Here is a 72,089-nt window from a genome sequence, read left to right on the forward strand (position 1 = left end):
ACTAACTCCTTCTCTTACTCCCTCTGTCCTCTTACTTCTATACTCCCCTTCTCTCATTCTCTCTCTGTTAGCCTTATTCTCTGCGTCCTCTTAGTGTCTCACTCCTCTTCTGTCACGCTCACTCCCTAAAACTCAGAAACACTCCCTCACTCACTTTCTTTCAGATCTCCTGTTTTACTTCCCTTCCTCTCTCTTCCCTTCCTTCGCACCTTTACTCTTTTCCCTTCCCTTACTCTCCTTACTCCACTTCACTAACTCCTTCTCTTACTCCCTCTGTCCTCTTACTTCTACACTCCCCTTCTCTCATTCTCTCTCTGTTACCCTCATTCTCTGTGTCCTCTTAGTCTCTCACTCCTCTTCTGTCACGCTCACTCCCTAAAACTCAGCCACACCCCAACACTCACTTTCTTTTAGCTCTCGAGTTTTACTTCCCTTCCTGTCTCTTCCCTTCCTTCACTCCTTCACTCTTTTACCCTCTGTTATGTCCGTACTCCACTTCAAAAACTCCTTCTCTCAATCCCTCTGTCCTCTTACTAACTCACTCCCCTTCCGTCACTTTCTCTCTGTTACCCGCATTCTCTCCGTCCTCTTAGTCTCTCACTCCTCTTCTGTTACACTCACTCCCTATAACTCAGCCACACTCCCTCACATATCTTTATTTGCTCCCTCACTCAGTCCTCTTTTCTCACTCTTTCCTTCACTTCCTCTGTCTCCTCACTCCCTCACTCCTCTTGTCTCACGCTCACTTGCCTTTATCCACTTTCTATTACCCCTCTTTCCTCAACCTCACTGCTCTTCTCTTACCCATTCTCACCCCCGTTCCCTTACCCTGCTTTCTTCACTTATCCTCATTCCCCATGTTCACTCCCCTTCCCCTCATTCACCTCCCACACTCACCTTCTTTCAATCCCCCTACTTTACTTCCCTTCCCCTCTCGTCCCTTTCTTAGCTCCCTCACTCATTTTCCTTTCCTCTCTCACTGCACTCCACTTCACTCAGTCCTTTTGAATTTGTAAAGAATACAGCTCTTTTTGGAGAATTGGAGGTACTTCTAAAAAGAACTTTTTTTTTCTTCTTTTTTTTTTTTTTTTTTCTCAACAAAAACAAAAATAGGGAATGCCAAACTGCTCAACAGGAACAAAAAAAGGAGAAAAATTAAGGCTGGGGAGGGCACCGATGGTCTTCTCTTTTGCGTACAATGAGCATGATATTTTGCTCTCCGTAGCAAAGCAGTTCATCACACTGCTTACATTTGATGGTGATATCTGTAAATACAGGTTGAATGTTAGGAATGAGCTCCACTGCTCTTCCTCTCCCTGATGTTGTTGCTCCTCCGGTGGATGTTGAGGCGCCATCTCTTGGGGGATTACGTGCCAGGTCGCTGACACTCTCACGGGCATAGTTCTGGGGGTGCCTCCTTTGAACATGCCTGATCATAGTTGAGTTGCCAAAACTATATTTCCTTCTAGGGTCACCCTGAGAAAGAACTGTTTGGCAAATATTACACTCCACCTTAGGAGCATTAACCTTCTTTTCCCCTGGTGGAATTGTAAAAAATTTCCATATGAAGTGCTCCTTCACCTTAGGCTGAGGAGGCTCTTCCTGGATAAACTCATCAGAGTCTTCACTGCTGCTAGGTGGTCTTGCAGCCATTCTTTCAAAACTAATGAAGAGAAACAGGCCTTGCTCTCTCCAAAGTGAAAGAGGTAGTGAAGGAAATAGGTGGGATTTTCATTAGTTGAAAAAAACTGTAAAGAACCAATGAAAAGTGTTATTTTAAGGTCACATGACTTGACGCGCTTACGCTGCGCGCACCGGAGCGTTTCCGGGGGTGCTTATGCGGCACGAACGTAGGCGCTTCCGGGGGCGCTTACGCGGCACGCCTAAATGACGTTTTGCTACGTTTTCGGAAATACGTTTAAAGTTAAAATACGGGTATTTCAAATCAAAAATATTACTTTTATAAGTATGCCACTAAATGTCTTGCATTATTTTTTACTTTAAATACAATCTTTTTTTCTCGCACGCGGGAATAGCGCTCTCGGGTGAGCTTACCGGTGCGCGGACCCTGAGCGCTCCGAGACAAAATGATAAAACATTGAAAAAATAATTTTTGTAAATAAAAAAAATAATAACTAATAGTTATAAAAAACAGCTACTAAAAAAAAAAAATAATTCACTTTAAAAATCGCAGGTTACAAACTCGATATACAAAGGAATTAGCTTTTAAAAAACCTTTGAAATTCACTGAAAAAACCATAGGTTTCACAATCGTTATAGTTAGGAATTAGCATTTAAAAAACCTTTGAAATTCACAGAAAAAACCATAGGTTTCCCACCAGTTATAGTTAGCTGAACATTTAACTCGTACAAAACCATTGAAATTCCCAATTTATAGTTAGTTGGACTCACCATAACTCGCACGCCCGCAATCCACTGCTGATGATGTCACAAATTACATCATTCATGACATGGTCAGTGACATCACTGATGACATCACTGATGACATCTCAAATGACATCACTGATGACATCACTGATGACATCATCCATGTGATAATATAATGCACCTCCTCACACTCTAATCTAACCTTTGATACATCCAGTGTTGAATACTGTTGGACCTGGCCCTTTTGGCAGGTTCACCCCGAAACTTTTTGCTTTTTCCTAGCCTGTTTCTGGAACCTAGTGTTGGTGATTTTAGGCCTTTGCGCACTTTTTCACTGTGGTACAGTGTAAAGTACGTGTGCTCTCTGTGTATGTGTGGTGAGTGACCTGCCCTCCCATAGGAATGAATGGGGAATATGTATGCCCATGGTAGTTCCTGATGTGTGGGGAGTGCAGGGTCGAGTTTGATATGTGCGAACTCGTGAGATTGAATGCTGCGTAATGGTGTATGCGGCATGGTTGTGTCTAGTCTTGAAGTGCCACTTTGAGAAGTTGGCATATTTGTGTAATTTGTGCCTGGAGTGTGATTGGCTGGTGAGCCTGGCCCAGAGTGCCTGGGCCTGCTTGTGGATTGACTGTCTGGTTTGAGGGTGACAGGGGCTGCAGAGCCCCCAGGAGGTTGTCTGAGTCAGCCCGTGGATGAAAGGCAGCGTCTTCTGCCAAGGAAGTGGGAGGAGATAGCACCTGGGAGTGAATGAGGCTGTGCCTGCCTGCCACAATGCAGGCTCCACCACCCTGCTGGGCGACTGTCAACTCTGTCCCTGATACTGAAAGGACTTCCCTATAACCAGCTCTAGCTGGTTCTCACACTGCCTGCACAAAGACTTCAAAGACTTTTCTGTGTATAAGAAGGGGCTGTGTCCCCTTCCAAAATGTTCTTGTTTTTGGACTTGAATCTGCCAGGGGCGTGCTGCTGCTTGGGCCCAGGGGAATCCCTGGGCCCTGCCCAGCCCCTGGACTCCTGAAGTACTTTGCTCTGCCCTGGGATCCTTTGGACCTTCTTCCTATCCCCCCCAGGACTTGCTGCATCACCTGAAGAACTTCTGTGGACCCTTCTTGCTATAGGGGTCATTTCTAGGGGCATGTGGGTGCTACCAGTGCCCCCAGCGCGATGGAAGCGCTTTATTTTATCTCCTAGCCCTTGAGAGCGTTTTTGCTGAAGGGCGAGCGTGTCGCCGTCACGCATTTTGCGTGAGGATTGGCAGGTACCTACCCTGCGACTTGGCCCGCTGATGTGATCGTTTTGCGAGTGCCCACCTCGCTTCTCTATTTTATTTTAATAGCGAGGGTGCCCACCCCTCGTTATGCCCCTTTGTTCACCGCCACGGCCCGAGCTGTGTTTCATGGCCGCCGGAGATGCCGCGCTGTGATTGGCGGGCCTGGGAGGCTCGCCCTGTGAGGCCGCGAAGGGATTGGGCCGCTGGTGGAGGTTTGTCTCGGAGCGCCACGCTCCGATTGGTGGATGCTCCAGAAGAGGCTGTGGCGTTGAGAGGGGCTCGTCCAGGAGCCGCGACCGGATTGGCCCGTGTGCTCCGAGCATTGCTGGGAGCCGCCGAGAGCCGTGACGAGAGGAGCGCCTTCGGGGAAGAGGGGCCTGAGTGATCGGCGTGACCCGGCGAGTGCCTGAGAAGGGAGAGGGGCGTCGGGGCACATTGCCGGTGCCCGCCCCTCCCCTCGAGTGTGAGGCTCGTGTGGGCTCTTGGTTTGAAGAGCCGATCCCGGCCCAGCGAGGCCGCAATTACTTAATGTTAAGAGCCCAGCGAGGCTCGTGGCCGCAATTACTTGGTGTTGAGAGCCCAGCGAGGCTTGTGGCCGCATTTACTGTATTTAGAGCCCAGTGAGGCTCTTGGGGGCATTTGATATTTAGAGTCCAGAAAGGCTCACCGCCCACATGATGTTTAGAGCCCAGTGAGGCTCTTGGGGGACACCAGTGCAAGAGCCTGTGTGGCTCCAACGTGGACGTATGTGTTTGGAGAGCCTGTGTGGCTCCAACCCCTGCAGCGCAGTTTGTCTAGGGCCAGTGAGAGCCCTTGCCGCAGTTTGAAGTTCCCAGCTGCCCAGCAATTAGTGGGCAGCTGCACCATTTAGGCGCTTGGGATTATCCACAGGTGCCCAGCAAGTAGTGGGCACCTGCATCGTTTAGGCCCCTGACATTGAGACACAGGGCGTCCTAGCCCCAACAAGGCCAGTTGGCCTAGGGACTGCCACAGGTGGTGGCTTATGTAGGTTTTGCGCAATTGTGTGGTTTTTCCTTGCACCTCTGAATGTTTTAGGCATCATGTGTCTTTGCGCTATTAAGTTGTGTTTTCCTTCCTGGCATCTCCGAATGTTTTTGATGCATCGTGTGTAGTGTTATTACACAGCTGAATGTTTTAGGCATCATGTGTTTTCTTTCCCTGCACCTCTGAATGTATTTTTATGCATCATGTGTTCTTTCTTTCCTTACACCTCTGAATGTTTTATGCATCATGTGTTTACCTTTTTCCCTACAACGCTGAATGTGTTTTTGATGCATCATGTGTAATGTATTCTTGCTTCTACCCCTAAATGTATTTTATTCTTAGGTGGTTGTGTTTTGCCTAGTATAGTTTATACTAGAGAGGTTATGTGTCCATGCGTGATCTAGGCCTATGGTTATTAGTATTGCGTAGTGTGTACCTACCTTTACCAGTAGTTACTGGTTGTGATTTATAACTGTTATTTGTGCTACAGTGAATTTATATCCTTTTATTCTAATTTCTGACAGTATTTCTATTTCTAAAAGTGCTGATTATGACAGTGGCCCATGTACCCCCTGTCTTGTATATAATCCCTTGTGAATATTGCCCGTGCCAGTTGGCCCAATGTACATGTGTGATTTCTATCTGATGTGGTTTTGACAATACAGAAGTTATTTTTACATAACCTTGTGTGGAGTTCCTTTTGTGGTGTGCCTAGGATGTTGTTGCTGTTGTGCGCTGGCGCAAATGCTTTACACATTGCCTCCGAGTTTAGCCTCACTGCTCGTGCCAAGCTACCAAGGGGGTGAGCAGGGGTTATCTTGGCGTGTGACTCCCTCGCCCTGACTAGAATGGTGGTTTCTGCCTGGCTTTCGCGTCAGACTTAGCCTACCAGAAATAGCCAGTTCTAACAAATACAAACTACCATTCCTGAAACCATTGACACACCAATACCAGTTACTACATACACACTCACTGATTCCTAAGTCTACACACACATCCACTCATTCACCCATACAATCACTCATACATACAGTCACTCATCAATACAACACTATCATATGCACTCATACACCTTTACAGACACTCACACACTGCCACTCATCCATGGAGTTACTCACAAACCTAGTCAGTTATGTAAAGAATCAATCACACTCCCATTTCCTCTTCTATACAGTTATACACACATAACCTTACTTATTGAAACATATACTAACACATACTTACTCTCTTTAACAATCACTGATACAAGTACACATTGATCCATACAGCCACTTACGCAATCACAGGCTCTCATGTTTAGTCATTGATATATGCCAACTCTCACATGCACTGTGTTTTACATATGTTCTTACTTGGACATGTAGCACTGAGATATCCATTCACTCACCAACACACCCATGCACACAGTCAACCACCCATACAGCTGTTTCCACATGCACTCTTGAACCCCTACACCAAGTGAATCAACTGCTCACACATCTATGCACAGAGTCACACACCTCCCAGCCACTCCCACACACACTCACCCTCATATACAAACACTTGGGCAACCAATCAATAACCCAATATAGCCAGTCATATAGCTACTAATCAATACATGCAGCAGCTTACACAACAACAGACATAATGATGCACACATTCAAACAGTTTAGTCACTAACCCATGCATTCAGTAAGACACATTTAATCACCTACTCATACAGTCAGTCACGCACCTACTAAATCCTTTATCCAGACACTCATACATACACTCATTCTTCAATATGTTAAACATATTTTAACTTTACAGAAACACACAGACACTGGATGATGATATCAGTGATGTCATCAGTGATGTCATTTGAGATGTCATCAGTGATGTCATCAGTGATGTCATTTGAGATGTCATCAGTGATGTCATCAGTGATGTCACTGACCATGTCATGAATGATGTAATATGTGACATCATCAGCAGTGCATTGCGGGTGCGCGAGTTATAGTTAGCTGAACTAACTATAACGGGGGAATTTCAATGGTTTTGTATGAGTGAAATGTCCAGCTAACTATAACATGTGTGAAACCTATGGTTTTTTCAATGAATTTGCAAGGTTTTTAAAATGCTAATTTCTAACTATAACATTTGTGAAGCCTTTGGTTTTTTCAGTGATTTTGCAAGGATTTTTAAATGCTAATTCCTAACTATAACATGTGTGAAACCTATGTTTTTTTCAGTGAATATATATATACGCCCGAAACGCGTCTGTTCGACGTTCTCTTTTGTGTACCCCTGCACTTTATGTTTTGAAAATAAAAACAAAAATTACCTGAAGACTGGCTTTGGACCGTGATTCTGTGTCTGTGCACTGGCGAAAGTGCTTTGGACGTCTCGGTGCACCGTAACGGGTTGGAGATATATATATATATATATATATAAATATATATATATATATTAGAGCTCCGCAGTTCCAAAAACCAACAGGAATCAGCACTCGTAGCAGGTTAAACTTTATTTTCAGTTTATTGCGCAAAAATTCAAACAAACAATATATATATATCTGCCTTGAAGACTGAGTGGATGTATAAGTGCCTGAATGGAGGATTTAGTAGCAATATGATTGACTGTTTAAGTGACTAATTTAAAGTGTCTCACTAAATATATGGGATAGTGATTAAACTGTGTGAATACCTGTATCACTCTATCTCTTGTTGGGTAAACTACTACATACATTGGTTACTAGCTATGTGAATGTCTATATTAGTTATTAATTAGTTAAGTGAGTATTTGTATGGGATAGTGAATGTGTGTGTGGTTGAGTGGGAGGTGTGTGACTGTCCAAAGATGTGTAAATAATTGATTCACTAGATATCTGAGGTTAAGACTGTATGTGGAAACAGTTGTTTGGGTGAGTGAATTTCTTTATGGGTATGGTGATGAGTAAATATATTTCTCAATGATACATGTCAAACAAACTAGAAATATAAAAGGCAGTGTATGTGACAGTTGTATATAAATAAGTATACATAAGACTCAGTGATTGTATGAGTGACTATCGAAAACTGTATACTTGTAATAGTAATTTCTAACACTAAGTATGAGTTACTATCTATATGAATAAATAGAGTGCTGTTTGTATAAGTGTGTAGCTTAGTAAATGTAAGTATGATCAATTGCTTGCATAAGTGAGTAGAATGACTGCATAAGTGAATAGGATGTATGCTGGTGTGTAATGTCGATGTAGGTGTATAAGTATATTTAATAGTGTTCTATTGATCATTGACAGCATGTATGAGTGAATCTATAGGTAAGTGTGTAGATGTGTGTGTAGATGTAGGAATCACTTAGTGGGTTTTTAGAAACTGGTATTGGTGTGTCAATGGTTTCAAATATGGTACTCTGTATTTTACAGTGAGTGATGAAAGGTTATACTTGTGTATGCTGAGGTGTATCAGAGTGTCACGTGGATGATGTCATCAGTGATGTCATTTGAGATGTCATCAGGGATGTCACTGACCATGTCATGAATGATGCAATATGTGAAATCATCAGCAGTGCATTGCGGGCGCACAAGTTATAGTTAGCAGAACTAACTATAACGGAGGAATTTCTATGGTTTTGTGCAAGTGAAATGGCCAACTAACTGTAATACCCGTGACACCTATGTTTTTTCCTGTGACTTTCTAAGGTTTTTTAAATGCTAATTTCTAACTATAACGTCTCTGAAACCTCTGGTTTTTTCAGTGAATTTCAAAGGTTTTTTTAAATGCTAATTTTTAAGTGTGATAGTAGTTATACCAATTTTTTGTACTGATTTTCTACAGTTTTTTTAGCTGTTTATTTATAAATATTTTATTCATTAAAAAACATTATATATTCCGAAAATTGCAAAAAACATTTTTTTAAAATTCAAACTGAAATATTGATTCATTATTTTTTTCATTTTTTATTTTAATATATTTATATTTTTTTCTTTAAAAAAAAAAGTTCCCAATTTTTTTGGGGAGTCGGGCACTCAAAGCGTACACATCACGGTGGGTGCGTGGATTCTAGACGCCACTTTAGAAAAGTTGTGAAGGATCCGCGTACGGTGTGCAAGGCTGCGTGTTTTTCAGTTACATCAAATACATTTAATATTACATGATGTGCGCGATTGGTATGCGACCAGCCGCGACTCCTGCTCCCTCGCATTCGCGACACATGCACATTACGGTACGAGAAGCTTGCACGGTGGCGGGTCCTGCGTGACATCATATACGTGCTGGGGCACGCTGGATGCGCAACTCCCGCAAAAAAAAACCGATGTTCCAAAATGATATGTATGTGTCTTTAATATACATATCAGGGCAAGAGATTATCTAAGATATTCATAAAAATAATATATTTGTACTTAAAATAAAATATTATTTTTAAATATATTTTCGAGAAGTTAGGTGCGTGCATCGTGAGTGCAGAGAACCAGGTCAGCAGAGTTGCTGTAGAGCCAGAGAAACCAGGTCAGCAGAGCCGCTGTAGAGCCAGAGAACCAGGTCAGCAGAGCTGCTCTAGAGCCTAGGAAGCAGGTCAGCAGAGCTGCTCTAGAATCAGAGACCCAGGTCAGCAGAGCTGCTCTAGAGCCAGAGACCCAGGTCAGCAGAGCTGCTCTAGAGGCCGAGAACCAGGTCAGCAGAGCTGCTTAAGAGGGAGAGAACCAGGTCAGCAGAACTGCTTTAGAGCCAGAGAACCAGGTCAGCAGAGCTGCTCTAGAGCCAGAGAACCAGGTCAGCAGAGCTGCTTTAGAGCCAGAACCAGGTCAGCAGAGCTGCTCTAGAGGCAGAGAACCAGACCAGCAGAACTGCTTTAGAGCCAGAGAACCAGGTCAGCAGAGCTCTTTAGAGGGAGAGAACCAGGTCAGCAGAGCTGCTTTAGAGCCAGAGAACCAGGTCAGCAGAGCTGCTCTGGAGCCAGAGAACCAGGTCAGCAGGGCTTCTTTAGAGCCATAGAACCAGGTCAGCAGGGCTGCTTTAGAGCCAGAGAACCAGGTCAGCAGAGCTGCTCTAGAGGCAGAGAACCAGCTCAACAGAGCTGCTTTAGGGGGAGAGAACCAGCTCAGTAGAGCTGCTTTAGAGCCAGAGAACCAGGTCAGCAGACCTGCTGTAGAGCCAGAGAAACCAGGTCAGCAGAGCTGCTTTAGAGGGAGAGAACCAGGTCAGCAGAGCTGCTTTAGAGCCAGAGAACCAGGTCAGCAGAGCTGCTTTAGAGCCAGAGAACCAGGGCAGCAGATCTGACACTGATTGACTGACACTAACTGACACTGACGGACTACTCTCTACTACTCTACTACTCACTCTCTACTGCTCTCTACTACTCTCTCTCTACTACTCTCTCTCTACTACTCACTCTCTACTACTCACTCTCTACTACTCACTCTCTACTACTCTACTAATCTCTACTACTCACTCTCTACTACTCACTCTTTACTACTTTCTACTACTCACTCTCTACTACTCTCTTTCTATTACTCTCTACTATTCACTCTCTACTATTCACTCACTACTACTCTCTAGTACTCTCTCTATACTACTCACTCTCTACTACTCTACTACTCACTCTCTACTACTCTACTACTCTCTACTAGTCACTCTCTACTACTATCTACTACTATCTCACTAGTACTCACTCTCTACTACTCACTCTCTACTATTTACTCTCTACTACTCACTCTCTACTACTCTCTACTACTCACTCACTACTACTCTCTACTACTCACTCTTTACCACTCTCTACTACTACTCTCTACTACTCACGCTCTACTACTCTCTACTACTCACTACTACTCTCTACTACTCTCTACCACACCCCCTCTACTACTTTACTACTCAGTCTCTACTACTCTCTACTACTCTCTCTCTACGACTCACTCTCTACTACCCTCTTTACCACTCTCTACTACTCTACTGCTCTCTACTACTCCCTCTACTACTCGCTCTCTAGTACTAGCTCTCTACTACTCACTCTCTACTACCCTCTACTACTTTCTACCACTCACTCTCTACTACTGTACTACTCACTCTCTACTACTCTCTCTCTACTACTCACTCTACTACTCTCTACTACTCACTCTCTACTACTCTCTCTCTACTACTCTCTCTACTACTCACTCTCTACTACTCACTCTCTACTACTCGCTCTCTACTACTCTCTACTACTCGCTCTCTACTACTCTCTTCTACTCACTCTCCACTTCCCACTCTCTACTACTCGCTCTCTACTACTCTCTACTATTCACTCTCTACTACTCTCTCTACTTCTCACTCTCTGCTACTCACTCTCCTACTCTCTCTCTACTACTCTCTACCACTCACTCTCTACTACACACTCTACTACTTGCTCTGTACTACTCTCTACTACTCACACTACTACTCACTCTCTACTACTCCCTACTACTCACTCTACTACGCACTCTCTACTACTCACTCTCTACTACTCCACTACTCTCTACTACTCATTCTCTAATACTCTACTACTCTCTACTACGCTCTCAACTACTCACTCTCTACTACTCTCTACTACTCACTCTCTATTACTCTCTCTCTCTCTACTCTCTACTACTCTCTACTACTCACTCTCTACTACTTACTCTACTACTCATTCTACTACTCACTCTCTACTACTCACTCTCTACTACTCTCTACTACTCACTCTAATACTCAATCTCTACTAATCTACTACTCACTCTCTACTACTCACTCTACATCTCTACCTCTACACCTCTACCTCTCTAGCTCTACCTCTCTACCTCTCTCTACCTCTCTCTACACGCACACATATGCACATATATATATATGCATATGCATTTATATATGAGTATGTGTGTATATATATATACATACATATATAAACATATATATAAAATGCATATCTATATAAATACAAATATAAATGAATGCACACATGTACATATACGCATACAAATGCATGTTATGTACATGAAAGTTTGAAAAACACTAATACAAGCAAAGCTAAAAAGCCACCTAATTACAAACAGAATTGCTTTAACTTAAACGAGGGCGAAACCTATTGCATTTTCAATGCTTGCTTACTTTGGTACCATCAAGAAGGCATTCAGATGTGTCACACATTTGCCATGAATTCGGAATGTTAGCACTCTAGTTGCTCATTAGATCACTGTAGTAAAGATACTGCTCACCAGGGAAGTCAGCTGCTGGTATTCAAAGTGCATGTTTCAGTCTGCATGTCAGAATTTTTTAATGAAATAGAAGAGGATTTGAGAAGTCAAAATGTGCCCTAATTTTTCTTTCTGCAGCACTAATCATAATTTCTGTGGCAAAATGAACCCCCTCATTTTGTTCCTTTGCAAATTAAATGTTTTAAGTGTTACCACTTTATTCCAATCAAGATGGCTTCAGGTGTGCCATACTTTTGTCATAAGTAAGACTGTTAGCGTTCTAGTTGTTCTTTAGAACACTCTGGGACATTCTGTCATTGGGCTATATTTGGGCTACATCTGGGTGACATTTGTGCTACATTTGGGCTCTTTTGTCTCTGGTGGCCATCTTGGGAGACGTATTTGTTATGAAGTTTCCTAATTTCCTCATTTACTACAGTCTCCTCAGTAGGAAATACTTTCAGTTTTTTACTTTGATTCCATCAAGGAGGCATTCAGATGTGTCACACATTTGCCATTAATTCAGAATGTTAGCACTCTAGTTGCTTATTAGATCACTGTAGTAAAGCTACTGCTCACCAGGGAAGTCTGCTGCTGGTATTGAAAGTGGATGTTTCAGTCTGCATGTCAGAATTTCTTAATGAAATAGAAGAGGATTTGAGAAGTCACTCAAAATGTGCCCTAATTTTTCTTTCTGCAGCACTAATCATACTTTCTATGGCAAAATGAACCCCCTCATGTTGTTCCTTTTTAAATGAAATGTTTTAGGAGTTACCACTTTATTCCAATCAAGATGGCTTCAGGTGTGCCGTACGTTTGTCATAAGTAGGTCTGTTAGCGCTCTAGTTGTTCTTTAGAACACTCTGGGAAGCTGCAGTAGAACACAAAGGAATCAACTGACAGTCTCTGCTCTTGTTGGATGTACATGTTTTACTGAGAATGTCAGACTTCATTCTCACTTGACTGAGAGAGATAATGGGAATTTACACAAAATATGCTCTCAGTTTAGCTTATAGATCCCCTTCCAAACCTCTGTGAGAAAAGCATGAGAAAATAGTTTTCTCTAAAACATGATTCATGATATCCCAGCAGAAGGCTTTTTCACATGGTAAAATCACCTTAGAACACACCACAATTCCTAAAATTAGTATGGTACTATCAACAAATGATTTATAATGTAACTAAAGTCTTAAAACCTTCTATTAACTGCAATACTTTTAAATGAGGAACTATCATGTATATTGGTCCCAAGATGGCTGCCACCAATTTCTGGTTTGGAGTGTTGACAGACAGTTGACAGCCAATCAGCATGCAGCTCGTGCTCGGAATGCTAGATATAAATATTTTTTTATTTTGATTTTCTCAGGAACTACTGGAGGGATTTACACCATTTAAGCAAACGTGTGATCTGTGAATCAGACTCTACCATTTTGCCAAATTTCTTGTAATTCCGTTCAGCAGTTCGGGCTGTAGCCTTGTCTAATCATCCTATAGAAAATAACATGGGGAAAACAAGTTTTGGTACCCCCTTTTTTCTCAGCCCCCACTTGACAAATCCCCCCAAAACTTTAAGGGAAGGAGCGGAGCGGAGCGGGCCATCTTCTTTGAGAAATTCGCGAGGATTCGCCCACCGGCGCCAAAGTTATTCCAAATAGAATGTTATGGATTTCCTATGGAAACTAGGTCCTAACTATCACCAGGTCAGCAGAGCTGCTTTAGAGCCAGAGAACCAGGTCAGCAGAAGTGCTCTAGAGACTAAGAACTAAGTCAGCAGAGTTGCTCTGGAGCCAGAGAGCCAGGTCAGCAGAGCTGCTTTAGAGCCATAGAACCAGGTCAGCAGAGCTGCTTTAGAGCCAGAGAACCAGGTCAGCAGAGCTGCTCTAGAGGCAGAGAACCAGGTCAACAGAGCTGCTTTAGGGGGAGAGAACCGCTTTAGAGCCAGAGAACCAGTCAGCAGAGCTGCTCTAGAGCCAGAGAAACCAGGTCAGCAGAGCTGCTTTAGAGGGAGAGAACCAGGTCAGCAGAGCTGCTTTAGAGCCGGAAAACCAGGTCAGCAGAGCTGCTCCAGAGCCAGAGAACCAGGTCAGCAGAGCTGCTTTAGAGCCATAGACCAAGGTCAGCAGAGCTGCTCTAGAGGCAGAGAACCAGGTCAGCAGAGCTGATTTAGAGGGAGAGAACCAGGTAAACAGAGCTGCTTTAGGGGGAGAGAACCGCTTTAGAGCCAGAGAACCAGGTCAGCAGAGCTGCTCTAGAGCCAGAGAAACCAGGTCAGCAGAGCTGCTTTAGAGGGAGAGAACCAGGTCAGCAGAGCTGCTTTAGAGCCGGAAAACCAGGTCAGCAGAGCTGCTCCAGAGCCAGAGAACCAGGTCAGCAGAGCTGCTTTAGAGCCATAGACCAAGGTCAGCAGAGCTGCTCTAGAGGCAGAGAACCAGGTCAGCAGAGCTGATTTAGAGGGAGAGAACCAGGTCAGCAGAGCTGCTCTTGAGCCAGAGAATCAGGTCAGCAGAGCTGCTCTAGAGCCATAGAACCAGGTCAGCATAGCTGCTTTTGAGCCAGAGAACCCGGTCAGCAGAGCTGCTCTAGAGCCTAAGAACTAGGTCAGCACAGCTGCTCTAGAGCCAGAGAACCAGGTCAGCAGAGCTGCTGTAGAGCCAGAGAAACCAGGTAAGCAGAACTGATTTAGAAGGATAGAACCAGGTCAGCAGAGCTGCTTTAGAGCCAGAGAACCTGGCCAGCAAATCTGCTTTAGAGCCAGAGAACCAGGTCAGCAGAGCTGCTTTAGAGCTAGGGAACCAGGTCAGCAGATCTGCTTTAGAGCCAGAGAACCAGGTCAGCAGAGCTGCTTTAGATCCAGAGAACCAGGTCAGCAGAGCTGCTTTAGAGCCAGAGAACCAGGTCAGCAGCGCTGCTCTAGAGCCTAAGAACCAAGCTAGCAGACCTGCTCTAAAGCCAGGGAACCAGGTCAGCAGAGCTGCTGTAGAGCCAGAGAAACCAGGTCAGTAGAGCTGCTTTAGAGGAAGAGAACCAGGTCAGCAGAGCTGCTCTAGAGGGAGAGAACCAGGTCAGCAGAGCTGCTCTAGAGCCAGAGAACCATTTCAGCAGAACAGCTTTAGAGCCATAGAACCAGGTCAGCAGAGCTGCTCTAGCTGACACTGACTGACTGACTGACACTGACTGATTGACACTGACTGACACTGATTGACTGACACTGACACTGACTGACACTGACTGACACTGATTGACTGACACTGACTGACTGACACTGACTGACACTGATTGACTGACACTGACTGACTGGCACTGACTGACTGACACTGGTTGACTGACACTGACTGAATGACACTGACTGACACTGATTGGCTGACACTGACTGACACTGACTGACACTTACTGACTGACTGACACTGACACTGACTGACTGACACTAACTGACACTGACTGACTACTCTCTACTACTCACCCTCTACTACTCTCTACTACTCCCTCTCTACTACTCCCTCTCTACTACTCACTCTCTACTACTCTACTAATCTCTTCTACTCGCTCTCTACTACTCACTCGTTACTACTTTCTATTACTCACTCTCTACTACTCACTCTCTACTACTTTCTCTCTATTACTCTCTACTACTCACTCTCTACTACTCACTCTTTACTACTCTCTAGTGCTCTCTCTCTACTACTCACTCTCTACTACTCTACTACGCACTCTCTACTACTCTACTACTCTCTACCACTCATTCTCTACTACTCTCTCACTAGTACTCACTCTCTACTACTCACTCTCTACTATTCACTCTCTACTACTCACTTTTTACTACGCTCTACTACTCACACGCTACTACTCTCTACTACTCACTCTCTACTACTCTCTACTACTGCTCTCTACTACTCACTCTCTACTACTCACTACTACTCTCTACTACTCTCTATCACACCCCCTCTACTACTCTACTACTCACTCTACACTACTCTCTACTACTCTCTCTCTACTACTCACTCTCTACTACTCTCTTTACCACTCTCTACTACTCACTCTCTGCTATTCACTCTCTACCACTCACGCTCTGCTACTCTCTACTACTCCCTCTCTACTACTCACTCTCTACTACTCTCTATACCACTCTCTACTACTCTACTGCTCTCTACTACTCCCTCTACTACTCACTCTCTACTACTAGCTCTCTACTATTCACTCTCTACTATTCTCTACTACTTTACACCACTCACTCTCTACTACTCTACTACTCACTCTCTACTACTCTCTCTCTACTACTCACTCTACTACTCCCTACTACTCACTCTCTACTACTCTCTCTCTACTACTCACTCTCTACTACTCACTCTCTACTACTCGCTCTCTACTACTCTCTACAACTCACTCTCCACTACTCACTCTCTACTACTCGCTCTCTACTACTCCCTACTACTCACTCTCTACTACTCTCTCTCTACTACTCTCTACTACTCACTCTCTACTACACACTCTACTACTTGCTCTGTACTACTCACTCTACTACTCACTCTCTACTACTCCCTACTACTCACTCTACTACTCACTCTCTACTACTCCACTACTCTCTACTACTCATTCTCTAATACTCTACTACTCCCTACTACTCTCGCTAGTACTCACTCTCTACTACTCTCTACTACTCACTCTCTACTACTCTCTCTCTCTACTACTCTCTACTACTCACTCTATACTACTCACTCTACTACTCATTCTACTACTTACTCTCTACTACTCGCTCTCTACTACTCTCTTCTACTACTCTCTACTACTCACTCAAATACTCACTCTCTACTACTCTACTACTCACTCTCTACTACTCACTCTATTACTCTCTACTACTCACTCTCTGCTACTCTCTCTTTTACTCTCTACTACTCTCTACTACTCACTCTCTACTCTCTAATACTCACTCTCTACTCTCTACCTCTCTACCTCTACCTCTCTACCTCTACACCTCTACCTCTACACCTCTACCTCTACACCTCTACCTCTCTACCTCTCTACCTCTCTCTACCTCTCTCTACACGCACACATATGCACATATATATATATTCACTGAAAAAACCATAGGTTATAGACCATATATAGTTAGGAATTAGCATTTACAAAACCTTGAAAATTCACTGAAAAAACCATAGGTTATAGACCATATATAGTTAGGAATTAGCATTTAAAAAACCTTATTTTACTCACACAAAACCATTGAAATTCCATATATAGTTAGTTGCACTAACTATATATCGCGCACCCGCAATCCACTGCTGATCATGTCACATATTACATCATTCATGACATGGTCAGTGACATCACTGATGACATCACTGATGACATCTCAAATGACATCACTGATGACATCACTGATGACATCTCATTTGACATTACTGATCACATCACTGATGACATCATTCATGTGATAATACGATGAACCTCTTCAGACTCTAATATAACCTTAGATACACTCAGTGTAAACAGACACTCACAGACTGTCACTTATCCATGAAGTTACACACACACCTAGTCAGTCATGCTAAGAATCAATCACACCTCCATTTTCTCAACTATACAGTTACACACACCTTACTTATTCAAACATATACTAAAACATATTTACTCTCTTATACAATCCCTGATACAAGTTCACAATGATCCATACAGCCACTCACACATTCACTGGCTCTTATGCACAGTTATTTATATATGTCAACTCTCACATGTACTGTGTTTTACATATGTACTTACTTTGACATGTAGCACTGAGATATCCATTCACTCACCAATACACTCATGCACACAGTCAACTGCCCATGTAGCTGTTTCCACATGCACTCTTGAACTCATACACCTAGTGAATCAACTGCTCACACATCTATGCACAGAGTCACACACCTCCCAGCCACCCCTACACAAACTCAATCTCCCATACAAATACTTGGGCAACCAATCAATAACACATATAGCCTCTCGTATAGCTAATGATCAACACATGCCGCAGTTTATATCACAACAGACATAATAATGCACAAATTAAGACAGTTTAATCACTAACCCATGCATTCAGTGAGACACATTTAATCACTCACTCATACAGTCAGTCACGCACCTACTAAATCCTTCATCCAGACACTTATACATCCACTCATTCTTCAATATGTAAGACATATTTTAACTTTACAGAAACATACAGTCACTGGATGTTGTCATCAGTGATGTCATCAGTGATGTCATTTGAGACGTCATCAGTGATGTCACTGACCATGTCATGAATGATGTAATATGTGACATGATCAGCAGTGGATTGCGGGTGCGCGATATATAGTTAGTGCAACTAACTATATATGGAATTTCAATGGTTTTGTGTGAGTAAAATAAGGTTTTTTAAATGCTAATTCCTAACTATATATGGTCTATAACCTATGGTTTTTTCAGTGAATTTTCAAGGTTTTGTAAATGCTAATTCCTAACTATATATGGTCTATAACCTATGGTTTTTTCAGTGAATTTCAATGGTTTTTTAATAGCAAATATCATAAACTGTCGAATGTCAAGTACGTGGTAAGTAAAAACATTTTCGTGTTTATGCACACTGATCTGCTTTGAATGCTGCTCCCCACCCCTCATTTCTATTAGGAGTACTCTCTCTTTGCAGATAGTGAAGGGTAGTTAACGCAGGCCTTTGCCCCCGTTGTAATCCGTCGTGCCTGCTTCTCTCTCCATTTGATTGATTGTTCTCTTTGGTTCATTCTCTATTTACAAACAAGCACAGAGTCGCAATACTCTGTTTAGTCTTTGCAGATAGCGAAAAATCGTGTAAAAAAACAAAAGGAATCGAGCAAAATCAGTAGGCCACTAATGGGATCTCTTTTTGACCTCGCTAAAATAGAAACATTAGGAACAACCTGTTGAAAATAGCAATGTGTATGTACATAAGCGGCGTTCATTTGTGTTCACAGTACCCCTTGTTGATTGTTTGAATCGAGCATTGAATTGTTCGAAGTTGGTTCTCTTAAGGATCTTCTCTGCCTGCAAACGAGGAAGAATAGGAATATTCTCTCTCCCTTTGCAGATAGTGAAGGGTAGGTAACGCAAGCCTTTAACACGTCGTACCTATTTCATTCCTCATTGATTGATTGATTGTCCGAACATTGACTGTTTGGGAATTAGTTCTTTTTGGAAGTATTCCCGGTTTGCAAATAAACGTAGGAAAATCTTTGCAAGTAGTGAAAGGGTACGTAATGCGGACCTTTCTCCCCCGTTGTAATCTGTCATGCCTATCTACTCCCCACTGATTGATGCACCTGTTTCACCCGGACCATTTACTAGAGATAGGTCATCTGGCCCGACCAGAGAGCACCCCTAGTGAAAAGGACATATGCAAAAATAACGAAGTGATCACTGTATCCTGTTAACAGAAACTTTAGCATGAAACAACCTGGAAAGAAAAGAATAGGAAAACGAAAATCAGTAGGCCACTGATGAACATGAACTTTTATTAAACTACGAACAAAGAAACGATAACATAACGTAATGATAAAACCTATTAATGTCCTAGAAACAAGAAAACGTTAAAATATGCCAGTGGTGAGAGACCAGAAAAACAGTAAGAGAAACCAAATCACCCCTCGCTGTCCCACCGCCTGCCACGCCCAAAAAATCGATAGACTAGGGAAAATGCAAGTCAGTAGAACATCCGCCCCCACTCTGGAAACTACCAAGGTGGGGTAGGGTTGCGGCTACGCCCAGCCGGGAGCAGCCCATATAAGGCGGATCCTGTTGCCACGCCTCGGCCAGGAGATCCTAACGTAGGGTGTACCCGGAGGAGAGGCCGAGGACAGCGGGACCCGGCCAGGGGATTGCCTTTACAACGCTGAACAGTTGCAGGGGGGGGAATGTCTCCTCGACCCTCCCCTCTCTCTCCCAGTCCGGCCGCGGTGGCCCTTGACAGTTTCAGGTAGTCCCGCCACATGCTCTTCCGGTCCGGCCACCAACGGTCGGGGGGCCGAGGCCGACGGGATCCGGCTGCAGCCGATAAACCAAGAAACCCGTTCATGGGGCCAGAGCCAGGGGCGTCCGGCCGACATCTACCGGAAGCCCGGCCCGAAGACGGACGGGACACTTCTTCTTTCTTGAATAATGGCTGCGACAACACTGGGGGGGGGATGTCTTGCACATGCCTCCGACCCCCCCCCCCCTCGTCCTCATCGCCTGGTCCGGCCATAACAAATGTCAAGCGAGACGCCGTGGGGTGCACTGGGAGGGAGAGACGGTGCGAACAGGCCTCTCCCGCCTCCCCAGGTGGAGGCTTCCCACCTGCACCCTCAGCGCTCCAGGCGCCCGGAAAAGGGTTCTTCCACTGTAGCCATGCTGCAACATCTCGCCCGGCAGGGTGGAGCCCGTCCGCTCATTTGACCCCGCGATCGCCAGTAGCTACCGAACTCTCAAAATGGCGGTCGACCTGGCAAGAGCGGGCCCAGCATAAAGAAATGGCCCGGTCACTGGTTGACTCCACCACCGTAGTCCTCCACGACCTTGAAGATTCTACAGCAGCCGCGGGAGTCTCCGACCCCCGATGGGGAATGACTGCCATGATCACCCGTGGAGTGACGAAACTGTATCCGCGGGACGTCGGCGCTCCCATGCTGGCGCCAGCCTCACTTTGAATTACTAGAATCCTGCAGACCTCAGTTCCGGTAAAAGCACAGTGTGACCCGGTAGGAAAAATTGTTGCACCCCCTCCCCTTTTTGACTGATAGTTCAAACCACCGATCCTTTCCTTTGCCCTTTTAACGGAACTTTGGACTGCCTCCCCCTCTTTTACATTTTCTAGAGAAAACAAAACATTAACCACTACATTAGCATAGCAGTTGACACCAGAACTGTTTTCAAATTGAAAACCAACAACATCTTCAACACAATCCTTTTTGTTTCTGCTGTGACCCTGCTACAGCACAGGCATTGTCCCCAGCAGTAATTCTGCAATGCCGGTAAGAATAGCTGTGGTGCCTACTGGACTCACTCACCCCCGCGGCGCCCCACGCCGTTATTTGCTGGGCGGCAACTTACTAGACATCACTTTCGTGCCATCTAGATTTCAGCGCGTTCTGCTGCCTTGGAACTATTCGCACAACAGACTGCTACTGACGACCCACCCCCAGGCAACATCTTCTGAATTTTCATAATTTGAAAGAACTAATAACAGGTCCTCATCAGGAATTTCCTCTTCAATCATCTCATCAGGAATTTCCTCATGAAAAGTCTGCAATGATGATTCTTGTAACTCTATGGTCTCCAAACATTCGATAAATTCGCCATCAAGAGATTGATCAAAAAAATCATTCAAGTCATCTCCTCCTTGTGAGAATATTTCATTGTTGGTGCTGTCAATTGCAATAAATGTAGTGGATAATTCAAAAGAAATTGCCACGGTCTCTTCGTTGTTTAAATGTTTTTACTGTTTTTGTTTTGTTGTATATATTTATATGTTATTAAAGTTTTATATTCCTACTACTTTGTTGGAGTGCTATATATTTTTAATGTGACACATAATTGTAAAAACTTTGATGTACAAAGAGTCATTCCTAGAATCTTCCGCTTCAGGCTCGGTCCCCTCCCCAATCACAATACAGGATGGCTTTCAGATAGTAGGAACACGTGTGGTGTGACGGATCTCATCGGGGGTGGGCCTTGATCTACTATAACTCCTTTGAAGAGGGGTGATTCTTTACAGCTGGAGCCATAAACTACATCTGCAGGGCTAGCTGATAGTCTGGACAATCGGACACAGAGGAAGAGGAGTGTCAGAGGGTGCGGTAGTGAATAGGGCGAAAGGGAGGTGTCGGGCGGGCACAGAGTGTGATTTTCAGGGAAGAGCAGCGCAGATGGGGGGAGGTTTATTGCCGATGCATAAGACAGAGAGCGGGGGTGACCAGTGCCTGGGGAAGATGCTTGCGAGGGTGGGGAGCCATGCTCCGAATCGACAGCGTGCAGAGAGTGGGTCTGCTCAAGGCATCTAAAATGGCTGCCGTGCATGACAAAAGTGTGGCATTTCAAAAAAGGCAAGATGGCGCAGACATTGTTTTTCAACACTTCCTCATTTCCTTCCAATCGAACGTTAACAGACGTTGGTGCATATTACCAAAGTTAAGCGATATTTATCGCTAACGATGCTTACCAACGAATTTTTTTACCGCTAAGCATCGTCTGAAATTATCGAAGATAAACCTTGCTATTACCAAGGTTTATCGCAAATGCGATAATAAACGGCCGCAATGCATGAATATCGCTAAAAAGTCAGCGATATTCATGCATTACCGAGCTAATGCTCTTAGCCATGTTATCCACCTCCCATTGGATAACATGGCTAAGAACTGCTCAGGGCAGGTGTTACTTTTTGGAGATATTCGCGCTTAGCGCGAATATCTCCAAAAGTTGGTAATAGGAGATAGATATCTTGCATGTTGTAATGCAAATTATTGTGGTATATGGAACTCATACCATAATCTCTCAGGAAAGCAGAAACTGATCCTTTTGGGACCGCCTAAAAAGACCTAGGGGGTGAGGGGTACTCTACTTTGCTCCCTTTTCACGTTCCGAACTATTTTATTTTACTCTCTTCTGTAATTACACAAAATCGCAGCAATAAGATGCATCAGAGACACACAGTGAGAGAAAGGAGGCCGGAGATGAAGAAGAGATGTCAAATACACATTGGAGATAATATAGTGGCAGAAGGGAAGTAAATATGAGTAAACTTACCATGTAACATAAAAATGTTGCACTCTATACTATAAGTCTCATTTTATACTACAATCACTTCGCTACAACCTCATAAATTAAAAATAAAAATGAATAATGTCTCAAACAATTTTTGATTTCTAAATATAAATTTATTCTTCAGAATTTTCTAAATTTGAAAGAACTAGTACCATGTCCTCATCAGCAATTTCCTCATGAAAAGTCTGCAATGATAATTCTTCTAACTCTATGGCCTCCAAACATTCGATAAATTCGCCATCAACAGATTGATCAAAAAAATCATTCAAGTCATCTCCTCCTTGTGACAATATTTCATTATTGGTGCTGTCAATTTCAATCAATGTAGTGGAATCATTCAAGTCATCTCCTCCTTGTGACAATATTTCATTATTGGTGCTCTCCATTTCAATCAATGTAGTGGAATCATTCAAGTCATCTCCTTGTGAAAATATTTCATTATTGGTGCTGTCCATTTCAATCAATCTAATGGAATCATACAAGTCATCTCCTCCTTGTGACAATATTTCATTATTGGTGCTCTCAATTTCAATCATTGTAGTCGACAATTCAAAAGAAATTGCCACGGTCTCTTCATTGTGAGCCATTTTATTTTGAAATTGCTTGCTGTAAATTGCAGAAAAAAATAATCACTTTCATTTATCGTTTTTAGTAATACATAATATAAAACTAACTTTATCAAGTATTTAGTATAACAGAAGGACTGCAAATAAATAACAGAAAACATTTTTCAAATTATCTTCAAGTGTACAACATAGTTCCCCTTACAAAGAAATTGCCACGGTCTCTTCATTGTGAGCCATTTATTTTGAAATTGCTTGCTGTAAATTGCAGAAAAAAATAATCACTTTCATTTATCGTTTTTAGTAATACATAATATAAAACTAACTTTATCAAGTATTTAGTATAACAGAAGGACTGCAAATAAATAACAGAAAACATTTTTCAAATTATCTTCAAGTGTACAACATAGTTCCCCTTACAAATTAACAACTCACCTTTTTAAAAGTAGGAGAAGTGTTAGTACTGTGTAAATCAAACACCAGAAATTCACCACCAACAATTCCTCACAAATGTACCTCAGACAGTAGTATCACAAAATGGCTGTGGTTTCCTCTCATTTGACATATATACATAACCAATTAACTTTCATCACACACAAATACAAAACCAAAGTAATATTTTAATTGGTTCTAAATTTCAACACTTTCAAATGTGTTTTCCCCATGCAATTTTCCATAGGACATTTACATACGTCTACAGCCTGAATGGCTGAACGGAATTACACCAAACTTGGCAAAATGGTACATCAAACCTAAGAGGTCAGGAAGAATCTACTATACCCCCTTATGGTCATTTCCCCCTTCGCTTTGGCCTCCTCTTGTCTCTCAATCCTACCGAGAGACAAGATGGCGGCCGCTACGGACTGTTTGGAATGTTGACAGACGCCGGAGAACCAATCAGCTTCGCAAAGCTCCGTAACACGAAAAGTACTCGAAGCGGAGCGCTGTTACAGATATATATCTTTTTTTGAACGTTAATTTCTCAAAATCCACTGGAGCACATATATTGAGACCTAGCAAAGGCACATCGGGCTACCAGTCCCTAATATTTTGCCAAGTTTCGTGCAAATCCATTCGGCCGTTCGATTATTATTATTATTTATTTTTTTTGCCCCGCGGGGCCCTTTTAAAACCTCCACATCAAACCTAGGGGGTCAGCGAGGATCTACTATGCCCCCTTATGGTCATTTGCCCCTTCGCTTTGGCCTCCTCTTGTCTCTCGATCCTACCGAGAGACAAGATGGCGGCCGCTACGGACTGTTTGGAATGTTTACAGACGCCGGAGAACCAATCAGCTTCGCTTCACAAAGCTCCGTTGCGCGAAAAGTCCGCGAACCGGAGCGCTCACCGGTCCGCTGTTACAGATATATATCTTTTTTTGAACGTTAATTTCTCAAAATCCACTGAAGCACATATATTGAGACCTACAAAAGGCACATCGGGCTACCAGTCCCTACAATTTTGCCAAGTTTCGTGCAAATCCATTCAGCCGTTCGGGCTAAAAGTGAGGCCAACCGCCCTATGGAAAACTCAATGTTAAAAACCCGTTTTGGGACCCCCCTTTTTTCTCGGCCCCCCCTTGACGAACCCCCCCCCCAAATTTTCAAGGGCTGCTCAGAAACAAAATGTGCAATTTTCCTGAAAATTTCAGCCAATTCCGTCCACAAACGCCAAAGTTATTAGACATAGAATTTTCAAAAATCCCATAGAGAAAAAATCCTAACTATATATACCTACTGGCGACCGCCAGTAGGTAATATGCATATGCATGTATATATATATGTATGTGTGTATATATATATACATACATATATAAACATATATATAAAATGCATATCTATATAAATACAAATATAAATGCATGCACACATATACATATACGCATACAAATGCATGTTATGCACATGAAAGTTTGAAAAACACTAAAGCAAGCAAAGCTAAAAAGCCACCTAATTACAAACAGAATTGCTTTAACTTAAACGAGGGCGAAACCTTTTGCATTTTCAATGCTTGCTTACTTTGGTACCATCAAGAAGGCATTCAGATGTGTCACATATTTGCGATAAATTCGGAATGTTAGCACTCTAATTGCTCATTAGATCACTGTAGTAAAGATACTGCTCACCAGGGAAGTCAGCTGCTGGTATTCAAAGTGCATGTTTCAGTCTGCATGTCAGAATTTTTTAATGAAATAGAAGAGGATTTGAGAAGTCAAAATGTGCCCTAATTTTTCTTTCTGCAGCACTAATCATAATTTCTATGGCAAAATGAATCCCCTCATTTTGTTCCTTTGCAAATTAAATGTTTTAAGTGTTACCACTTTATTCCAATCAAGATGGCTTCAGGTGTGCCATACGTTTGTCATAAGTAAGACTGTTAGCGTTCTAGTTGTTCTTTAGAACACTCTGGGACATTCTGTCATTGGGCTATATTTGGGCTACATCTGGGTGATATTTGTGCTACATTTGGGCTCTTTTGTCTCTGGTGGCCATCTTGGGAGACGTATTTGTTATGAAGTTTCCTAATTTCCTCATTTACTACAGTCTCCTCAGTAGGAAATACTTTCAGTTTTTTACTTTGATTCCATCAAGGAGGCATTCAGATGTGTCACACATTTACCATAAATTCAGAATGTTAGCACTCTAGTTGCTTATTAGATCACTGTAGTAAAGCTACTGCTCACCAGGGAAGTCTGCTGCTGGTATTGGAAGTGCATGTTTCAGTCTGCATGTCAGAATTTCTTAATGAAATAGAAGAGGATTTGAGAAGTCTCTGAAAATGTGCCCTAATTTTTCTTTCTGCAGCACTAATCATACTTTCTATGGCAAAATGTACCCCCTCATGGTGTTGCTTTTTAAATTAAATGTTTTAAGAGTTACCACTTTATTCCAGTCAAGATGGCTTCAGGTGTACCATACGTTTGTCATAAGTAGAACTGTTAGCTCTCTAGTTGTTCTTTAGAATACTCTGGGAAGCTGCAGTAGAACACAAAGGAATCAACTGACAGTCTCTGCTCTTGTTGGATGTACATGTTTTACTGAGAATGTCAGACTTCATTCTCACATGACTGAGAAAGATAATGTGAATTTACAGAAAATATGCTCTCAGTTTAGCTTATAGATCCCCTTCCAATCCTCTGTGGGAAAAGCATGATACAATAGTTTTCTCTAAAACATGATTCATGATATCCCAGCAGAAGGCTTTTTCACATGGTAAAAACACCTTAGAACACACCACAATTCCTAAAATTAGTATGGTACTATCAACAAATAATTTATAATGTAACTAAAGTCTTAAAACCTTCTATTAACTGCAATGCTTTTTAATGAGGTGCTATCATGTATATTGGTCCCAAGATGGCTGCCAACAATTTCTGGTTTGGAGTGTTGACGGACAGTTGACAGCCAACTGCCACTCCTGCAAGCTCACCTGCACCCGGACCTGCACTACACCAGCACCGACCAAGCCGAACACCAGCAGCAACCACCTCAAGTGCATCCTGCTCAACACCCGCTCCATCCAAAGACACGCCATCGAGCTCTGGAACCTGCTCGACACCACAGCCCCAGACGTCGCCTTCCTCACGGAAACCTGGATGAACGCCTCCTCAGCGCCCGACATCGCCATCGCCATCCCGGACGGCTACAAGATCATCCGGAGGGACCGCGTCAACCAAACAGGAGGAGGCATCGCCATCATCCACAGGAACACCATCCGCATCACGACCAACACCGAAGACACCCTCGCACCCGCCGAACACATTCACTTCCAGATCCACATCAACCCCAAGACCACCCTCAGAGGCACCATCATCTACAGACCCCCGGGACCACGCACACAATTCAGCGAAGACATCGCCGACTTCATCAGCCCGCTCGCCCTCACTTCCGCTGACTACATCCTCCTCGGGGACCTCAACTTCCACCTGGAGAACAACAACGACCGCAACACCACCTCCCTGCTGGACAACCTCGCCAACCTCGGACTCAAGCATCTGGTGACCACCCACTACGCCGGACACACACTCGACCCCGTCTTCTCATCCAGCAAGGACATCGCCGTCAGCCACGCCACCAGACTCCACTGGACGGACCACAGCTGCGTCCACTTCAGCTTCAGTAGGACCACGATCCACCACCACCAGCAACAGGTTGCACGCAGAAACTGGAACAAGATCACAGCCGACCAGCTCGCAACTTCCCTGAGCATGAACCCTCCCACCAGCGCAACGAACCCAAGCCAGGCGGCCACCAACCTCGTGAAGTGGATCAGCATTTGCGCAGACGACCTCGCCCCTCTGAAGACCCCGCCCAGCAGACCCGGCAGCAAGAAAGCCCCATGGTTCACCGACGAACTCAAGAGCTCCAAGAAGAACTGCCGAGCACTCGAGAAAGCCTGGCGCAGAGACCCAACACCGAACAACATGACTGCCCTCAAGCTCGCCACCCGAAAACACCACCAACTGATCCACGCCACCAAGAAAACTGCATTCAAGGAACGACTGGACAACAAGGCACACAACAGCAAGGAACTCTTCAACATCGTTAAAGAGCTCTCCAACCCCAATGCCGGAAACAACGACATCACCCCTTCACAAGACCTCTGCAACTCCCTCGCCTCCTACTTCCACAACAAGATAACGGACATACACAACAGCTTCAGCACTCAACCAACGCACGCCACGACTGAACCACCGCCCCCCACCACCACCCTCCGTGCCTGGACCCCGATCAACACCGAAGATACCATCAGCACGATGAACTCCATCCACTCCGGATCTCCGACCGACCCCTGCCCCCACCATGTCTTCAACAAGGCCGACGCTGTCATCGCACCCCACCTGCGGGACATCATCAACACCTCCTTCGACACCGCTACCTTCCCGGAGAGCTGGAAGCACGCCGAACTCAGCGCTCTACTTATGAAGCCATCAGCCGACCCCACCGACCTCAAGAACTACCGCCACATCTCGCTGCTCCCGTTTCCGGCAAAAGTCATCGAGAAGACCGTCAACAAGCAGCTGGCCACGTTCCTCGAGACGAACGGATCCCTCGACCTCTCGCAGTCTGGCTTCCGGGCCAACCACAGCACCGCCCTGATCGCAGCCACCGATGACATCCGAGCCCTGCTCGACAACGGAGAAACAGCGGCCCTCATCCTCCTAGACCTCTCCGCGGCCTTCGACACTGTCTGCCACCGTACCCTAGTGCGGCGCCTCAGCAACGTCGGAATCCAGGAGAAGGCACTGGAATGGATCATCTCGTTCCTCACCGGAAGGACACAGAGAGTCCGCCTCCCCCCGTTCAGATCAGAAGCCACCGGAGTCATCTGCGGCGTTCCTCAAGGCTCCTCGCTCAGCCCAACCCTCTTCAACGTCTACATGAAACCTCTTGCAGCCATTGCACGCCAACACAACCTCAACATCATCTCCTACGCCGACGACACCCAGCTGATCCTCTCCCTCACCAACGACCCCGCCACCACCAGAGCCAACCTACACGAAGGGATGACAGACGTAGCCAAGTGGATGACGAACAGCCGCCTTAAACTGAACTCAGACAAGACGTAAGTCCTCATCCTGGGATCTTCACCCTCCGCCTGGGATGACTCCTGGTGGCCCCCCGCCCTGGGCAGCGCACCCAAACCAACAGACACGCAACCTGGGCTTCATCCTGGACTCCTCCCTCTCCATGACCAGACAAGTCAATGCCGTCTCCTCGTCGTGTTTCAACATCCTGCGCATGCTACGTAAGATCTTCCGGTGGATCCCCACCGAGACCAGGAAAACGGTCACCCAAGCCCTCGTCATCAGCCATCTGGACTACGGCAACTCCCTCTACGCCGGAACCACCGCCAAACTCCAGAAGAGACTCCAGCGGATTCAGAACGCCTCAGCACGACTCATCCTGGACATCCCCCGTCGCAGCCACATCACCGGACACCTGAGAGATCTGCACTGGCTCCCGGTCAACAAGAGAATCACCTTCCGTCTCCTCACCCACGCACACAAAACCCTTCGCAACCAAGGCCCAGGATACCTCAACAGCCGCCTCAACTTCTACGCTCCCACACGCCAGCTTCGATCGACCAGCCACGCCCTCGCCGCCGTCCCCTGCATCCGAAGAGCCACCACAGGAGGAAGGTCCTTCTCCTACCTGGCCGCCAAGACTTGGAACTCCCTCCCGACCCACCTCCGCCTGACCCAGGACCACCTTGCCTTCAGGAAGCAGCTCAAGACCTGGCTGTTCGAGCAGTAGCAGACCCCCCCCTCCCCTAGCGCCTTGAGACCCTCCGGGTGAGTAGTGCGCTATATATAAATGCTTTGATTGATTGGCTCAATCAATCAATCAGCATGCAGCTCGTGCTCGGAATGCTAGATATATATATATATGTTTCTTTTTATTTTCCCAGGAACTACTGGAGGGATTTACACCATTTAAGCAAAAGTGTGATCTGAGAATCAGACTTTACCATTTTGCCAAATTTCTTGTAATTCCGTTCAGCAGTTCGGGCTGTAGCCGTGTCTAATCGTCCTATGAAAAATAACATGGGGAAAACACGTTGCCCCCACTTGACCAATCCGCCCAAAACTTACAGGGAATGAGCGGAGCGGGCCATTTTCTTTGAGAAATTCGCGAAGATTCGTCCACCAGCGCCAAAGTTATTCCAAATAGAATGTTGTGGATTTCCTATGAAACTAGGTCCTAACTATAACTACCTACTGGCGACCGCCAGTAGGTAATATATATATATATATATATAAATATATATATATATATGACACCAAACTCCTTCCTTCACGGACAGAGCAGAGGCCATACAGGGGAACGATGGAAAAGCACTTTATTTCTCGGCAGGCAAATGCATTTCGGCCAGACGGCCTTACTCAGTGCCTGGCAGTAATATCAGGAGGCTTGCACAGTCACAATCCTTAAGTAGTCCTACCATGTTGTAATAGGACCAAAGCAGCTCCGCCCCCACAGGTGTGTCTGATCACTACTCGAAATGTTCCAATTAGGGAGTGAACTACTGGTACCAGAATGCAGTGGGCGTTCAGGTAACGAAAGATGATGGCTGTATTTACACCAAAGTGACCTTGCTGCAAGCTAAAATATCCAAGGGTGCTGTGTAAAACCAATGTCCTGCTGCAATATGAGTCTTGTGCTTCCCTGGGTCCCCAAACCACGCCAACCTCCTTGCACCGGAATCCATCAAACGGGGGCAGGTATGGCCGTGCATCCTGCCCTGTGTGAAGCGGAATCGCTTCACAACCGTCAGCTCTCCATCCGGTGAGTAGAGGTGGGCACCAACAAGCCAATGAAATGAAATTAAATGAAAAGAGTCTTGTAAACACGCGACTTAGCCCGAAGGCATCAAGGCGCTTAACAAAAAATCAAAAAGCGATAGAACAGTGACTACAAGTACGCCTTTGCAAACAGCCAGGTTTTTAAAGCTTTACGGAAGCGCGGGACGGAAGGCTGAGCTTTAATTTCGCATGGGAGAGTATTCCATAGCTTAGGGGCGATTGAAGAAAAGGCCCTACCGCCCCATATGCTCTTACCAAAGCAAGGTACCACCATCAAATTCTTTGAGGAAGAATGTAAGAGTCTGCCCGAAACATAGGGGGCCAGCAATTTCTTGACCCCGCCTGCACCATTGCCAGAAAGTGCACTATGAGTCAGGCAGAGCACCTTAAAGGTGATCCTCGCTTCAATAGGAAGCCAATGTAAGGCCTTCCTAGCTGCTGTCGATGATGCTAATCTGGGAGCGTCAAGAACAAATTTGGCGGCCGCATTTTGCGCGGTCTGAAGACGCTGTATTAGGCCCTTATTCATGCCGATGTATAGGGCATTACAATAATCGAGTCGCGAAGCGACAAGTGCTACCACCACTTGCTTCCGCGCCTGGGGGGACAGGTAATGTTTTATTTTCCTGAGTATTTTGATAATCTCCCAGCAGGTAGCGACAGTTCTGTTTACCTGCAGAGTCATGGAGAGGGCAGGTTCAATCAGAACTCCCAGATTCCGCGCTGACTCCGTGGGGTAGGACAAGCCCCCAGCGAGGGCGGCCACCATTCAGGTGACCAGATGTTATTATTAGGACCGAACACCAGAATCTCAGTTTTTTCCCCGTTCAACTTTAATGAATTGTAAATCATCCATTGTGACACTGTTTCCATGCAGTTCCTAAAGTTGAACGGGGAGGAGCCATCGAGGTGAGAAAGGGACACCAGAATCTGTGTGTCGTCTGCATAGGAGACTACCTCCATCCCAAAAGATCTAACCAACTTGGCAAGTGGGGTCACGTAGATGTTAAACAGGGTTGGACTTAATGCCGACCCCTGAGGGACCCCACATTGCACAGGTAGGGATGAAGATAAAAAGTCTCCCAGCTTAACCCTCTGAACCCTCTGGTCGAGAATGGAGGCCAACAGACTCAAGGCCGCCCCTTCGACCCCTATCTCCCTCAGGTGAGATGTTAGCACCAAGGGGGACAGGGTATCAAAGGCGGCTGTGAGGTCTAGAAGGACCAGGATGGTGGAATGACCCCGGTCTACCTCCAAACGGATGTTATTCAATACGACCAAGAGGGCTGACTCGGTACTATGGTGTTTCCTGAAGCCGTGCTGGGATTGGTCCAGGAGATCTGAGGAGTCAAGAAAAGCCGCCAGATGTTGATTAAGATACGTCTCCAGCATCTTTGCGGGTGCTGGGAGCAAAGAGATGGGGCAGTAATTCTTGAGCACCTCAGGGTCAAGTGTGGACTTTTTTAGGAGGGGCTTGACCACTGCGTTCTTCCATTCAGATGGAAAAATGCCCTCTCTAATAGCTCTATTCATGATGTCAAGAAGAGAGGGGAGCAAGGAGTCTCTGCAATCCTTCAGGACTTTAAGGGGACATGGGTCCAAAGGGGATCCCGACCTTGTCTTGCTTAAAAGCAGATCAAGCTCCTGATAGGATAAAGGCGGAAACTCTACCAAGCTCTTGGGGGCAGTTAGAAAGATCTCCTTCGAGAGCGGAGAGAGGGGAACAGGCGGAGGAGGTGTAACAGATCTCTGTACTTCAAGATTCAGGTATATATCCGCGATCTTCGAGTGGAAGAATCCTGCGATTTTAATCACAGAATTCCTGGGTACCTGCAACAGGGTCCGGTATCTGTAATGCACAAAGCGAGTCCTCTATTTTAAAAAGATCTCTGGGAGAGGAAAGAGTCATTGTCAGGTTAGCAAAGTACTCTTGCTTAACTCTGATGATCTCCAGCTTGCACTCCTTAAGGAGCAACTTGTGTTTATCTCTCTCCTTTAGATTCCAGCTTGATCGCCAAAGCCTTTCTTGCTTCCTACACCCTTGTCTCATGAGCCTAAGAGGCTCCGAAAACCACAGTGCAGAAGGTTTCTTTCTGGCAGAGTAGCAAGAGGCGAGAGGAGCAAGCACATCGACTGCTGCGCTAATGGCTTTGGACAGTTCCGAAGCCGCTAGGTTGGTGTCCTCATAGAGGTCAGGTTTATAGTTTTGCATGAGTGGAGCCATCGAGGTGCTTGTGATGTTCTTAATTTTCCTCCCAAGCTTGATGTGACTGGAAACACCTGACTTAGCAGGCGTAAAGGCGACCAGAAGCTCCAGGGGGACAGCAAAATGGTCCGACCAGGACAGTGGAATAGGGACTTCGGTTTTAAGCCTGTCATCATTAGAAAAAACTGCATCCAGTATGTGGCCAGCCTGATGCGTGGGTTGTTTGACCAGTTGCACCAAGTCACATGCGGATAGTGAGTCGAGGAGATCCAAAGAGTCTTTAGAATCGGAGTTGTCTAAATGAAAGTTTAGGTCACCCAAGACTGTTAGGTTGGCTGCTCCAAAGTAGGGCTCCAGGATATTAAGGAGGGACTGGCTGAAGTCTGTTCTAGACCCAGGAGGTCTGTATACCAAGATACCTGCGAAAGGCGCAGCCTCTGGAGATTTAATAAGAAAGTGCAGGGCTTGAACGAGATCAGAAGGCCTGGAAAGTTGAGTAGTGTGACAGGTGTGAGAGGTCTTATAAAGAATTCCAAGGCCACCTCCTCTGCACCCTACTCTATCCAGTCTAACTAATGAGTATCCATCCGGCACAGCCTCAACCAGATCCGGTCCTGAGGACTCAGTTGCCCAGGTCTCGGTCAGGAAAACCCATGTGGGCTTTTGGACTAAAATGAAGTCGCGAAAAGCGATATTATTTTTCACTAAGGATCTAGTGTAAGAAAACCCGATTCTTTCAAGGTAGCCGACATGAGAGTCGAGGCAGGGGGGGGGCCTAACATGGCAAATTGCCGATGACTTGCCAAAGGTGCTGAAACAGGAGCAATAAAATGCATCCTGTAAAATATCAGGCGAACAGGTAAAATGGCAAGGAAGCGATGCAGGTCTCAGGCGGACCAGGTCCTGATAGGAATATAGGGGACCTATTTGAGGTGGCATATCAGGAGCACCCAAAGACCAGAATATCCCGCCCTTTAGCCCGTCCTTACCTTGGAAATCGCCACGTAGCTGCCGAGGCAGCAGCCAGAAATATTGGGGCCAACTTACAGCGTGGGGGCCTCTGAACGCATCACTGGCCGACGCAAAAACATGACACCAAACTCCTTCCTTCACCCTTCAGAGCAGAGGCCACACAGGGGAACGATGGAAAAGCACTTTATTTCTCGGCAGGCAAATGCATTTCGGCCAGACGGCCTTCCTCAGTGCCTGGCAGTAATATCAGGAGGCTTGCACAGCCACAATCCTTAAGTAGTCCTACCATGTTGTAATAGGACCACAGCAGCTCCGCCCCCCCAGGTGTGTCTGATCACTACTCCAAATGTTCCAATTAGGGAGTGAACTACTGGTACCAGAATGCAATGGGCGTTCAGGTAACGAAAGATGGGGCTGTATTTACGCCAAAGTGACCTTGCTGCAAGCTAAAATATACAATGGTGCTGTGTAAAACCAATGTCCTGCTGCAATATGAGTCTTGTACTTCCCTGGGTCCCCAAACCACGCCAACCTCCTTGCACCGGAATCAATCAAACGGGGGCAGGTATGGCCGTGCATCCCGCCCTGTGTGAAGCGGGATCGCTTCACGACCGTCATCTCTCCATCCGGTGAGTAGAGGTGGGCACCAACAATCCAATGCCTTGGAAATCGCCACAAAGCTGCCGAGCCAGCAGCCAGAAATAATGAGGCCAACTTACAGCGTGGGGGCCTCTGAACGCATCACTGGCCGACGCAAAAACATGACACCAAACTCCTTCCTTCACCCTTCAGAGCAGAGGCCAGACAGGGGAACAATGGAAAAGCACTTTATTTCTCGGCACGCAAATGCATTTCAGCCAGACGGCCTTCCTCAGTGCCTGGCAGTAATATCAGGAGGCTTGCACAGCCACAATCCTTAAGTAGTCCTACCATGTTGTAATAGGACCACAGCAGCTCCGCCCCACAGGTGTGTCTGATCACTACTCCAAATGTTCCAATTAGGGAGTGAACTACTGGTACCAGAATGCAGTGGGCGTTCAGGTAACGAAAGATGGGGGCTGTATTTACGCCAAAGTGACCTTGCTGCAAGCTAAAATATCCAAGGGTGCTGTGTAAAACCAATGTCCTGCTGCAATATGTGTCTTGTGCTTCCCTGGGTCCCCAAACCACGCCAACCTCCTTGCACCGGAATCCATCAAACGGGGGCAGGTATGGCCGTGCATCCTGCCCTGTGTGAAGCGGGATCGCTTCACGACCGTCATCTCTCCTTCCTGTGAGTAGAGGTGGGCACCAACAATCCAATACCTTGGAAATCGCCACAAAGCTGCCGAGGCAGCAGCCAGATATATTGGGGCCAAATTACAGCGTGAGGGCCTCTGAACGCGTCACTGGCCGATGCAAAAACATGACACCAAACTACTTCCTTCACCCTTCCGAGCAGAGGCCACACAGGGGAACGATGGAAAAGCACTTTATTTCTTGACAGGCAAATGCATTTCGGCCAGACGGCGTTCCTCAGTGCCTGGCAGTAATATCAGGAGACTTGCACAGTCACAATCCTTAAGTAGTCCAACCATGTTGTAATAGGACCACAGCAGCTCCGCCCCCACAGGTGTGTCTGATCACTACTCCAAATGTTCCAATTAGGGAGTGAACTACTGATACCAGAATGCAGTGGGCGTTCAGGTAACGAAAGATGGGGGCTGTATTTACGCCAAAGTGACCTTGCTACAAGCTAAAATATCCAAGGGTACTGTGTAAAACCAATGTACTGCTGCAATATGAGTTTTGTGCTTCCCTGGGTCCTCAAACCACACCAACCTCCTTGCACCGGAATCCATCAAACGGGGGCAGGTATGGCCGTGCATCCCGCCCTGTGTGAAGCGGGATCGCTTCGTGACTGTCATCTCTCCATCCAGTGAGTAGAGGTGGGCACCAACAATACAATACCTTGGAAATTGCCACGAAGCAGCCGAGGCAGCAGCCACAAATATTGGGGCCAACTTACAGCGTGGGGGCCTCTGAATGCATCACTGGCCGACGTGAAACCATGACACCAAACTCCTTTCTTCATGGACAGAGCAGAGGCCACACAGGGGAACGATGGAAAAGCACTTTATTTCTCGGCAGGCAAATGCATTATGGCCAGACGACCTTCCTCAGTGCCTGGCAGTAATATCAGGAGGCTTGCACAGTCACAATCCTTAAGTAGTCCTATCATGTTGTAATAGGACCGCAGCAGCTCCGCCCCCACAGGTGTGTCTGATCACTACTCCAAATGTTCCAATTAGGGAGTGAACTACTGGTACCAGAATGCAGTGGGCGTTCAGGTAACGAAAGATGGGGGCTGTTTTTACGCCAAAGTGACCTTGCTGCAAGCTAAAATATCGAAGGGTGCTGTGTAAAACCAATGTCCTGCTGCAATATGAGTCTTATGCTTCCCTGGGTCCCCAAACCATGCCAACCTCCTTGCACTGGAATCCATCAAACGGGGGCAGGTATGGCCTTGCATCCCGCCCTGTGTGAAGCGGGATCGCTTCACGACCGTCATCTCTCCATCCGGTGAGTAGAGGTGGGCACCAACAATCCAATACCTTGGAAATCGCCACGAAGCTGCCGAGGCAGCAGCCAGAAATATTGGGGCCAACTTACAGCATGGGGGCCTCTGAACGCGTCACTGGCCGACGCAAAAACATGACACCAAACTCCTTCCTTCACGGACAGAGCAGAGGCCACACAGGGGAACGATGGAAAAGCACTTTATTTCTCGGTAGGCAAATGCATTTCGGCCAGACAGCCTTCCTCAGTGCCTGGCAGTAATATCAGGAGGCTTGCACAGTCATATATATATTAAAGGAGCGAGCATGGCTAGTGCATGATTCAGCTGGTGTGATGCTGTGGCTTCCTCCTTTGAAAAAGGTCGATGTTCGACCGAAATGCATCGGGAACACTACGGAATTTGCCAGCGCTGCAACACGCAATAAAGCGCCTCTAATCTTGCTGAAATGTGTGCGGCTCATTTCCCTTTCCACTCGAGAGGCTGTGTACAAAATATGTATATATATATATATATATATATATATTCCATTTGAAACTGCTCGCAGATAGAAGACACCACACCCAACGTGTTACTTAAGCCTTCTTTATTCGGCAGGCAAACAGCAGGATGAACCGTTACCTTGCAGTGAAGTATTGCGCCCGATCACACCATACGCGTTTCAGGAGAGTATTCCCTTCATCATTGGTTTGGCGTCTCAGGGAGAGGAGACAGCAGGCCTGGTTCTTGCAGGTGTTTTAAGTTCTTAGTCCTGCCTCAGTGGGCGTGTACTTGCAAGGAATACTGGATATCGTAGTCCAGGTAAGTGCTTGATTCTTTAGTAGAGGTTGCTGTACCCTCCCCTCCTATGTTTAAAATCCATCAGGTCGCTGAAGGCAACAAGGACAGCCCGCTGCTTCACTTGCGCCACACGAAACAGGTTTGTTGTTCCACACTGTGCCTCGAAAGCCTGGCACATGGACCTGCTCTTCAGCAGTGGGTTGTCTTTGTGGTCAGAGCGGACCACCACATATTCCATTTGAAACTGCTCGCAGATAGAAGACACCACACCCAACGTGTTACTTAACCCTTCTTTATTCGGCAGGCAAACAGAAGGATGAACCGTTCCCTTGCAGTGAAGTATTGTGCCAGAACACACCATACGCGTTTCAGGAGAGTATTCCCTTTATCATTGGTTTGACCTCTCAGGGGAGAGGAAACAGCGTGCCTGGTTCTTGCAGGTGTTTTAAGATCTTAGTCCTGCCTCAGTGGGTGTGTACTTGGAAGGAATGCTGGATATCGTAGTCCAGGTAAGTGCTTGATTCTTTAGTAGAGGTCACTGTACCCTCCCCTCCTGTTTTAAAATCCATTGGGTCGCTGAAGGTAACAAGAATAGCCCGCTGCTTCACTTGCGCCACACCAAACGGGTTCGTTGTTTCACACTGTGCCTCGAAAGCCCGGCACATGGACCTGCTCTTCAGCAGTGGGGTGTCTTCGTGGTCAGAGCGGACCACCACATATTCCATTTGAAATTGCTCGCAGATAGAAGACACCACACCTAACGTGTTACTTAACCCTTATTCAGCAGGCAAACAGCAGGATAAACCATTCCCTTGGAGTGAAGTATTGCGCCAGATCACAACATACGCGTTTCTGGAGAGTATTCCCTTCATCATTGGTTTGGAGTCTCAGGGGCGAGGAAACAGTGTGCCTGGTTCTTGCAGGTGTTTTAAGTTCTAAGTCCTGCCTATATATATATATATATTCACTGAAAAAACCATAGGTTATAGACCATATATAGTTAGGAATTAGCATTTAAAAAACCTTATTTTACTCACACAAAACCATTGAAATTCCATATATAGTTAGTTGCACTAACTATATATTGCGCACCCGCAATCCACTGCTGATGATGTCACATATTACATCATTCATGACATGGTCAGTGACATCACTGATGACAACATCCAGTGACTATGTTTCTGTAAAGTTAAAATATGTCTTACATATTGAAGAATGAGTGGATGTATAAGTGTCTGGACGAAGGATTTAGTAGGTGCATGACTGAATGTATGAGTGAGTGATTAAATGTGTCTCACTGAGTGCATGGGTTAGTGACTAAACTGTCTTAATTTGTGCATCATTATGTCTGTTGTTCTGTAAACTGCTGCATGTGTTGATCAGTAGCTATATGAGTAACTATATGGGTTATTGATTGATTGCCCAAGTATTTGCATGGGAGACTGAGTGTGTGTGTGGCTGGATGGGAGGTGTGTGACTCTGTACAGATCAATGTGTACTTGTATCAATGATTGTATAAGAGAGTAAGTATGTGTTAGTATATGGTTGAAAACGTAAGGTGCTCTATGTTTAACTGTATAGAGTAGAAAATGGAAGTGTGATTGATTCTTTACAGGACTGACTAGGTGTGTGAGTAACTCCATGGATGAGTGGCAGAGTGTGAGTGTCTGTATAGGTGTATGAGTGCATATGATTGTGTTGTAAACATGAGTGATTGTATGTATGAATGATTGTATGGGTGAATGAGTGAATGTGTGTGTAGACGTAGGAATCAGTGAGTACGTATGTAGTAACTAGTATTGGTGTGTCAATGGTTTCAAAAATTATACTCTGTTTTTAACACTGGGTGAAACAGAGGTTATATTAAAATGTGAGGAGATGCATTGTATTGTCACATGAATGATATCATCAGTGATGTGGTCATTGATGTCAAATGAGATGTCATCAGTGATGTCATTTGAGATGTCATCAGTGATGTCATCAGTGATGTCACTGACCATGTCATGAATGATGTAATATGTGACATCATCAGCAGTGGATTGCGGGTGCGCAATATATAGTTAGTGCAACTAACTATATATGGAATTTCAATGGTTTTGTGTGAGTAAAATAAGGTTTTTTAAATGCTAATTCCTAACTATATATGGTCTATAACCTATGGTTTTTTCAGTGAATTTTCAAGGTTTTGTAAATGCTAATTCCTAACTATATATGGTCTATAACCTATGGTTTTTTCAGTGAATTTCAATGGTTTTTTAATAGCAAATATCATAAGCTGTCGAATGTCAAGTACGTGGTAAGAATTTTTTTTTTCGTGTTTATGCACACTGATCTGCTTTGATTGCTGCCCCCCACCCCTCATTTCTATTAGGAGTACTCTCTCTTTGCAGATAGTGAAGGGTAGTTAACGCAGCCCTTTCCCCCTTTGTAATCCGTCGTGCCTGCTTCTCTCTCCATTTGATTGATTGTTCTCTTTGGTTCATTCTCTATTTACAAACAAGCACAGAGTCGCAATACTCTGTTTAGTCTTTGCAGATAGCGAAAAATCGTGTAAAAAAACAAAAGGAATCGAGCAAAATCAGTAGGCCACTAATGGGATCTCTTTTTGACCTCGCTAAAATAGAAACATTAGGAACAACCTGTTGAAAATAGCAATGCGTATGTACATAAGCGGCGTTCATTTGTGTTCACAGTACCCCTTGTTGATTGTTTCAATCGAGCATTGAATTGTTCGATGTTAATTCTCTTAAGGATCTTCTCTACCTGCAAACGAGGAAGAATAGGAATATTCTCTCTCCCTTTGCAGATAGTGAAGGGTAGGTAACGCAAGCCTTTAACACGTCGTACCTATTTCATTCCTCATTGATTGATTGATTGTCCGAACATTGACTGTTTGGGAATTAGTTCTTTTTGGAGGTATTCCCTGTTTGCAAATAAACGTAGGAAAATCTTTGCAAGTAGTGAAAGGGTACGTAATGCGGACCTTTCTCCCCCGTTGTAATCTATCATGCCTATCCCCACTGATTGATGCACCTGTTTCACCCGGACCATTTACTAGACATACGTCATCTGGCCCGACCAGAGAGCACCCCTAGTGAAAAGGACATATGCAATAATAACGAAGTGATCACTGTATCCTGTTAACAGAAACTTTAGCATGAAACAACCTGGAAAGAAAAGAATAGGAAAACGAAAATCAGTAGGCCACTGATGAACATGAACTTTTATTAAACAACGAACAAAGAAACGATAACATAACGTAATGATAAAACCTATTAATGTCCTAGAAACAAGAAAACGTTAAAATATGCCAGTGGTGAGAGACCAGAAAAACAGTAAGAGAAACCAAATCACCCCTCGCTGTCCCACCGCCTGCCACGCCAAAAAAATCGATAGACTAGGGAAAATGCAAGTCAGTAGAACATCCGCCCCCACTCTGGAAACTTCCAAGGTGGGGCAGGGTTCCGGCTACGCCCAGCCGGGAGCAGCCCATATAAGGCAGGTCCTGCTGCCACGCCTCGGCCAGGAGATCCTAACGTAGGGTGTAGCCGGAGGAGAGGCCGAGACCAACGGGACCCGGCCAGGGGATTGCCTTTACAACGCTGAACAGTTGCAGGGGGGGGGGAATGTCTCCTCGACCCTCCCCTCTCTCTCCCAGTCCGGCCGCGGTGGCCCTTGAGAGTTGCAGGTAGTCCCGCCACATGCTCTTCCGGTCCGGCCACCAACGGTCGGGGGGCCGAGGCCGACGGAATCCGGCTGCAGCCGATAAACCAAGAAACCCGTTCATGGGGCCAGAGCCAGGGGCGTCCGGCCGACATCCACCGGAAGCCCGGCCCGAAGACGGACGGGACACTTCTTTCTTTTATAATGGCTGCGACAACACTGGGGGGGGATGTCTTGCACATGCCTCCGACCCCCCCCTCGTCCTCATCGCCTGGTCCGGCCATAACAAATCTCAAGCGAGACGCCGTGGGGTGCACTGGGAGGGAGAGACGGTGCGAACAGGCCTCTCCCGCCTCCCCAGTGTAGGCTTCCCAGCTGCACCCTCAGCGGTCCAGGCGCCCGGAAAAGAGTTCTTCCACTGTGGCCATGCTGCAACGTCTCGCCCGGCAGGGTGGAGCCCGTCCGTTCATTTGACCCCGCGATCGCCAGTAGCTACCGAACTCTCAAAATGGCGGTCGACCTGGCAAGAGCGGGCCCAGCATAAAGAAATGGCCCGGTCACTGGTTGACTCCACCACCGTAGTCCTCCACGACCTTGAAGATTCTAGAGGAGCCGCGGGAGTCTCCCACCCCCGATGGGGAATGACTGCCATGATCACCCGTGGAGTGACGAAACTGTATCCGCGGGACGTCGGCGCCAGCCTCACTTTGAATTACTAGAATCCTGCAGACCTCACTTCCGGTGAAAGCACAGTGTGACCCGGTAGGAAAAATTGTTGCACCCCCTCCCCTTTTTGACTGATAGTTCAAACCACCGATCCTTTCCTTTGCCCTTTTAACGGAACTTTGGACTGCCTCCCCCTCTTTTACATTTTCTAGAGAAAACAAAACATTAACCACTACATTAGCATAGCAGTTGACACCAGAACTGTTTTCAAATTGAAAACCAACAACATCTTCAACAGAATCCTTTTTGTTTCTGCTGTGACCCTGCTCCAGCACAGGCATTGTCCCCAGCAGTAATTCTGCAATGCCGGTAAGAATAGCTGTGGTGCCTACTGGACTCACTCACCCCCGCGGCGCCCCACGCCGTTATTTGCTGGGCGGCAACTTGCTAGACATCACCTTCGTGACATCCAGATTTCAGCGCGTTCTGCTGCCTTGGAACTATTCGCACAACAGACCGCTACTGACAAGAATATTTCATTATTGGTGCTGTCAATTTCAATAAATCTATTACTGTTTTTGTTTTGTTGTATATATTTATATGTTATTAAAGTTTTATATTCCTACTACTTTGTTGGAGTGCTATATATTTTTTATGTGACACATAATTGTAAAAACTTTGATGTACAAAGAGTCATTCCTGGAATCTTCCGCTTCAGGCTCGGTCCCCTCCCCAATCACAATACAGGATAGTTTTCAGATAGTAGGAACACGTGTGGTGTGACGGATCTCATCGGGTGTGGGCCTTGATCTACTATAACTCCTTTGAAGAGGGGTGATTCTTTACAGCTGGGGCCATAAACTACATCTGCAGGGCTAGCTGATAGCCTGGACAATCGGACACAGAGGAAGAGGAGTGTCACAGGGTGCGGTAGTGAATAGGGCGAAAGGGAGGTGTCGGGCGGGCACAGTGTGATTCTCAGGGAAGAGCAGCGCAGATGGGGGGAGGTTTATTGCCCATGCATAAGACAGAGAGCGGGGGTGACCAGTGCCTGGGGAAGATGCTTGCGAGGGTGAGGAGCCATGCTACGAATCGACAGCGTGCAGAGAGTGGGTCTGGTCAAGACATCTAAAATGGCTGCCGTGCACGACAAAAGTGTGGCATTTCAAAAAAGGCAAGATGGCGCAGACAATGTTTTTCAACACTTCCTCATTTCCTTCGAATCGAACGTTAACAGACGTTGGGGCATATTACCAAAGTTAAGCGATATTTATCGCTAACGATGCTTACCAACCAATTTTTTACCACTAAGCATCGTCAGAAATTATCGAAGATAAACCTTACTATTATCAAGGTTTATCGCAAATGCGATAATAAACGGCCGCAATGCATGAATATCGCTAAAAACTCAGCGATATTCATGCATTACCGAGCTAATACTCTTAGCCATGTTATCCACCTCCCATTGGATAACATGGCTAAGAACTGCTCAGGGCAGGTGTTACTTTTTGGAGATATTCGCGCTTAGCGCGAATATCTCCAAAAGTTGGTAATAGGAGATAGATATCTTGCATGTTGTAATGCAAGTTATTGTGGTATATGGAACTCATACCATAATCTCTCAGGAAAGCAGAAACTGATCCTTTTGGGACCGCCTAAAAAGGCCTAGGGGGTGAGGAGTACTCTACTTTGCCCCCTTTTCACGTTCCGAACTATTTTATTTTACTCTCTTCTGTAATTACACAAAATACCAGCGATAAGATGCATCGGAGACACACAGTGAGAGAAAGGAGGCCGGAGATGAAGAAGACATGTCAAATACACATTGGAGATAATATAGTGGCAGAAGGGAAGTAAATATGAGTAAACTTACCATGTAACATAAAAATGTTGCACTCTATACTATAAGTCTCATTTTATACTACAATCACTTCGCTACAACCTCATAAATTAAAAATAAAAATAAATAATGTCTCAAACAATTTTTGATTTCTAAATATAAATTTATTCTTCAAAATTTTCTAAATTTGAAACAACTAGTAACATGTCCTCATCAGTAATTTCCTCTTCAATCATCTCATCTGGAATCTCCTCATTAAAAGTCTGCAATGATGATTCTTGTAACTCTATGGTCTCCAAACACTCGATAAATTCGCCATCAAGAGATTGATCAAAAAAATCATTCAAGTCATCTCCTCCTTCTGACAATATTTCATTATTGGTGCTGTCCATTTCAATCAATGTAGTGGAATCATTCAAGTCATCTCCTCGTGACAATATTTCATTATTGGTGCTCTCAATTTCAATCAATGTAGTGGAATCATTCAAGTCATCTCCTCCTTGTGACAATATTTCATTATTGGTCCTGTCCATTTCAATCAATCTAATGGAATCATACAAGCCATCTCCTCCTTGTGACAATATTTCATTATTGGTGCTCTCAATTTCAATCAATGTAGTGGAATCATTCAAGTCATCTCCTTGTGACAATATTTCATTCTTGGTGCTGTCCATTTCAATCAATCTAATGGAATCATACAAGTCATGTCCTCCTTGTGACAATATTTCATTATTGGTGCTCTCAATTTCAATCAATGTAGTGGACAATTCAAAAGAAATTGCCACGGTCTCTTCATTGTGAGCCATTTTATTTTGAAATTGCTTGCTGTAAATTGCAGAAAAAAATAATCACTTTCATTTATCGTTTTTAGTAATACATAATATAAAACTAACTTCATCAAGTATTTAGTATAACAGAAGGACTGCAAATAAATAACAGAAAACATTTTTCAAATTATCTTCAAGTGTACAACATAGTTCCCCTTACAAATTAACAACTCACCTTTTTAAAAGTAGCAGAAGTGGTAGTACTGTGTAAATCAAACACCAGAAATTCACCACCAAAAATTCCTCACAAATGTACCTCAGACAGTAGTATCACAAAATGGCTGTGGTTTCCTCTCATTTGACATATATACATAACCAATTAACTTTCATCACACACAAATACAAAACCAAAGTAACATTTTAATTGGTTCTAAATTTCAACACTTTCAAATGTGTTTTCCCCATGCAATTTTCCATAGGACATTTACATACGTCTACAGCCTGAATGGCTGAACGGAATTACACCAAACTTGGCAAAATGGTACATCAAACCTAAGAGGTCAGGAAGGATCTACTATGCCCCCTTATGGTCATTTCCCCCTTCGCTTTGGCCTCCTCTTGTCTCTCAATCCTACCGAGAGACAAGATGGCGGCCGCTACGGACTGTTTGGAATGTTGACAGACGCCGGAGAACCAATCAGCTTCGCAAAGCTCCGTAACGCGAAAAGTACGCGAAGCGGAGCGCTGTTACAGATATATATCTTTTTTTGAACGTTAATTTCTCAAAATCCACTGGAGCACATATATTGAGACCTAGCAAAGGCACATCGGGCTACCAGTCCCTAATATTTTGCCAAGTTTCGTGCAAATCCATTCAGGTGTTCGATTATTATTATTATTATTTTTTTTTGCCCCGCGGGGCCCTTTTAAAACCTCCACATCAAACCTAGGGGGTCAGCGAGGATCTACTATTCCCCCTTATGGTCATTTGCCCCTTCGCTTTGGCCTCCTCTTGTCTCTCGATCCTACCGAGAGACAAGATGGCGGCCGCTACGGACTGTTTGGAATGTTGACAGACGCCGGAGAACCAATCAGCTTCGCTTCACAAAGCTCCGTTGCGCGAAAAGTACGCGTCCTAGGACGCTGCCCGGTCCGCTGTTACAGATATATATCTTTTTTTAAACGTTAATTTCTCAAAATCCACTGGAGCACATATATTGAGACCTACAAAAGGCACATCGGGCTACCAGTCCCTACAATTTTGCCAAGTTTCGTGCAAATCCATTCAGCCGTTCGGGCTAAAAGTGAGGCCAACCGCCCTATGGAAAACTCAATGTTAAAAACACGTTTTGGGACCCCCCTTTTTTCTCGGCCCCCCCTTGACGAACCCCCCCCAAATTTTCAAGGGCTGCTCAGAAACAAAATGTGCCATTTTCCTGAAAATTTCAGCCAATTCCGTCCACAAACGCCAAAGTTATTAGACATAGAATTTTCAAAAAACCCATAGAGAAAAAATCCTAACTATATATACCTACTGGCGACCGCCAGTAGGTAATATATATATATATATATATATATATATATATATATATACATATATATTCACTGAAAAAAACATAGGTTAAACCCCAGTTATAGTTAGGAATTAGCATTTAAAAAGCCTATTAAATTCACTGAAAAAACCATAGGTTTTACACCAGTTATAGTTAGCTGGAAATTTTACTCGCATAAAACCATTGAAATTCCCACGTTATAGTTAGTTGGACTCACTATAACTTGCGCGTGCAATGCACTGCTGATGACGTCACATATTACATCACTCATGACATGGTCAGTTACATCACTCATGACATCACTGATGACACCATCCAGTGAATGTGTGTCTTTCTGAAAAATAATTATGTTTTATATATGTATATGTAAAAGTTGATGGAAGAATAAATGGATAAATAAGTGTCTAAATGGATGTTTTTCTAATAAAAAATTGATTGGTTAAGTGGCTTATTAAGTGTATCTTAGTGAATACATATATTAGTGAGTAATGTTTAAATATTTAAATATAAGGATTAGTGTTTCACTTTGTGTATAAGTGGCTGCATGGGTTGGTGAGTAGCTACATGTGTATGTATATGGGTTATTAGATGGTTTTTTTAATATCAATATGAGTGTCTATATGTTTGGTGGGGTTATTACTTAGAACATAGATGCATGAGTGACTGACTCTCTGTTTGTATGTGTTTTAAAGACAGCATATGTGCAGGACTGTATGGGTGGATGAGTGTGTATATGTGTGTGTTACTGACTGACTGACTGTCTCACTAGTGTCTTTATCAGTAACTACATATGTTTTAATGTGGTATATGTGAATATTGATCTATATAAGTGAGTATTTGCGAGAGTGAGGGATTGTAAGAGTTCCTGTTTAAATAAGTATGTGTTTCTATAAGTGATGGTTGAAGAGAGTAAGTATGTATAAGGTTCCTTAGAAGTAAGGTGGTAGTGTGTGTATAGTTGTATATGCAAATAAATGGATGTTCAATAGTTTATTTGCATGTGTGAGTAGGTGTGTGAGTAACTTTAGGATGACTGTCGTTGTGTAACAGGATATATACATAATCACTATATATGATGACTGAGTATATGTATGAGTGACTACACAGAACTGTTGGTGAATGAGTGGATGTGTATATAGATAGTGGAATTACTGAATTGGTTGTTGTAACTGGTATGGGTATCTCCATTTTTTTGAAACTTTTAGTTTCTATTTTTGAATATCTGTTTCAAAGGTTACATTACAGTGAAAGGAGGTCTGTCACTCTGTCACAAGGATGGTGTCATCAGTGATGTCATGAGTGATGTCACTGACCATGTCATGAGTGATGTAATATGTGACGTCATCAGCAGTGCATTGCACGCGCAAGTTATAGTGAGTCCAACTAACTATAATGTGGGAATTTCAATGGTTTTATGCGAGTAAAATTTCCAGCTAACTATAACTGGTGTAAAACCTATGGTTTTTTCAGTGAATTTAATAGTTTTTTTAAATGCTAATTCCTAACTATAACTGGGGTGAAACCTATGGTTTTTTCAGTGAATTTCATACGTTTTTTGATAGCAAATATCTATAGGTAAGAAAGTAATAATTTTTATAACAAATTTTAAATAGTGTAAATATATATATTTTTTTATTGTTTGCCCTGGTACGCGCCCCGGAGCGCTCCCGGGGCGCGTATCGGTGAATGCACGGGTAAGAGCAATGTTACGGCGCGCCCCGGGGTGCGTACCGTAGAGCGTCCCGAGAGCGCTATTCCAGCGAACGAAAACAACATCATGACGTTTCGCGTAGTCGCGTGATGCGTCATATGACGCACTGCGTAAGCGCACCCGGAATCACGCGATCGCATACGATCGCGCAACGTCATGACGCGCTTACGCGACGCGCCCCGGGGCGCGTCCCGGGGCGCGTAGCGTAAGCGCATCGGGTCATGTGATCTGAAAATAACACTTTTCATTGGTGCAGATCAGTTTTGGTTTCCAAATGATGAAAGCTTGGATCATGTGACTTGAAAATAACACTTTTCATTGGTCCAGAACACTTTTGTTTTCCAAATGATGAAAGCCCCCTCCTTTTTTCCTTACTGTGACTTTGTCATTTGACTGAGGAAGACCTGTTTCGAGTTCTATCTCAGAAAATGGCTACAGTAGTATCAGCAGCTGGAGCATCTGGCCCACCACCACCACCATCTAAAAGACCACCAGAAGATTATATTGGTGGTGAACAGGAAGAGGAGGAGGATGAGGAAGAGGAGGCACAGACAAGGGAGTTCCTGCCAGAAGATAAACAGCCCTACAAACCCAAAGAGCACTTTGTATGGCATTCTACAAACTCCCAAGGGGTTTTAAAAAAGTCAACGCAGCAAAGGTGACTTGCTTAATTTGTGGTGATCAGCTATCCAGGGGGAACCCTAACAAAAAGTATTCCTTCGGGAATCATACGATGATTCGTCACATAATGCGTTGGCATCCAAACAACTACTCTAATGCAGAGTTAAGGGACCTCTGCAGTAAACTACCCCCATCATCGGCTCGAGGCTCAACATCAAAACAACCCACTCCATCGGGTTCGGGGGTAAGAGACACATTGGCTACTATCCAACCAAAGTTTAATGATTACAACATTTTATGCAAATATTGTAACAAGTTACTTGCTTATGGTGAGCAAAGCATTGAACTTATTATGGTTTCTGGTGATAACCATAAGTGTCCAAAAAACCCCTAATTTTTCCTGATTTTTTTTCATGCTCCCGTTGAGCCAATTACAATTCCCTGTTTTTGTTTCTCCCCATAAAAAATACAAAAAAAATATAAAAGTGTTCAGAAAAGCCAAAAAAAGTACAAAATGTTTAAAAAAACATTAAAAAAATATAAAACAACAAAAAGAAGAAAAAAACCAGTTCTTTTTAGAACTACCTTTACTTTATAAAAATAAACCTATATTTTTAAAGAATCTGTGTCAATCTTTTTTCTGCAGGGCACGCGTACCGGTACGTGCACCGGGGCGCGCACCGGGGAGCGCATCAAAAAAAAAAAGAAAAAAAAATTAATGAAGAAGTTAGCATGAGGGAAGAACACAAAGAGAGTAATGTTAAGAGAAAGAGAGCTAGAGGGAGAAACACAGAGGGATTGTTTACTACATAGTTAAAAACAGACAATGTGTAATAGGGTGAAAAGTAAAATCACTAAAGGAGCGAAAGAAGGGAAGAGAGAGGAAGAACACTAAACTAGAGATAGTGGGAGAATGTGAGTGGGTGTTGAAAGAAAACGATAGGACAGAAAAAAATTGAGAATGAACGGTAGTGGCGTAACTGGGATAAATGAATAACGGTGAGGGAGGGTAAGAAAAGACCAGTTAGTATAAGTAAAGAGGGGTGAAAGACAGTGAAAAATTGAATTAGGATAAGAGATGAGGAGTGACAAACGCAAAGGACAGAGAAAATAAAGGTAACAGTACCTGAATGGAATGTGTGTGTGTATGTGAAGTGTGTGTGTGGGGGGATTTTTTTCTGAGTATGAGGTGTGTGTGATGTGTGTGTGTGGTGTATGTCAGAGGTGTGTGTATGTGTTGGGACGGGGATGAGGTGTGTGTGTAGGAGTAAGGTAAATAATTAAGAAAAACTGAATGAGTGAAGAAGCAAGGGAAGAGAACAGAGGGTAAGTGAAGTAAAGAATAGGGACTGAAAGAAGTTGAATATGAGAGGGGAAATAGGGAAATTGGAGTAAACATGGAGAATAAGAATAAGTGAGGGAAGCAGAGTAAAGAAACAGGAGTGAGGTTGGTTGAGAAAATATTAGTGAGCTTAAAGCAAAGGGTGATGACAAACTATATTTTTTTAGTCACACTTACCATATAATAAATGTAACTTTAATTACATTTTTTAGTACACTTTATATCTGTGAAAGAGAGCAGAAAAAATAAGTTATAATTAGTAAAATATTTATTTTAAATTAAAAGATACAAATGAAGAGGTTAAAAATCATAATAGTGTATTTAGAAATAAAGTAAGAGTGAAGGACACAGAAAGGGAAAGAAAGTAAGGTAGAAGGACAAAAAGAGGGAAAAAGAAATAGAAGGAGAGTAAATTACTAAGAGTAAGGCATATAGATTCACTGACAGAAAGGAAGAGAAGAAGAGAAAAATGAACTGAAGGTAAGAAAGATAGAATGCAGCAGAGATAGGCTTCATGAAGCCTAGTCCACTGCACTCTTAGACACAACAAGTACCTTTTTGCCCCATATTTAAAAATTGACGCATGTAGGTAGATGCGTCACTTTTTAAACCTCTGCGCCACATTATACTCAAAAATGTAAACACCATTTATTTTCCCCAAAATAGTTTTTGACATCACATTTAGGAAACACAGCACAGATCATATTTACAATCATCTGCCTCACAGCAGAGATAAGACTGAGGCAAAATCTTGCACCTGCCTCACAACAGGAATAAGACTGAGGCAAACGCTTTCACATGGAGCTTCACAATTTTACAAAATACAATTCCTCTATGCAAACAAACTCAATATGCTTCCTACACTGATTTAAAACACAGGTAACATCATTGTAAAGAGTCAAATTGACACCTGCGTCTAAGAATACAGACAGGTATATGCTTCATGAAGCCTAGTCCACTGCACTCTTAGATACAAGCCTCACCACCTACGCTCCCCAGGAAAGCCCAAACAAGTACCTTTTTGCCCCATATTTAAAAAGTGACGCATGTAGGTAGATGCGTCATTTTAAACCTTTGCGCCACATTATACTCAAAAATGTAAAAACCATTTATTTTCCCCAAAATCGTTTTTGACATCACATTTAGGAAACACAGCACAGATCCTATTTACAAACATCTGCCTCACAACAGGGATAAGACTGAGGCAAAAGCTTTCACATGGAGCTTCACAATTTTACAAAATACAATTCCTCTATGCAAACAAACTCAATATGCTTCCTACACTGAGTTAACACAGGTAACATCATTGTAAAGAGTCAAATGTATCTCTATTAAACATGCACACATTCTTTATTCCTTTTAAAAAATGTAAAAACCATTCATTTTTCCCAAAATCGTTTTTGACATCACATTTACAAAACACAGCACAGGTCCTATGTAGAAGCATTCCATGTCACGACTAAAACTTCACAATTTTACAAAATACAATTACTCTATGCAGTAAAAACTTTTTACCAAGCATTAGCAAAAAGCATGACACAAAGCAACATTAAAAAACCACAATTTGCTTCCAAATCTTCTCCATAGAGTATACAAGTCTCTATGTATATTAAATGAATCATAACTCACCTTTACAAATATTTTAGGAGATTCAGAACAGTGTTAGATACACACACCAATATTTCTTTAGCAGAGCAAAAGGTATGTTCTCCAGACACTGCAAACCATAAAGGCACAGAAAACCTCTAATTCTACACACATATTGATCATGGTAACCAATGAAATCTCTTCCCTCTGTATTTTCAAACCAACACCCTTCCCCCCCTCAGCCCTTTCTACCTGTTACCATAGCAACTCCCTCCTCACTGAGCTCCCAGGGTTAAACGTTTATTTTACAATGTTGCAAATCACCTCATCAAGGATGTTTGACCTGCGAATACACCAGCTTTTCTGGTGCAAGGTTTCTTTAAATGACTTTTTTTTAACCATTCAAATTACTTCTTACACAGAACACAACCATGCACCCTAACTTTCAGTTTTCAACTATCTCATTCTACCAATCATTGCTTGTGCTTCAAGAGCACTGAAACTCCACAGGTTTTTTTTTGCAAACTCCTATTGTTCCAACTGCCATTTCTCTTCCACACTTCATCTGACTGCATCAAAATCTACTCTCACCATGTATTCTGTCTGGATTATTGGACATAGCTATATCCACTGGGCTCAAAGGTATTCAGCTACCAGAAATGTTCACAACCTTGACTTACCAAATGTGAAGATTAAATGGATTGGCCAGAGAAGATTGAAATGTCACCAATTGATACCATTGGTGAAAACCTTTTTGCATTTGCCACACCCTGACCTTTTAATTGTACACTGTGGAGGAAATGACTTGGGCACTTTGACTGGGGTAGGTCTGGAATTGCTTATAAAGGACACCTTTGATCAATTGATGGCACTTTTTCCTCAAACTTCCTTGGTATATTCCAATATATGCCAAAGGCAGAAATGGAAGTGGTCCAATCAATTTTGTCCACAATTTGAGAAAGCACGGAAACATGTGAATAAATCTGTTTCTGCTTACATGAGAGACTATGGAATGGGTTCAATATACAATAATAACTTGCGTTACAACATGCAAGATATCTACAGGGAAGATGGTGTGCACTTTTCAGATGAGGGGAATAGAATATTCCTCCTGAATTTAAGACTGTGCATTGGTACCTACTTGTAGGTACCTAAATCAGCCACAGAACCCAAAAGCCCTTTTCAGGGCTACCCTATCTCTGATCACTCCAAATGATTATCTTTTTCTAACTTTTTTCACTATTTTTCACCATAGTACGCTCCCCGGTACGCTTCCCGGTGCGCGTAACGGGCGCTCCCCCCGCAAAAAAAATATATTTTTTTTTTGTTTGCCTATTTGGGCCTCCTAAGACCCCCTCAGAAAACCTAGAGGGTCAAGGAGTGCCTACGATGCCCCCTTATACCCATTCCCAACGTTGTTTGTCCTCCATTTTCTGTCTTAAATCTACCGAAACACAAAATGGAGGACTCCCGTAGCGCTGCCGGTACGCAGCGGGAAGCGCTCTAAAAAAATGTTAAAAGTTAATTTACATAAAAACCACTGGAGACACTTTCACCAAATATAGAATAGCTCATACTACATACCAATCCCTACAATTTTCCCAAATTCGATGGAATTCCATTGAGCCATTTATCCTGTAGACCTCTCTAAATACCCTGAGGTAAATTACTTCACAAAAACACATCTGAAGTGTTAGAATTGACAACCAATTAAAATGTTACTTTCATTTTCTATTTATTTTTCCTGACATTTGATTGGTTATGTACATGAATATAAATGAAAAATGAGAGGGAAACACGGCCATTTTGACTACAACTACCTGAGGTACATCTTGAAAGGATTTTCGCATTTTGTCTTCTTGACCTCTCTGTAAAGTAAGTTGATAATTTGTAATGGGTACTTTAAGTTATTTTTTAAAACGTTTTCTGATAGTTATTTACTGTCCCTCTGCTATAGTTATAGATAGAGATAGGCTCCTCTGTTATATTTATGGATTGACTTAGGCTTCTCTGATATAATTATGAATTTACTTACGTTTCTTCACACGCACTTTTTTATATTTCTACCTCCTGCCTGTTACCATACATTGCCCAAAGTTTACTTCACTGTTAAAAAATCAAAACTACCTGTCTGAACTTAAACCAAACAGTGCCATATTTTTACTGATTTTTTTTTTAATGCAAATTTCAGCACAAAAATGGAAGGAGAACAGAACGTTTCCTTTGAAATTGTCCTAGAGATGAACAATGAGGAAATCATTGAACCCAATGACTTGGAATTCATGGATGAATCACGGGACCATGAACTTCTACAATGTGTAGAATCTGTGGATTTGTTAATTCAATATGAGGACGTTTCTGACAGTCAAATGTTGGAAGTTATGTTCACTCAAAAAGAGGACATTCCGGACAGTCAAATGTTAGACGTTCTATCAAATTTTGAAAATGAATCTCAAAAATAAATTTATATTTAATAATTCTAAAATTGTTTGAGGCATTATTCATTTTTATATGTAAATCTTAAACTACTACCAAATTTATTATAATGTAAAGTCAAACTTATAGTATACTGTGCAACTTTTTTGTTTTACATAGTAATTTTGCTCATAGATACTTCCTTTCTCCCACTATATTATCTCCAATGTGTATTTGACATCTCTTTTTCATCTCCTGCCTCTTTGTTCTTTATGTTTTCCTGACAGACTATGGTATGGATTCCATATACCACATTAACAACAACATGCACATTTTCTACAGAGTAAACGGTGTACATTGAATTTAAGACTCTGCATTGGTACCTACATGTTGGTACTTAAATCACCTACACAACACAACAACTCTATTCAGAGATACCCTACCTCTAAGCACTTTAAATTATTATTTTAGTGTTTCACTGAGTTTTCCCCATGTGGGTGAGGTGTGTGTGGGGGATGTGCGGGATGTGTGTGTGAGGTGTGTATGTGTGTGTGTGTGTGTGTCTGGGGGGCATGATGTGTATATCTGTGTGGGGTATGTGGGTGTGGGTGGGGATGTGGGTGTGTAAAGTGTGTGTGTGGGTGTGGGTGTGTGGGGTGTTTTGGTGTAGGTGGAAGTGTGGGTGTGTGAGGTGTGTGTTGGGGTGTGTGTGGGTGTGGGGATTATGTGTATAGGATGTGTGTGTATGTGTGGGATGTGTGGATGTGTCTGTGCGGTGTGCGTCTGTGTGTGGGGGGGAGGTGTGTGGGATGTGTGAGGTGTGTCTGTGAGGTATCTGTGTGTGTGTGTGTGTGTGTTGGGGGGTGAGGTGTGTGTGTGTGTCTGGGTGTGTGGGATGTGTGGTTGTGGGTGTGGATGTGTAAGGTGTCGGTGTGGGGGTGAGTGGGGTGTTTGGGTGTGGGTGGAGGTGTGCGTGTGTGAGGTGTGTGTGGGGAGTGTGTGGGTGTGGGGGTGTGGGGTTGTGTGCGTGTGGGTGTGTGTGGGACGTACTTGTAGGTACCTAAAACAGCCACAGAACCCAAAAGCTCTTTTCAGAGCTACCCTACCTGTAATCACTCAAAATGATTATGTTACACTATTATTTTCACTATTTTTCACCAAAGTACGCTCCCCGGTGCGCGTACCGAGCGCTCCCCCCGCGCAAATCGGAAAAAAAATTCAATTTTTTTTTTACCCGAGGGACCCTTTTATGGCCCCCACATCAAACCTAGGGGGTCAGGGGGGGTGTACCCTGCCCCCTTTTGGTCATTTCCCCCTTTGTTTTTTGCCACCTCTTGTGTCTCGATCCTACCGAGACACAAGATGGCGGCCGCTGCGGACTGTTTCGAATGTTTACAGACACCCGAGAGCCAATCAGCTTCCCGTGCGCAGGTCGCGTGGCGCGCCCGGAGCGCTCCCCGGTACGCGCACCGGGGCGCGCTAACAGATATATACATTTTTTTTAACCTAAATTACTCAAAATCCTCTGGAGCACATATCTTGAGACATAGCAAAGGCACATCGGGCTACCAGTCCCTACAATTTTGCCAAGTTTGGTGAAAATCCATTCAGCCGTTCGAGCTAAAAGTGCGACAGACCGCACTATGGAAATTAACATGGGGAAAACACGTTTTGGGACCCCCCTTTTATCTCGGCCCCCGCTTGACGAATCCCCCCCAAACTTTCAGGGAAGGAGCGGAGAGCCGAGAGGCAAAGTTGCTGAAAAATTCAGGCTGATTCCTCAACCGGCTCCAAAGTTATTCCAAATAGAATGTTGCGATTTCCCTATGGAAATCAATCCTAACTATAACTACCTACTGGCGACCGTTGTGGAATATATATATATATATATATATATATATATATATATATATATATATATATTCCACAACAATCGTTCCTATACTCCCAAAAGAACGACGTCCAGGCCAACAGCTCTGTTCAAAACATCTTGTTTTGAAACACAAGATGTTTTGAACAGAGCTGTTGGCCTGGATGTCGTTCTTTTGAGAGTATAGGAACGATAGTTGTGGAATACGAGGGAGTGGCGATCCCGTCCCGGCCCGCCGCTGCCATCGGCCATTCCTGCTTCTTCGCCGACTTTTGGTGGATATATATATATATATATCTATATATATATATATATTACCTACTGGCGGTCGCCAGTAGGTAGTTACAGTTAGGATTGTTTTCCATAGGGAAATTGCAACATTCTATTGGGAATAACTTTGGCGCCGGTTGAGGAATCTGCCTGAAATTTTCCTAAACTTTGCCTCGCGGCGCTCCGGTCTTTCCCTGCAAGTTTGTGGGGATCCGTCAAGCGGGGTCCGAGATAAAAGGGGGGTCCCAAAACGTGTTTTCCCCATGTTAATTTCCATAGGGCGGTCGGACTCACTTTTAGCTCGAACGGCTGAATGGATTTTCATCAAACTTGGCAAAATTGTAGGGACTGGTAGCCCGATGTGCCTTTGCTATGTCTCAAGATATGTGCTCCAGTGGATTTTGAGTAATTTAGGTTAAAAAAAATATATATATCTATAGCCACGCCCCGGTACGCGCACTGGGGAGCGCTCCGGGCGCTCCACGCGACTTGCGCACGGAAAGCTGATTGGCTCTCGGGTGTCTGTAAACATTCCAAACAGTCCGGAGCGGCCGCCATCTTATGTCTCGGTAGGATCGAGACACAAGCAGTGGCAAAAACAAAGAGGGAAATAACCAAAAGGGGGCAGGGTAGACCCCCCTGACCCCCTAGGTTTGATGTGGGGGCCATAAAAGGGTCCAGCGGGTGAAACATTTTTTTTTATTTTTTATCGATTTTCGCGCGGAGAGCGCCCGGTACACGCACCGGGGAGCGTACTGGGGAGCGTACTTTGGGGAAAAATAGTGAAAATAGTAGTGTAAAAAAATCATTTTGAGTGATTAGAGGTAGGGTAGCTCTGAAAAGAGCTTTTGGGTTTGTGGCTGTTTTAGGTACCTACAAGTAGGTCCCATACACACCCACACGCACACAACCCCACACCCCCACAGCCACACACTCCCCACACATACCTCACACACGCACACCTCCACCTACACCCAAACACCCCACACCCCCACACCGACACCTTACACATCCACACCCACACCTACACACCCCAACACACACACACACACACACACACAGATACCTCACAGACACACCCCACACACACACCTCCCTCCCCCACACACACACACACCTCACAGACACACCCACACATCCCACACATACACACACATCCTACACACATACCCCCCACACCCACACACCTCCCACACACACCTCACACACCCACACCTCCACCTACACTCAAACACCCCACACACCCACACCCACACACCTTACACCCCCACACCCCCACCCACACCCACATACCCCACACACCTACACACACCTATACACCTCACCTCCCCCCAGACACACACACACACACCTCACAGACACACCCCACCACCCCACACACACACCTCCCCCCCCACACATGGGGAAAACTCAGTGAAACAGTAAAATAATAATTTAAAGTGCTTAGAGGTAGGGTAGCTCTGACTAGAGTTGTTGTGTTGTGTGGGTGATTTAAGTACCAACATGTAGGTACCAATGCAGAGTCTTAAATTCAATGTACACCTTTTTTTCTGTAGATATCTTGCATGTTGTTACAGAAGTTATTGTGGTATATGGAATCCATACCATAGTCTGTCAGGAAAGCAGAAACAGATCCTTTAAGTACTCCCTGAGAAGACCTAGGGGATCATGGGTAGTCTACCCTGCTCCCTTATGATGTTTTAAAATTGCACAGTATACTGTAAGTTTCACTTTATACTATAATATAAATATAAATCCTCTAAGTACTCCCTGAGAAGACCTAGGGGATCATGGGTAGTCTACCCTGCTCCCTTATGATGTTTTAAAATTGTACAGTATACTGCAAGTTTCACTTTATACTATAATATAAACATAATCATTTTGGTAGTACTTCATGAATTAGATATAACAATGAATAATGTCTCAAACAATTTTTAATTATTAAATAAAAATGTATTGGTTAGAATTTTCATAGTTCAATAAAACTTCCAGCATTAGATCATCTGGAATCTCCTCAAAAATGCATGTTTCTATATCTTGTAAACATTCAATAAATTGTTGATCCAAAGACTGATCCATAAAATCTTCTTCAACAAAATCTTCATTAAGAATCTCCTCATATGTAATCTCGAAGGAAAGATTGATGTTTTCTTGCTCCCCTTCCATTTTTTTGCTGTAAATTGCATAAAAAATAACTATATCAGTAGAGTTAGGGCACTGTTGGGTTTAAGTTCAGACAGGTAGTTCTGATTTTTTAACAGTGAAGTTAACTTTGGGCTGTGTATGGTAACAGGCAGGAAGTAGAAATATAAAAAAGTGCCTGTGAAGAAGCGTAAGTAAATTCATAATTATAGCAGAGAAGCCTAAGTCAATCCATAAATATAACAGAGGAGCCTATCTCTATCTATAACTATAGCAGAGGGACAGTAAATAACTATCAGAAAACGTTTTTATAAATTAACTTAAAGTGCCCCTTACAAATTAACAACTTACTTTACAGAGAGGTGAAGAAGACAAAATGCGAAAATCCTTTCAAGATGTACCTCAGGTAGTTGTAGTCAAAATGGCCGTGTTTCCCTCTCATTTTTCATTTATATTCATGTACATAACCAATCAAATGTCAGGAAAAAAAGTAGAAAATGAAAGTAACATTTTAATTGGTTGTAAATTCTAACACTTCAGATGTGTTTTTGTCATGTAATTTACCTCAGGATATTTAGACAATGCTACAGCTGAAATGGCTCAATGGAATTCCACTAAATTTGGGAAAATGGTAGGGATTGGTATGTAGTAGGGCCTATTATATATTTGGTGAAAGTGTCTCCAGTGGTTTTTATGTAAATTAACTCTTAACATTTTTTGGGAGCGCTTCCCGGTGCGCGCCCCAGTACGCGTACCGGCAGCGCTACTGGAGTCCTCCATCTTGTGTTTCGGTAGATTTGAGACACAAGATGGAGGACAAACAACGTTGGGAATGGGTAAAAGGGGGCACGGTAGACACTCCCTGACCCCCTAGGTTTTCTGAGGGGGGCTTAGGAGGCCCATATAGGCCCAAAAATATATCTTTTTTTAAATTTTCGCGGGGGTAGCGCCCGGTACGCGCACCGGGAAGCATACTGGGGAGCGTACTTTGGTGAAAAACAGTGAAAAAAGTTAGAGTAAAATAATCATTTTGAGTGATCAGAGGTAGGGTAGCTCTGAAAGGAGCTTTTGGGTTCTGTGGCTGATTTAGGTACCTACAAGTAGGTTCCAATGCACAGTCTTATATTCAGGAGGAATATTCTATTCCCCTCATCTGAGAAGTGCACACCAACTCCTCTGTAGATATCTTGCATGTTGTAACGCAAGTTGTTGTTGTATATTGAACCCATTCCATAGTCTCTCATGTAAGCAGAAACAGATTTATTCACATGTTTCCGTGCTTTCTCAAATTGTGGACAAAATTGGTTGGACCACTTCCATTTCTGTCTTTGGCATATATTGGAATATACCAAGGCAGTTTGAGGAAAAAGTGCCATCAATTGCTCAAAGGTGTCCTTTAAAAGCATTTCCAGACCTACCCCAGTCAAAGTGCCTAAGTCATTTCCACCACAGTGCAGAATTATGAGGTTAGGGTGTGGCAGATGCAAAAAGGTTTTCACCAATGGTATCAATTGATGACATCTCAATCCTCTTTGGCCAATCCATTTTATGTCTACATTTGGTAAGTCAAGGTTGTGAAAATTTCTGGTAGCTGCATACCTTTGAGCCCAGTGGATGGAGCTATGTCCAATAATCCAGACAGAATACATGGTAAGAGGAGGTTCTGGTGCAGTCAGATGAAGTGTGGGAATGAAGTGGCAGTTGGAACAGTATGAGTTTGCAAAAAAAAAATGTGGAGTTTCAGTGCTCTTCAATCACAAGCAATGATTGGTGGATTCAGATAGTTGAAAACTGGAAGTTAGGGTGCATGGTTCTGTTCTGTGAAAAAAGCAATTTGAATGGTTAAGAAAAAGTCATTTAAAGAAATATTGCAGCGGATAAGCTGGTGTATTGAGAGGTCAAACATCCTTGCTTAGTTCATTTGCAACATTTTAGAATAAACTTTTAACCCTGAGAGCTCAGTGAGGAGGGAGTTGCTATGGTAACAGGTAGAAAAGGCTGAGGGGGGGAAGGGTGTTGGTTTGAAAATAGAGAGGGAAGAGTTTTGATTGGTTACCATGTGCAATATGTGTGTAGAATTAGTAATAATAATAATAATAATAATAATAATCCACATTTGTAAAGCGCACAATCACCCGTAAGGGTCCCTAGGTGCTGAGTGCCGTCGGGAAGATTAAGCAAGCTATTGCAGAGTCATATGGTGCTGGGCTAACCTGCCGCCGGAGCCGGGGATCGAACCCTGATCCCCAGATTCAAGCGTCAGTCGCCCTGGCGCCCTGGCGAGGTTCTCTGTGCCATTCATGGTTGCAGTGCCTGGAGTACATACCTTTTGCTCTGCTAAAGAAATATTGGTGTGTGTGTCTGACACTGTTCTCAATCTTCTAAAGCATTTGTAAAGGTGAGTAATGATTCATTTAATATACATAGAGACTTGTATACTCTATGGAGAAGATTTGGAAGCAAATTGTGGTTTTTTAATGTTGCTTTGTGTCATGCTTTTTGATAATGCTTGGTAAAAAGTGTTTACTGCATAGAGGAATTGTATTTTGTAAAATTGTGAAGTTTCAGTAGTGACATGGAATGCTTGTACATAGGACCTGTGCTGTGTTTCTTAAATGTGATGTGAAAAACGATTTTGGGGAAAATGAATGGCTTTTACATTTTTGAGAAGGAATAAAGAGTGTCTGCATGCTTAAAGAAAGAAATGTGCCCCTTTCACAATGATGTCACCTGTGTTACCTCAGATTAGGAAGTAGATTGTGCAGATGAGGTGAGGCATGTCCAGAGGTACAGAGGAGGTGAGGCCTTTGTTCAATACTGTAGTGGGAGAGAGGGCTTTCCTGGGGAGCATAGGTGGTGAGGCTTGTGTCTAAGAGTGCAGTGGACAAGGCTTCATGAAGCCTATCCCCGACTGCACTCTTAGACACAGGCGTCAATTTGACTCTTTACAATGATGTTACCTGTGTTAACTCAGTGTAGGAAGCACATTGAGTTTGTTTGCATAGAGGAATTGTATTTTGTAAAATAGTGAGGTTTCAGTAATGACATGGAATGCTTGTACATAGGACCTGTGCTGTGTTTCTTAAATGTGAAGTCAAAAAAGATTTTGGGGAAAATGAATGGCTTTTACATTTTTGAGATGGAATAAATAGTGTTTGCATGCTGAAAGAAATACATTTGACCTTTTCAGAATGATGTTACCTGTGTTAACTCAGTGTAGGAAGCACATTGAGTTTCGTTGCATAGAGGAAATGTATTTTGTAAAATTGTGAAGTTTTAGTAGTGACATGGAATGCTTGTATATAGGTGCTGTGCTGTGTTTCTTAAATGTGATGTCAAAAACGATTTTGGGGAAAATGAATGACTTTTAGATTTTTGAGAAGGAATAAATAGTGTCTGCATGATTAAATAAATATATTTCAACCTTTCACAATATTGCCACCTGTGTTACCTCAGATTAGGAAGTAGATTGTGCAGTTGGGGTGAGGCATGTCCAGAGGGACAGAGGAGGTGAGGTCTGTGTTCAAGACTGTAGTGGGAGAGTGGCCTTTCCTGGGGAGTATAGGTGGTGAGGCCTGTGTTTAAGAGTGCAGTGGACTAGACTTTATGAAGCCTATCCCCCACTGCACTCTTAAACACAGGTCTCACCTTCTTTGTGCCTGTGGACAGACCTCTCTTCCACTACACTCTTCAATACAGACCTCACCTCTCCTGCACCCCTAGACAATCCTTACCTTATCTGCAACCCTGAATAGAATTCAACTAATCTGTATCCTTAGACAGGCCTCAGCTTATTTACACCCTTGGACATTCGACACCTCATCTGCACCCAGTTACCATCATTTATACTCAATACATTGAGGCCTGTCCAGAGGACACAGATGAGGTAAGGCTTGTCCAAGGGTCAGATGAGTCAGTCCTCTCCACTGTACTCATGGACACTGAATGCTTGTACATAGGACCTGCAGTGTGTGTCTAAAATGTTATTTAAAAAACGATTTTGGTGCAAATCAATGAGTTTTAGATTTTTGAGAAGGAATAAATAGTGTCTGCATGATTAAATACATATATTTCATCCTTTCACAATAATATGACCTGTGTTACCTGAGATTAGGAAGTAGATTTTGCAGATGAGGTGAGGAATGTCCATAGGGACAGAGGAGGTGAGGCCTGTGTTCAAGACTGTAGTGGGAGAGAGGCCTTTTCTGGAGAGCGTAGGTGGTGAGGCCTGTGTCTAAGAGTGCAGTGGACTAGGCTTTATGAAGCCTGTCCTCCACTGCACTCCTAGACACAGGTCTCACCTTCTTTGTACCCGTGGACAGACCTCTCTTCCACTACACTCTTCAATAAAGGCCTCACCTCTTCTGCACCCATAGACAATCCTCACCTCATCTGCAACCCTGAATAGACTTTAACTAATCTGTATCCTTAGACAGGCCTCAGCTTATTTACACCCTTGGACATGCGTCACCTCATCTGCACCCAGTTACCATCAATTATACTCAATACATTGAGGCCTGTCCAGAGGACACAGATGAGGTAAGGCTTGTCCAAGGGTGAGAGGAGGTCAGTCCTCTCCACTGTACTCATGGACACTGAATGCTTATACATAGGACCTGCAGTGTGTGTCTAAAATGTTATTTAAAAAACGATGTTGGTGCAAATGAATGAGTTTTAGATTTTTGAGAAGGAATAAATAGTGTCTGCATGATTAAATACATATATTTCATCCTTTCACAATAATGTCACCCGTGTTACTTCAGATTAGGAAGTAGATTGTGCAGATGAGGTGAGGCATGTCCAGAGGGACAGAGGAGGTGAGGCCTATGTTCAAGACTGTAGTGGGAGAGAAGCCTTTCCTGGGAAGCATAGGTGGTGAAGCCTGTGTGTAAGAGTGCAGTGGACTAGACTTCATGAAGCCTATACCGTACTGCACTCTTAGACACAGGTCTCATCTTCTTTGTACCTGTGGACAGAGCTCTTTTCCACTACACTCTTCAATACAGGCCTCACCTCTTCTGCACCCCTGGAGAATCCTCACTTGATCTGTAACCCTGAATAGACCGTTTGCTGTTTGTCATTGCTTTGTTGTTTGGTAATAGTGGTCTATAATGTGCTATTTTTTTCTTTAACACAGATTGAAATCAAGATTTCAAGAGTAAGGAAAGATGCCCTCAAGGCAAAGGAGAAGAAAACATGATAACCGCAAAAAAACAAAAACAGCAACGAAATTACAGCACTCTTCCACAACAAATACTTCAAAAAACAGGAACAAAGCTCCTGGTAAGACATATGTAGATAAAAAAAAATGTTGGACAGCATGTAGAAAAAGAGAATGAGAGAGTAAATTTGAAAAGGAAGGAGAGACCCTCAAAAAATCTTACAACTGGAGCAGGAGAGAATAATATGTATAGGAATAGAAGGCAGAATCAGTTTAGAGACATTCGTAAACGAATGTTTCGCAATAGGGTGGTTTTAAATTTGTTAAAAAACATTAGGAAAGGTAAACAGAGAGCTGCTTATTATAAGAAAAAGAAAAGTGTAGAGAAGATTGTTGATCAGGCTTTTGAAGTTAAGAAAAAATTATTTATTTTAATAATCAATAGAATTAGGACACTTAACAAGACAATTGATGTTTTCAAATCAAACAGTAGATGGAAAAGAGTAATTAATCGGACTAATTTTTGTAAAGTTTTTTCAGGAGAATGGATGCACAGTTCAAGTTGTGAGCCATTTTTTAATGAGGAGAGTTACTTCCAGGAGAATGATTTAGTGCATGTAGTTGACACCAGTGGTCGAGCATATGAGGTGAAAGACGGTTGTCTGATTGAAAAAGAGAAACTTGTGCCTAGAGAACCAGAAGAGGTGTTAACTGATGAAGTTTTAGGGAGACGTACTAAGGGTCCAGTGTACACTTGGAAGTGTAGTAGTATTTGTAGTGTGCGACAGGAATCAATTGATTTGTTTTGTAATTTGTTACGTACATATAGTAAGAAAAGTCTAAAGCAGAAAATGAAGTTGTTGCAAAACTTAGATCCTTGCAGAGTGAGAGAAAACACAGGTTTGCAAGGGCATTCACTGGCTTGTCTTTCTAGAAAAGTCTGTCAGAGTGTTCTTCATCATTTTAGCAGTGCATCATACCAAAATGAGGAAATTAGTGAGAATGTTATATTATGCAAAAAGTCCAGCACTTAAGCTTAAACAATTAAACAGTGCTCTTTTGCATGGAACTGAATTAGATGTGAAGAAGATTTGTGAAGAAATTGAGATTTGTTATTTTGGTGAAAAAGAGGACAGTGTAGAAATTGAGACAGAAATTCAAGGTAATGAGGAAGACAATGTACAGATTTCAAGTACAGAAAAGTTTGACCAGGAAATTACCAGGTTTAAGGTGAAATCAAGTGAAAGGCCGAATTTTACTTGTGTGTGTTGTCGATGAACTCATTGTAAGCATCAAACTAGATTAGTTGATTTATACGTAAAAAGTGAAAAGATAAATAATTATGAGTGGAAGGATTTTGCAACTTATTTGTGGGTGGAGAATTGTTTTGATTTGAGTTCTGATCAGCGTATTTGTAAATATTGTTATGATAAATTAAATCAAAACAGAATGCCTGCTAGAGCTGTTCATAATGATCTGGAGTTGGTAGACATTCCTCCTGAATTGATGGATTCAAATACATATGAGTCTATTTTGATTCAATGTGTCCATCCTTTTCAGGCTATTGTTCGCATGGAGCCTAAGATAGGGAAATTGCCTCCTTCAGATTTACAGAGAGGATTAAAGGGAAGAGTTGTTTATTTGCCTCTAGATTTCAAGAACAATATTGATACCATTGGTGTAGAGAAAGTGGAAGAGGAACCTCTGGTTATTCTAGTTAATGGGGTTCCGACAAACAGTAAGAAAATCTGGCAAGATTTAGTGGATGTTAAGAAAGTCAAAAAGGCAACGTTGTATTTGGTCAAAAACAATGAGTACTACAAACATGTATGTGTTGAAGCAGAGGAAACAGCTGCAGATGAAGACAGTGATTGTTCAGCTGGCCAAATTGAAAAAGTTGATGTGTCTAGGAGTGAAGAAATATATGAACATTATACTGTTCATCCTTTGCATTCCAAAGAAGTGATGGGGAATGCAATTGACTTGTTTCAAATGAAAGCAGCAAAAGGAAGTCCCATTAGTGTATGAGAAGAAAGTTTGGAAGCTTGTTGTTTTCCACATTTATTTCCAACAGGTCGAGGTGGACGATATGACGATCGACCACTTCAAATTCCTGCATCTGAATATTGAACTGTAAGATTATATGCTGAAGATCCAAGGTTTCGTCAATGCATTCTCTATTTGTTTCATCTACTGTATGAAAGTGACTTGTCTGGGCTTTCTTATGCAGTAAACCATATACTGAAAAGTGGAGCACATCTGCAAAATGTTTCGGCGAGGGACTTTATGGAGAAAGTGAATGTGCAAGATAATATTTTAGAATCTCATCTAATCAATATCATGGCATGTCAGCGTGGTACAAACGAGTATTGGTCCTGTCGTCATGGGGAATTGAAATGTATGCTAAGAAACTTAGGAACTCCTACATGGTTCCTCCCTCTTAGCTGTGCTGAGTATGCATGGGACGACTTACTTCAATTTCTACGAGAGGCAAATGCAAATATACAAAATATAGAATTCAAAACACCTGGAGAACTGTGTTCTTTGGATCCAGTGAATGTATGCAGATATTTTAATCATAGATTTGAAGCTATAATGTCTTTTATTACCAACAAAAAAATCCTCCCCTTGGAGAGGTTTTGGATTTCTTTTGGAGAAAGGAGTATCAAGGGAGAGGTGCTCCTCATATACATATGTTGTTGTGGATTAAAGATGCACCCAAATTTGGAACAGATTCGGATGTGACAGTGATGAGCTTCATTGAAGAGTATTCAACATGTGCTGTTCCGAAAACTACCGAAGAAAACAGTTTAAGGCAACAAGTTTTACGCTTTCAATACCATTGTTGTGGAAAGTACTGTAGTCGAAAATTCAGAAACAAGGACCAGTTCTACACAAAATGTCGTTTCGGCTTCCCACGACCAGTGATTTCTAAAGGAAGAGTCAATAATTTGATGTCTTCTCTACGACATACTGTGACGAGGAAATCACCCAAAAATACATACAATTTAAAAAGAAACGAAGAGTCCAAGTACATCAACGACTACAACCCAGTGATTTTGTCCATGTGGAACGCTAACATGGATATTCAATTCGTTGCTGACAACTCTATTGCTGTGGCTCGATATGTGACGTCTTACATCACAAAAAAAGAAAAGACAGAACCGAAGGAAATGTGGGAGGACATTTCACACGAAAAGAGTCTAAGCAAGAAATTAAACAGTTACAGTCTGAAGATGTGGTCGCATCGAGAAATTGGAGCATATGAATGTTCTGATCGATTGTCATCAGCAAGTCTCTATGCCAAATCTAGAACCATCATTTGGATAAGTCTAGGTCTTGCTGCAACACGAAACCGAGTTTTGAAATCTGTACAAGAGATAGAGTATTTGGCGGAGAAAGAACCAGAAAGTACAGATATTTTGAAGACAAACATGTTGGATACATACTATCCAAATAGAAGTCCTCACCTTGAGAATGCTTGTCTCTATGAAGTTCTTCAAAGCTATATTTATAAGAGGAACATCAGAGAAGATATCAATAATGGAATATATGCTGTCATTGGATGTGAAGGATGTCTAGTGCAACAGAGAAAAGGTCATTTGATTAATCATCGAAAATTGAGTTGTGAAAATCCAGACAAAAGAGAATTTTACTATTTGGCTCTTTTGCAACTCTTTAAACATGGCATACAGAAGAGGAACTACTTGGAGATTTTCTCCGTTATGAAGACTCTTTTAATGCAACGAAGGATACCATAGAATGTCCTGTTTTTCCAAATTATCTGTAAATGTTGAATGAAGAAATAGGGCAAGAAGCAACAATTGCTGCAGAGATTGTGAGAGACAGTTCTCAAGACAGTCAGAGTTCTGCTTCATTGAGTCAGGATCTACTAGGAGGACCAATTATCCAAAATGAAGCTGCCACTGCCATGGATGAGGTGGAAAGAGCTATGGAGCAAGCTCAAGAGGATGTAATTAATTTAGAAGATTTGGTGAAACAATTAAACCTTGAGCAGAAACAGATATATGACGAAGTCACAGAACAGGTTGAACATGGATTGAGTCATGAGAAGAAAGAGTGCTCATGTACATTATTTAAGCCTGTCCGACTGTACGTGAGTGGAGAAGCAGGAACTGGAAAAAGTTTTCTGATTAAAGCAATTGCAACTTATCTGCAGAAAAGGACTGAATCACCGCTGTCTTGTGTTGTTACCGCTCCAACTGGGCTGGCAGCACATAATATTAAAGGGATTACTTTACATCGTTTACTGATGCTGCCAGTGGAGCATGATAACAAATTGCAATACCACAAGCTATCTGGAGATGCGTGTTTAGAAGTTTCCAGAGTCCTGAAGAAAGTGAAACTTCTTATCATTGATGAAGTAAGCATGGTCTCAAATCTAATGCTTGCTTTTGTGCATTTGAGAATGCAAGAAATTCTTAGAACAGACTATGATGTCTTATTTGGAGGAAAACACATTATTGTTTTTGGAGATCTACTGCAGTTGACTCCAGTGAAAGGTCAACCAGTGTTTAAAATGGTCACGCATGAAGATACCAGGAAGTGCCTAGGAAGCATTGGAAACGTTAATATATGGTTACATTTCAAATATGGAGAACTACTCCAAAATATGCGGCAGGCAAAGGATGAAGATTATAAAAATATTCTACAAGATGTAAGAATCGGAAAAATAAGTCAGCATGGGAAAGAAGCTTTACATGGACGATTAATTTCAAATTTGTACCCAAATGAAAACATTCTTCCAGAGAATATTTTTAAGGAAATTAGCGAGAAGAAATCTGGCATATGTTTGATGCCTACTCTGAAAGAATGTTCCATGTTCATCAACAAAATGTTAAAGTTAGAAAATGAAGAGATAGTAAAACTGGAAGCTATAGATAAAATAGAGCATATGGGAGCAACAAATATTTTGTCAGAAAATTTGAAATCAAAATTGGATTCATTAGAGAAGACTATATCTAAAACTGCTGGCTTTGAAAAGACTCTGAATGTGTGTTTAAATTGTCGTATCATGTGGAGAAGGAATTTAAATGTTGAAGGAGGTCTGGTAAATGGAGCAATGGGTCATGTTGTTGGTTTTGTGAATTACAAAAATAAAGATGGAATTGAAATTTTAAAAATTAAATTTGATGGCATTGACGAAATAGAAAAAATTTGTCGTTGTTCAGCTAGATTTTTGCTTGTGAAAGACTTATATGTTCGCCGAAAACAGTTTCCTGTTTGTTTGGCATATGCAGTGACAATTCATAAATCTCAAGGTTTAAGTGTAGATAGTGCTTTGGTGAACATTGGAAGTTCTGTGTTTAAAGAGGGTATGGCATATGTGGCATTATCACGAGTCAGAACTTTATCAGGATTGTACTTGATTGAGTGTGATGAAACAAAGATTTTTGCTGATCTAGATTGTGTTAAAGAATACAATAGGTTAAGAAGAGAGTATGCTCCACATTTGCCTCAATATACTCTGTTTGAAAAACGTGTGGTAGGCCGAAAAAGAAGAAATGAGAATAATTGCAGTGAGGTACTAGCAAAAAGACAAAAAGTAGATGAAACTGTAATTGTAAGCAGAAAGAAAAAGGATTCTGTTGAAGATGTTGTTGGATTTCAGTTTGAAAACAGTTCTGGTGTCAACTGCTGTGCTAATGTAGTAGTTAATGTTTTTTTTCTTCAAAATTTACAAGAACAGATTGTTGAAAATCGGGATCAAACATTCTGCTGTTTATTGAATTCTGTGTTTGAGAAATGTAGCAGTGATAGAGCAAAAATAGAAAGTGTTTCAGAAATTAGAAATCTTCTAGACATATGTTCTGGTCAAAATCAATTTTCACAGATAATTCAGCAGGATTGTCAGGAATTTTTAATGTATATGTCTGATGTATTGGAAGATGAAGGAGTAGATATAACACATCTGTTTAACCTTTCTTATCAATGGCAGCATGACTGCGACAACTGTAGTTTATCAAGTAGTACTAGAATAGACACTGAAAGATTTATATACTTGACTTTACCAGACTGCAAATCAGTGCCTTTTAATAATCTAGTTAAAGCAGCTGATCACAATATGGTGTGTACCCAATGTAAGTCTGCAATGCTGTCCACATTATTTCTACGAAGTTATGGTCACTATGTCATTTTAATGTTCCAACGATGTAGACCTGATGGAACGAAATTGACAACTTCAATAAAAAAATGTGTGGCTTCTCAATTATCAATTTTAGGAAGAACGTTTGCAACTGTAGCTATTATTTATCATGACGGTCCTTCAACAACATCAGGGCATTACACATGCTATTTAAAAAGTTGTAAAGGTTGGACCCTTTGTAATGACACTCATTTGACTTTAAAACAACGTTTTCATTTTGACTTAAAAAATTCATATCTAGTGTTTTTACAACCAAAAATTAAGTAAAGGTAATTGGCCCATGAAGACGGGAGCAGTTAATAAAGGTTAGTTTGCTGTTTAAAATGAAATTTTGAGTAAAAGTGATCAAGATAATATAAAAAATTGAGTTGTCATATAGGTACTGTAAGTGGATCTCATAGTAAGTGATATCAGTATTATAGGAAATTATGAACATGAGTGAGTCAGAGATAGAATTGGGAAAATTTAAATATTGTGAAAATGTTGTTTGAGTCTTTCTTTCAGAACGTCGGAAAAACTGTAATTTTAGAGTTTGTTTTAAGTAATTTGAAAATATACTGATACATCTGACACTATTTGGCCGTAAGGAATGGTGAAGGAATGAGTAAAGAGTCATGACTGAAAAAAGGAGTATTTGAAAATAATGAAAATATTTCAGATGTTCTTGGAGCTTTTCTTCTAGAAAGTTGATGAAATTGATTTTTTAGTGAGCAGCAGAGTACTTTCCAACGAGAAAAGGACCTTCATGATATACTATTTGGCCTAAAGGAAAAGTAAGTGAATCAAAGATTAGTGTACATTTGTCATTTGTCAGTATCTAAGGTTTTTTTTAAAACACAATCTTTTAGATTGTGTTTTTTTTCCCGCTGTCATATGATGAGTAATTTGAACTCACTGTTTTAAGTGAAATTCAATATATTCTGACAACAGCAAAAATAAACTATGTAACATGTTGTACAAGTTATTCTATACTTTGGATTGTGTAAATTAAATTGTATTCCCATTATCTGACACTCACTTTCCTTTTTCTATCCTCTTTCATCTCTTTTTACTCACTTATAATGTCTTTCTCTCACTTTTTGTATCCCCCGTTCCTTTACTCCACTTCTTTCACAACCCCTCATTCTCATTTCAACTGTCTGCATCCCCTCTCTCCCTTGCATAACTTTTCAGCTTTCAGTCTCTCTGCTTTACTTCCCTTTTCCGTATTTTCCTCCTTTGCTCTTTTAGTAATTCCTCTTTACTCACTCAGCAGTATTGTCGCACTCTATCACTATAAATCACCCACTCTCCCTCGCTTATCTTTGTTTGATCCTTTCTTTTGACCTCTTCTCTCTATTTTTCGTTCACTACCTCTATGTCCTCAGTGCCTCACTCTCCTTGTGTTATGTTCACTTGTGTTTATCTACCTTCTATCATTTCTTTTATAACAACTTCACTGCTCCTCTCTCATCGTTCTTCATCCCATTTCTTTTAGTCTGGTTCCATTACTATCCCTCATTTCCTTTCTTTCAATGTCCTTCTCTTTACTTTCATCACCAAATTATTTTCTCTCAGTACCACTGTTTTAGTCGTCTTCTCCTCTGTTTCCTTTTTTTGCTCCCTTACTCATTTCCTTTGCTTACTCATTGTACTCCACCTCACTCAGTTTTTCTCTTAGTGTGTCTGTCTACTAACTTCCTCACTCCATTTCCCACAATCATTGTTTATTATCCTCTCTCCCTTCATCCCTTCACTTTATGACTGTTCTTCACTTACTCTCAGATATCTTCTATTCCTCATTCTTCTAAATGCATCCTTAATTAGACTATTTTCCGTCTCTGTCATTATCTTTTTACTTACTACTGTTTCCTGACTTAGTTTTGCTAACTCACATTGTTTTAGTATCTTTCTTACCTACAGTTCATTTCTCTGTTCTTCTCTTCCTCTCTGTCAGTGAATCTATATGCCTTACTCTTACTAATTTGCTCTCCTTCTATTTCTTTTTCTCTCTTTTTGTCCTTCTACCTTACTTTATTTCCCTTTCTATGTCCTTCACTCTTACTTTATTTCTAAATACACTATTATGCTTTTTAACCTCTTCATTTGTATCTTTTAATTTAAAATACATATTTTACTAATTATAACTTATTTTTTCTTCTCTCTTTCACAGATACAAAGTGTAATAAAAAAAGGTAATTAAAGTTACATTTATTATATGGTAAGTGTGACTAAAAAAATGTAGTTTGTCATCGCCCTTTGCTTTAAGCTCACTAATATTTTCTCAACCAACCTCACTCCTGTTTCTTTACTCTGCTTCCCTCACTTATTCTTATTCTCCATGTTTACTCCAATTTCCCTATTTCCCCTCTCATATTCAACTTCTTTCAGTCCCTATTCTTTACTTCACTTACCCTCTGTTCCCTTCCTTTGCTTCTTCACTCATTCTGTTTTTCTTAATTATTTACCTTACTCCTACACACACACCTCATCCCCCTCCCAACACATACACACACCTCTGACATATACCCCACACACACACCTCATACACACACACACACACACCCACACACACTCCTCACACACACACACACACATTCCATACACACACATACATCCCACACATATAACCCCCACCCCCACACCCCCCACACATATCTCACACACCCTCACCTCCACCCACACCGAAACACCCCACACACCCACACCCACAGACACACCTTACACACCCACACCCCGACCTACACTCACTGACTCCCTATAAGTCACACACACTGCATTACTTACCTTTCTTTGCTGTTTCACTCACACCCATTCAGGCATTGTTTCCTTTACTCTCTTTGTCCTTTCTCTTTGTCACTCCCCATGTCTTATCCTAATTCAATTTTTCACCCTCTTTCACCCCTCTTACACTCACTGCTCTTTTCTCACCCTCCCTCACCGTTGTTCATTTATCCCGGTTCCGTCACTACCCTTCATTCCCCATTTTTTACTGTCCTTTCTTTTTCTTTCAACACCCACTCACATTCTCCCACTATTTCTACTTTAGTCTTCTTCCTCTCTTCCCTTCTTTTGCTCCCTTATTCATTTTACTTTTCTCACTTTCACCCTATTACACCTTCTCTGTTTTTTACTATGTAATAAACAATCCCTCTGTGTTTCTCCCTCTAGCTCTCTTTCTCTTAACATTACTCTCTTTGTGTTCTTCCCTCATGCTAATTCCTTCATTCATTTTTTTTTTCTTTTTTTGGGGTGCGCGCCCCGGTGCGCGTACCCTGAGGAAAAAAAAATTAACAGAGATTCTTTAAAAATATAGGTTTATTTTTATAAATTGAAGGTAGTTCCAAAAAGAACTGT

The sequence above is a fragment of the Lissotriton helveticus genome, chromosome 9, assembly GCF_964261635.1.
Source record: "Lissotriton helveticus chromosome 9, aLisHel1.1, whole genome shotgun sequence".
NCBI lineage: Eukaryota > Metazoa > Chordata > Amphibia > Caudata > Salamandridae > Lissotriton > Lissotriton helveticus.